This window comes from Rosa rugosa, chromosome 2 (genome assembly GCF_958449725.1).
Source record: "Rosa rugosa chromosome 2, drRosRugo1.1, whole genome shotgun sequence".
In the NCBI taxonomy this organism is placed as follows: domain Eukaryota; kingdom Viridiplantae; phylum Streptophyta; class Magnoliopsida; order Rosales; family Rosaceae; genus Rosa; species Rosa rugosa.
In genome coordinates this window covers 28,971,376-29,043,464 of record NC_084821.1, presented here as the reverse complement: position 1 = coordinate 29,043,464, position 72,089 = coordinate 28,971,376, and the positions used below count along the sequence as shown (strand labels likewise).

The window sequence follows — 72,089 nt, the reverse complement described above, 5'->3', positions numbered from 1 at the left end:
GCAATTGCCCTTGATATATATTAGTAATCAGGATTTTTAGTTTTGATGAGCACAAAAAAAAATTGTACAAAAGAGGCTTGTGAAATTCTGTGCGGTTGCATCATTTTCTCCTTATTTGTAAAATTCCATGGGGTCGCATCATTTTTCCGGTTGAAATAAGAACCACATGTTTTGCTAGTGAAGATAAAAAAACCGTGCCAATTGAGATACACAGGCATTAGAGAGCAGCCCAGCATGGGAGGCTTATGGTAGTAATTGACCAAGCTTTATCAATGAAGGTTTCTCATTTGATGATCCAAAGAAACAAGATAAAGAATGACGAAAACGAAGTAACATGTTGCTATTGGAGCAGAAGCCTTAACTTTTTATGGGACTTCTTCAACCTTTAACAGCTACTACTTGGACCAAAAAAAGCCTGAGAAAGTGAGAATCATACGGAACGTTCAAGCCAATCACCATTTGTGTTAGCCTTCGCAACAATGTCTAATGTTGCTTTACTGGTTCTCTTTTAAGGGATGACTTCTGTAAGAATATCTTCAATTAATTTACTCAGCAAGAAACTCTCCAACTTAAATGAAAAAAAAAAAAAAATGGTGGCCAGCAATTGCCATTTCTTTGGGACTTCCATTTCATAAAAAGAAATCCATATATAGTTTGAAGCGGGAAGCTCTTTTAATTTTTGAATTTCTATAGACTTCCTCATCAACCACTAAGAACAAAGACTGAAATGGCCTAAAAAATTATCAACAATTAATTAAGACAGCACGGTAGCAAAAGCAAAGCATTGTAATGAAGCCGTAACTAGATTTCTGAACATTAAAAGGACGCCATGGAGTGTACCAGTCAGTCATTTGACGGTGTCCTCTTCACTATTTTTTTTTTTCCCTTTTTGTGGTCAATTTAATGGTACATTATTTCAAATTTGAAATGTACTCAAAGAAAAAAGTCATGGAAACTGTACATGAGAACAGGTGGGGGTTGAGGATCTGGCACATGATGTTGCAGGAATCACTTCCGGCCCAACCTTGCCAAATGCAGCTCATGTTTTGCTGCAGCAGCCTTATCCGCGGCTTCTCGCTTAAGTGCCCTCTTTGCCCGTCTCCCAGTTTTATCCATTGAAGCCTCTTTCTTTCTAGGTTCACGAGAAGAACTAGCACCTGCTTCCTGGATATTTGATCTGTGAACAGGCCTTGCTTCTTGCCGTCCAGCGCTCACATACCCATTATCTCCCCACCTTCGATTACCAATACGGATACTCGATGAACTGCTGAAGTAAGCTTCATCTAGGTCATCCTCTTCATCCTCGTAGGGATAATAATCTTCAGAATCATCATATGCATACACATCTTCGCGATCCTCCACAACTAGAGGCTCAAACCATGTAGCTCTAAGCAGTAGACACACACTCTCCTCGAACATAAAATCATGTATGCTGTAAAGCCAACATAGTGATTAAGATTACAGCACAGGCATTTCTTTAGGCATGCCAACTGATTACTAACAAATAGCATGTCCTAGTATGTACTATGTGAATACCCTAATAAACTTGAAGCAACCTGTTGCCAGTCAAGATTAACCTTCAATCCTTGACATTCATATCAATTATCATTTCTTTTTTCTTTTCTCTTTTTGGGTGTAATACAAACTTCTTTGAAAATCTTCCCAGAATATTTATCAGTGAACTGTTATATGCGTAAATATCTTCCCCCTCTCAAGCTAGGGAGTACTTGCACAGATTTCATAACTATATTTATCCTTTTCTGGGAAAAGAAAAGAAAAAAAAAGAGAGAAAAAAAAAGAGGAGGCCTTTAAATACCTGCCATCAAGTGACCGATGGACATTCAGGAACTCGAATGGATGTTTGCACTGAGGGCAGGTGGGTGATTTGCTGTATGTCACCCAACGAAGAATGCAAGTTGCACTGCACAGAACCACAATGAAATTATGAAAACCAAAGTCAAGCGCCAGTTTTTAAAACAAAAGAATAATTGAAAAAGAAATTGAAAAAAAAAAAAGGGAGGGGTTCTTATGAACGTTAGTAATGTATTGGAGACCAAATCCTAATCTTGTATTTGTTTTTAAAGTTTAGATCATGAAAATTTAAATTTGATCAAAATCCATCCCAAAGTTTAAAAGCTTAGATCCAAGGATTTGAAATTAGTTTCTAACTTGGATTTCAGAGTATATCACTCAGTCCCAGCAAAATGAGCAGGAAACTTGGGCAAATCATAATAAAATTAGATTTCGGGTGCTTTTAATCCTTCTAATTTTCCTCACTCCATCTCAGGATATAATATAAACAACAAAACGTTGAAATGTTGAAATCTTAAGACTAGAGTCTCAAATCTATATCCAAGCCCAAGCCCAGTTTCCAAGCCGGGCCTTACAGTCTTGCTTCGCTTGTTAGATGCTTCATTAAGATTAAACAACAGTAATTATTTAATTTCTTGAAAGCTCCAAAAGGATTGTAGCAGGGCAAAAACTACCATTGTTCTGAGTATGAAACACTCAGTTATTCAGAAAAATGAATGAAATTTTTCAAAACATGGCTGCAAAGCTGAATATAGAGAGAAAAGATCTAATGGAACACACTAACAACCACAAAAAGATATGTTAACAAATAACTACGAGATTCCCATCCTTTGCCAAATAGGAAAGATTGCACATGAGAAAAATAGAGAAGCGATCAGTTCTTTTAGTAAAGTAGCACTATCATCAAGGTTTCCAGTATAGAACAGAATCTCACACATTTCTAAACAGACCTTCTGTCTGGATTATCCAAAGCATACACAAAGCAAAGTAAAAACTACTCCCCTAAGTCTGGTCAATTTCATGTTTCCAGGCACCTTGTCAGTTACTTTTAAATATTGAACAATCAAGTCCGCATCGAGGACTGCTTTGACAGCATGACGCACAGGAAACACAATAAAGAATTTCAAAGTTGCATTTCCATTTTATTTATTACCACAACAATTGTAAAATACCAAAAATGTCACAATGCTGAGGCTTTGACACCAACATGCTATCAATATAAACGAATTATTACATATTATTTTATATTGAAGAAATAACGGATAATTGAATGCACATTATATTTCACAGCAGTAAGGAAAACCATATTTAATCAGGGAAAAGAGATGGTTTAAAAGTACACTGCCTCAACGTCATTAACTACCATCTAAAGCATTCCAGCAGCACCAGATAGATCAAAATCAATCTGGTATCACAATGAAAGTTGTGGGAAAGCCTTTGAAAGCACGCGTATGTTTCTCTTTCTATTCACCAGCCGTGTCTCACACACACACACACCCCCCTGCCAGACTAGTCTAAGCAAAATCCAACATAGCAATTCATTAAAGAAATCCAAAACTTGTCAAAACAATAACTTCAATAGGCCTAGTTCTGTCAATCTGAAGACACGCAGTCGTCAGATTAACCTTCATTATATAGAATATGACTGAACGACACTAACGTGACAAATCCCAGTCAATCCAACCCTTTGCCCCAGAGAAAGACAAACAGATAAGTGTCGTATTGTAAAATAAATCAAGAGGCATTCAATCCAAAAAAAAAAAAAAAAAGCAAAATTCCACAAAACCCAAGACCAAACAAGTAAAATGACAAAGCAGCATTATATATAAATTAACGAGCATTAACACTAAATGCAGAAACCAAGATATATGATCCGAAAAGAAAAGCAACAATGCAGTAGTCAAGATCCCAAAGCAGTAGGCATAAGGAAATAGTGAGATAAAAGAGAATGGTAAGACAAACCAGTAGGCATGCTCGCAACCTTTTACAAGAGCCGTTTCCTGAAGCATAATCTCATCCAAACATATTGCACACACCCCACCATGGTTCCCCTTTTCACAATTATCTCCTTTGCTTTCCATTTCCCCCTGAAAATCCCCAAAACTCACAATCAATTAAATTTATTCATATTGAGCCAAAAATCCAAAGATAATTATAAATAAATAAAAGACATGAACCGGATCTGATGGCGGTAAGAGGGTACCTGGTGTTGATGGGTGGATGAACTGCAAAGATCCAAGGGTAGGTGATCGTGGCCGTCGACGTTGATGACTGAAGTCATGATCGATTTGATAACCTCTCTAAGCTTTTCTACTGATCTAACTTGAATCATATGCCGCCTGAGAAATCTCAAACCAAGCTTCTACACGAATTGATATATAGATATTCCCTAGAATATAATATAGATGCTGGAAAATTATTCTGATTCTTCTACGCTACATATTATTATTTTTACTAAATACTGAGAAGTTTTTGAGAGAAAGAGAGAGAGGCCCTCTTTAGGGATGGAAATTGGAAAGCCCTACGAAACAGAGCCATGAGTTTGTGGATGACATAAATTTAATTAAATAAATTTAAAAAATTAAATCCAATTTCGATGTTCCGGTCTTTTGGGACTGTGGCCAGAAGAGTCAACACGTCGGAACGCGATGAGATCTCAGGTGGGTATTTGTCTACACGTTTCTCCTTGCCCACTATTTTTCTTTTTGTTTTTTTTTTTTTCAAGAGAGAATGATACAAAATTGACTACTTACTAAACTCTCGAAAATATCACGTGTATCAAATATAAAAGATTGATTTTTAAGTTTTTAACTTCATTTAATATGTCAAAATTCAAGTGCAGGCTTACGGTAATGCAGCTGAATAGTTAGAAATCATCTCCAACTCATAAGGAGTAGCTAGTAGTGCACTTTTTTCTAATTGGTGCTTGTTAGAATACATGTCTTCTGTAGAGATTCCTGATATTATTTCGGGAAGTACTCTAGATGCTTATTGTAATAAGGGGTTTAGGCTTAATGTCCCCCCCCCCTTGTATTTAGTAGTTTCATTAATCAAGACTTGAGGGTAGCTGCATCAGCTCTTTATTCAAAAAAAAAAAAAAAAGTTATTGCCACCGTTGATATTTCCTCTAATTGATTTTTCTATCAAACGCGAATAATATACGTAATGACGTATTTTTAAAAAAAATGAATTTGTATTTCATATTTTTCAAAAATATTATGCATGTTTTAGGGAATCTGAAAATACAAGGACAGAATGTGATTTCTGAAAAATGGGGATTGCAGTGCACTGATCAATCCTTACTGCCCAGCAGAAACCAAAATTAATAAACAGAACACCAGATTTTGGTTATGCAGTGAAAAGCTCAAATATGAGATTAAAAACACTGCGGGGCTCTTACTCTAGAGAACCCAAAATAAGAATCATCGTATTCAAAAGGATATGTTCTTTTACAACTTCAAATAGCACTAGCTTGGCTATCTTGTTTAGACAAAAACTAACACACAATTTGTCTATCTTCTTGAACTCCTTCAATTTGAACGATGACCAAATCTTGTTCTTCCTTCTTCACAGTCTCTCTACTGATCTCAAGAGAGTTTATTTATGCATATGAAAACATGATCAATAACACTTACACATGGACCAAGTGTTTGACTCTTTTTGAAAACTCAATCTCAAACTAACATGCAAGACTCTATCAAAATTCTTGCCTCAAAAGATACACCCCTCTGCCGTGCATATTTTCTAAATATATATCAAGCACCAACGGCAAAACCTCTCAAGCAAAGATTTTACCCTAATTGTCTTTTAATTAGGAAAGTAACTTTCCATATATGAAATCCAATAAATCTTAAAGAAAATCAATTAGGAATAGACAAGTCCTAAAAACCCTAGGGCATCAACACCACAATTTTAACACTTAGAAAAATCTTTTAAAGACATAAATACATAAAACCTAAAACCTACTTTTCAAAATCAGACTCCACATGAAACTGACTACTGACTCGGGGATTGCAACACACGTTGCAATCCCATGCATATGCAGATGCATTTACCTGTGATTCTCCGAGATCAGTAAAGGGACTTTGTCATAGTTTTGTATGGGAATGCCAACACGACATGTACAAGAATTGTACCTACAATCTCCCCCTTTGGCATTCCTATACAAAACACATCTAATCAACGCAAACTCCCCCTCAACAAGTACAGGATGAGAGAATCACAATCCATACTTTTCCTGAAACACTTATCACACTTTGGTAAGATGCATAAGATAGAATAACGTTATTTTCTCCCCCTTTTTGAATAGGAATGACAAAGGTAAATAGCAGAAGCAATGTAGAAGGAGGATCACAAATAGATGAGGCACAGTAGACACTAACCCAAGTCGAATCAATCAGAGGAAGATAGTCCAAGTATTAATACTCCCCTTAAGTGTGATCATGTTATGAAAGATGGAAGAATGAAATGCACACACTCAATGAGTGGGTTTGTATCATTGTACAAATGACAGAGACAAAAGCATAGCTTTTAGACAAAAGTGTTAGCATCAATTCTCAAACATGAAAGTAAGAAGTTAAGGTCACATGAGTGAAGATATTTTGACAACAACAAAGTAAGCAAGAAGATGATCGAGTATTCTGTACCTTTGTTGTGTAAGTGAACATAGCTCAAAGTGGGGTTTGTAAGAATCTCAGAATCAGAGAAAGTAGAACACACATAAGAAGTGAAAAAAGATAATCACAATCAACTCAAATCTCCCCTTATGACACCGTGTGGGCATAATATTTTTTCTTGTTGCCTTTCACACACTATGAAACTTTTTCACATTTTTTTTTTTTTCAAGAAAACTAAGACTCATGTAACAAGTTTTATGTCAGCAACTCCCAAGTCAATTGACTTTAGGGTACTAGATGTAACAAGGACATCCCAAAGGACATATCAACTTGAGTCAATAGTTTTACAATCCACCGGGGTGACCAAAAACCATTCCCTTTTCTTCCCAAACCTCATATCGTTCACCACGACCAAGGCCTGTTTACTTTGGGAATAGCCTGGCCTTGCTCCAAATATTTGTACCTTTTTAACAGGGAGCAATAACAATAATCAGTCACTTAGTATGTGTGAACTAAAATCAAATTAACCAAGAAGATACATACCACCACAAAAGAGTATGTGTGCATGTGAGAATACAAAGTAATAAAGAATATGTTGTTCATGCTCTAGATTACAGAGTGATGCAAGAACCCATTCAAAACATGTTATTCGACTCATCACAATCATATTTAAGGAAAGTATTAGAACACTTGTCAATCTAAGTTCAATTTGATCTGTCAGACACGCTGGGATACAAATCTCACATGCAATTCTGATTCTCCAGAAATCTGAAAACAAAAATGCAGAAATAAAAAGAGCAATGCACCTATACTAATATGATATCATACACTATGAATTCATGCAAAATGGATCAAGCGAAGAGAGAATATCATTACTTCGAGCATCCACCAAAGGTGCTTCTAAGTGATTCAAATTGAGCTCTATCTAAAGGCTTAGTAAATGAATTATCCAATTGATGTTCAATAAGAACAAAAGCAAGCTCAAGCATATTATCAAGAATATCCGTATGAGCAGAAAAATGATTATTTGAACCTTTTTTAATCCAGATTTGCTTCTGCTTTGTTTTTTTTTTTTTCCAGATCCACGGGGATTGAAGCCAGCTTTGTAATCCTAGCGATCAGATTCAGACCCTCTTTCAACTCAGTTTGCAACGAGGCATGTGAGTTAACTCCCAACGTTTTCCTCTGATTTTGAGTAGCCCTGCGAAGTATATTGCATCTAGGACATATGTGTCCTAATTTTCCACAATAATGACAAGTAGGAACAAAGTTTTTGGAGTTGTGAATATACCTGGGTTGATGCACAAAGGTGTGCTTATCAGGACTTACCGAGCGACCTTTTTTATGTGAATGAATGACTTCATGAGGTTCTGTTCTTCTAGTCAATTTGGTACCATACGTGTTGTCATTTGAGCTTTGTGACTGACTTGAAGAACTCTCATATCCCATACTTTTTACAAAAGCCAACGGTTTGCAGGATTCTCCATTATATCCTAATCCTTCTTTATTGCCATGAGCTTTGCCAATTCCCATCATCGTAGAGACTTTTTCAGATCCAATGGAGAACTTGTTAAAGCTTTCCTTGACCCTCAATAATTCTTCCTGCAATTTCTCATTCTCAAGGGTTAAAGAAACATTTAAGGTGGATTGAGCCTTAATTTCAACCTGCAAAACTTTGATTTTGTTAGTAATCTCATCATGCTCCTTGTCCCAATCTTGAGACTTAACCTTACCCTGCAAAACATTTATCTTAGAACCAAGGTCAGTACGCTCATCTTCCCACTCTTTCAAAGATATTTCAAATCTTTTCTCAATTTTTTCTTTCTCACCCCTTAAGAATTCAATTTCCTCTTCAAGTTTATTATTTTTCTTAAGAACAATTTTTGAGGCATTATATAATTGCTTGCATTTTTCATTTGTTTCTTCATCAAAAGTATCATCTTCTAAATCAGAAACATCAGATAATTCAGAATTAAAGGAGGAAGTAAGAGCAAGATTTACCTCTTCACCATCGGATTGAGTGTTTTCATCACTATCACTCCAAGTAGACTTTAAAGCCTTATTTCCACGCAAATTATACCTCTTGTTGCCACAATTGGCATCAAGATGTCCAATTCCACCACACTCAAAGCATTTAGGTTTGTTAGGAAAAAATTTTGATGAGTTTCCAGAAGAGTTTTTGTTTTTAAATTTTTTTTTGAACTTTTTAGTCAACAAAGCTAAATCCACAGAATCATCAACAATATAATCTTTCTTTTTAACAGAAGAGAAAGCAATATTTTTTACCTTTTTCTCGGGCTTGATCCTCATCTCAAATGTTTTCAGATTACCTATCAGTTCGTCAAGAGAATAGGTGTCCAGGTCTTGAGTCTCCTCTATAGCTGTCTGTTTGGATTGAAACTTTGATGAAAGAGACCTAAGAATTTTCTTGACAATCCGATGCTCTTCAAAAGGATCACCAAGACTGTGACACTGACTTGTCACGTTCATAAGACGAGCATGAAAGTCATCTATTGATTCATCCTCCTCCATTTGCAAGTTCTCAAACTCCAAGACAAATCTCTGAAGCTTCTGACCTCTAACTTTTTTATTTCCTTCATAAGTGACCTGAAGAAGATCCCATGCTTGTTTAGCAGTGTCACAATGGCTGATTCTCACCCTTTCTTTCTTGGATAAAGCTGTGTATAAGGAGTTCCGTGCCTTGAAATCACAACTTCTATTCCGAACCTCCTCTTCTGTCCATTCCTTCCTAGGCTTAAGAACTCTTGCAGATGACCCTTCAACTTTCTTTGATTCTTCTGCCTTTGTTGGGTGTTCCCATCTATTCTCAACTATATTCCACATGTTTTCGTCCTGAGAGTAGAGAAAAACCCTCATCATAATCTTCCATTGTGAATAGTCTTCACCATCAAACAAAGGCGGGCAATTTATGGAACTAGAGGCTCTGTCACGTTCACATTCCATCATTGACCACGGATCAACTAAAAAGCTTTAGAACCCGCTCTGATGCCAAGTGAAAATACAAGGACAGAATGTGATTTCTGGAAAATGGGGATTGCAGTGCAATGATCAATCCTAATTACTGGGCAGCAGAAACCAAAATTAATAAACAGAACACCAGATTTTGGTTACGCAGTGAAAACATCAAATATGGGATTAAAAAGACTGCGGGGCTCTTACTCTTGAGAACCCAAAATAAGAATCATCGTATTCAAAAGGATATGTTCTTTTACAACTTCAAATAGCACTAGCTCGGCTATCTTGTTTAGACAAAAACTAACACACAATTTGTCTATCTTCTTGAACTCCTTCAATTTGAACGATGACCAAATCTTGTTCTTCCTTCTTCACAGTCTCTCTACTGATCTCAAGAGAGTTTGTTTATGCATATGAAAACATGATCAATAACACTTACACATGGACCAAGTGTTTGACTCTTTTTGAAAACTCAATCTCAAACTAACATGCAAGACTCTATCAAAATTCTTGCCTCAAAAGATACACCCCTCTGCTGTGCATATTTTCTAAATATATATCAAGTACCAACGGCAAAACCTCTCAAGCAAAGATTCTACCCTAATTGTCTTTTAATTAGGAAATTAACTTTCCATATATGAAATCCAATAAATCTTAAAGAAAATAAATTAGGAATAAACAAGTCCTAAAAACCCTAGGGCATCAACACCACAATTTTAACACTCAGAAAAATCTTTTAAAGACATAAATACATAAAACCTAAAACCTACTTTTCAAAATCAGACTCCACATGAAACTGACAACTGACTCGGGGATTGCAACACACGTTGCAATCCCATGCATATGCAGATGCATTTACCTGTGATTCTCCGAGATCAGTAAAGGGACTTTGTCATAGTTTTGTATGGGAATGCCAACACGACATGTACAAGAATTGTACCTACAGAATCGAGATTTGAGAGAGAAATTGTTGTGCTTTCATTGATAATAGAGGCCTCTTTATATAGAGGATTACGAGGCATAGAATAAGAGTTGTACAAGGAAAGGTAATCATACATTGATTGGATATCTCTAAGATTCTCCGAGATTATCTCTAATTCTAACCCATTTTAACTAGAGCAAGTAACCTCGAGTTTGGGCGAGACACAAAATCTGGATTTACTTGAACTCCCCCTTGTGTTGCCCAAACATGGTGCTCCTCTCGTTGCCTCATTAAAAACCTTGCCGAGTAACAAAAACACTGTGGGATAAAAATAACCTCGGTCAAAGGGGAAAAAGAGCACAACACACCCTACACGTTTTGAGATCAACATGTAGACATCTCCCCCTGATGTCTGCGTCTCCCCCTGATGACTACGATCATGGGAGTTCGGATAACTTCCGCAAGCCAATGCTTGCAACATGTTTCTCGAACATGGATTTGGGAAATGACTTAATAAACAAGTCTGCGACATTGTCCTCATATCAAACCTAGTTCACTTTGATCTTGAGGAGCTTCTGTTGTTGCTGATTGTAGAATAACTTCGGCGATATGTGCTTGGTATTGTCGCATTTGATGTAGCCTTGCTTCATTTGTTTATTGCAAGCCGCATTATCCTCATAAATGCTGGTAGGCTCATCTGTGGTAGACTTCAGACCAGAATTGCTTCAAACATGCGTAACTATGGATCTAAGCCATATACATCCACGAACTGCTTCGTGAAGAGCAATAATATCTGCATGGTTCAAAAAAGTACCGACTAGGATCTGTTTAGTAGACCTCCAAGATATCGCGGTCTTACCCATGGTGAATACATAACCAGTTTGGGAACGACCTTTGTGTGGGTCAAAGAGGTACCCAACATTAGCAAAACCTTTCAAAAGACTTATGTCGTTTTGGGATGGGGAAAGAGAACGCAGACCACTGTTGGTGATTTTTCTGACATATGATGGGTCCGAATCCATCGTATCTCTGTGGGGATAGAACAAGCCCATATCAATCGTATCACTTAGGTATCGAAATATATCTTTAACACTAGTTCAATAGCATTGTGTTGGCGCAGAGCTATATCTAGTTCACCGCGAAAGAGATGTTCTGTCTTGTGGATTGAGCTAATTAAGTAAAATAATGTGCCTATTCCACTTAGGTAGGGCACTTCTGCCTCTAGCACATCTTCGTCATCATCTTTTGGACGGAATGGATCATTCTTTAGATCAAGACTTCGGACGACCATTGGAGTGTTTGAAGGCTTAACTTTATCAGTATTAAAACGCCTAAGCATCTTTTGGGTATAAGCTAATTGATGAATTAGAATACCATCTTCACGGTGCTTAAGTTCCAAACCGAGGCAAAATCGTGTTCTCCCAAGATCTTTCATCTCAAACTCAGATTTCAAGTGTTCAGCGGTTTCCCTTAACTCTTTAAGGGTGCCAATTATATTCATGTCATCGACATACACCGCTACTATTGCAAATCCGAAACTTGTTCTTTTTATGAACACACATGGGCATAGTTCATTGTTAACATATCGATCCCTTCTCAATCAAGTAGTCACTTAGACGGTTATACCACATCTGTCCGGATTGCTTCAATCCATATAGTGAGCGTTTCAACCTTATTGCAAACGTGCTCCGTGGTTTAGAGCCACTTGACTTGGGTAATTGAAGTCCATCTGGAACCTTCATATAAATCTCGGTATCTAGATCCCCATATAGATACGCAGTAACCACATCCATGAGCTACATGTTCAGTTTTTTGAAAACTACCAAACTAACAAGGTAGCAGAACGTAATAACGTCCATTACAGGAGAATATGTCTCCTCTTAGTCGATTACAGGGGGTTGTGAGAAGTCTTGCTCCACAAGGTGAGCTTTGTATCTTACAATCTCGTTTCTCTCATTACGTTTTCTAACGAATACCCATTTATGACCAACTGGTTTGGTGTTGGTCGGTATTGGCACAACTTGCCAAAATACCTTTCTCTTCACTAGAGAATCAAGTTCTGCCTGGATCGTATCTTTCCATTTTGGCCAATCAGCTCTACGTTGGCATTCATTAACGGAGCATGGTTCGATGTCATCGATCTCAATAATCTCACGCGCTATATAGTACGAGAATACATCATCAATGATGATGGAGTTTTCGTTCCCACGTCCCATGTACACTAGTGTAATTTACAGAGATCTTTACATTCTCAGGGATAGGTTCTTACATTGAGGCGTCCCCCAAAGATGTCTCTTGGACATAACCATAATCCGGAGCATTCTCATGGGACTGATTTTGAGTATCGAGGATCAAATGATTTGTTTGTGACTCATTCGCCCTCTTTCTAGGGCGAGTATCCTTCGAACCAATCGGTCTACCGCGCTTTTCTCGCGGAACCTGCGGCCATAGACGCCACATCACTGCCAATATGGGCAGTGGCACCATCTCCTGGTACCTCAGGAGCGGCGTTACGTCCAATAGTTGGGACGTCAATCCTTGCAGGCATGTTTGCAGCAGGTATATGTGATCTCGTCACTTTGGCAACATCAGAAAACGCATCAGGCAGAGTGTGTAGTGCCCCAGAAATTCGTTATTAATTTTCTAGGATTTTTCGGAATCTAATTTGTGGTTATTGGATGGTTTCGTGGCTCGTGGACGGAGCGGAAGTGTTTCGGACGAATTTTTATTCGAAGAATATGGTTTTAGGGGGGGTGCAAAGGTTGACTTTTTATACGTTGGGTTTCTCCCAAAACTTCATTCACGAAAGTCATAGAGTGCGTCGATATGAGTTTGTAGACATGTGGAATGCGGAAATCGGAGTTTGTATAAAGAAGTTATGGACATTGGAAAAAGTTTCCATTTTGGTTAAATAGGAAAAAAATCTGAAAATATCAGAAAATTGGAAAATTCCAGAAAGGGAAACTTTTCTCTCTCTTCGGTCCCGACCCCGTTTTGCCCAGCCACCTTCGCCGGCTTCGTTTTCCACCGTCCGGCCACCAATCGACGAACCGTTTGACCCATTCTCTTCGCCTCGGTCCCATCTCCTGGTCTGGGAAGTTTCACGGTGTGGGTTGGACTGTGCACGACGCAGCAACGCCGAGAAGTGGCGGAGGCGCTGCCACATTTTGCCTTAGTTCCGACTGGAGATTCCGGCCACCATAGTTGGTGATTCTTAAGAGCTTTTGGAGCCCAGATGATGTAGAAGCTTTCTCCTAGGGTGGCTTGCAACGATTCAACTTGTGGAGATCGAATTTTGGAATTTGGGATTCTAGGATTCATCGGAATTCAAAGCTTTCGAGGTAAATTTTGGCCATATGACTTTGATTCAGACTTTGTACTAGTTATGAAAGTTGTAATTAGAGTTGAGATGAAGAACTTTTGTGTTGGAAGTTTTGTCAAATTCGGACTTTGGGCCGCCGCCACCACTGTGGTGGTGTTTTCCGGCAGTTTCCGGCCACCTCAGGGATAGTTTATGTCCCTGGTTTTGATCTACTCGTCGATACGAGTATTTCGATATACAACACTTAATTTATGGAGATCGTATGAGCATGTTAGGGTTTTCACGGTTTCTAACCGTTCGATTATTCGATCCGTGAGGATTCGAGTGTTCGATCGACTTGTGGTTTTGACATATTGATCGTAGAAGTATTCCGGAGACTTCGGGTGGTTTCGCCTCGATTGGCGTCACTTTTGGGGTTTTGTTCAAAACGGGGTTTCGGACTTTAATCACTTTGTGATTCGTGCACTGAATCGAGACCGTATGTGTTTAGGTACTTGACAGGCTTGTGTTGAGCGGATTGCGGCTATTTGTGCTTGTGTTGGTTAGTGTGTGAAGACACAGCGGGATTCAGAGGTGAGTAAATCTCACGATATTCGTTATGAGCATAATTACCATATTGTATTGGAGTTATTAAGTTAACTATGACTATAGTTGGTATTAGTGGCATTCTTTAGTGGATGACTATACGTATATATATATTTACTTGAAATATATATGTATTGGTGGCTTCGTTGTGATGTGAACAATATTTGAAAATGAGTTCATTATTGCTCGAGAATGGTGAAATTGTGTATTGAGTTGTGATTGTAAAATTTCATGTGTTGAGATACCATGAGTCTAGTATGACCATCTTAATTGAGATTTAAGATATGGTAGCTGATACGCTCAAAGCAAGCGCATAATTTAACCCTGAAAATATCGTTAGTAGTATAAGCAAATAGGGATCGTTCTATTCCGGGGATTGAGGGTACACCTGTCATTGTCAAACAATTAAACAATTAAAATTAAAACAAAGTATAATATTCACAAGTATAAACATTATTTACGAAATTAGGGGGGTTTTTGTTTTTGATTTTCGAAAATAAAACTAAATAAGTAAAACAAATAAAATGCAAAAACATAAAGATAATGATGGAATGAGAGAAACAAATATCAAAACCAAAACCATGATTAAAATCGATTCAAACCCTAATATTGTTCATCTAAGTCATGAGAAAGGAGTTGATCATGTGAAACATTCGAAAGCAAACGATTTCCCATTTTTTACTTTTCAATGCTAATTAACCTAAGCGAAAGCACCTAGATCAATCCTATTAAACATGCAATCAAGCCCTAGAAAGCTAGTCAATCATGACATGTTTAACGCATTAGACATAGAGAAAGGCTATCAACTCAAGTGTACAACTTAGTATGGAAAAGTCCACCTAATTGCAATCCTCGTTAATTAAATTCGATCTTTGTCCAAAACCTTTACTACTTTTGATTCAAGTCACACAAAGCAAAAAGTTGATTTATGTTCTTAAACCTAGCACCAATTACATGCAAATCCTATAAGTGTCGACCCAAATAAGATAAACATATAAAAGTTTTCTGTAAAGCAAATTTAATTAAACAAACTCACATAAGAAACTCTCGAATTACAATATATGAATCTGAAAATTCTCAATTAATCATAAAATTCCAGAAATTAACAATTGTTCAAACATATATGTCAACTAGAAACAATTCCAACGAAATCAAACAAGGTTACAAAGAAAGAGGTTGAATTACACCGTGAGATGGAGATGGGGATGAAAGATAAAACGTATGGAGTCTTGAATCTCGAAAGCAAGCTTCAAGGTGGAGAATGGATGATGATGCTCACGGCTTGGTTCTTCTTCTTCTTCGGCCTTGTTTGAACTTCGTGGCTTGCTCTAGAGGATGGAGAGAGCTTTCGCGTATATAGTAAATTTCTGAATTATGGGGGTGTGTCAAACGTCTAGCATAGGGGGAGTATATATAGGGGACGTTGGCCTTGGTCTCCAAGTCTTCATGAATCTTCTATTATTTTCCAAGGAATTATCAGAAAATGCCACATAACTTCAACCAATCACAAATTGCCATGTAAGCCCTGGTGTGTCATCCAACCAATCATAAGCCTTCAAAATAAGTCCCAAATATATTATTGCCGAATATCCATGAATTAATTCTGATTTTCTTCTTTATTTTCGGCCAAAATTCCTTTAGGAATTGTAGGAATGAATCTGGACTTGTTTTTGAACCTTTTATTCCTTAAATCTCTCCATGGACTTCCTTTAATGTCTCCCCTTGATTTTCTCTTGATTTTCATGACAAAATACAGATTTTATTCCTCATTTTCGTCCAAAATATATTGAGGGGATTTAGGAACGAATCTGGACTTGTTTTGAGCTTTTTCTTGTTGCACAATCCCTTGAAACTCTCCCTAGAATATCTCCAACGTTTTTCCTTGATTTCTTCTTGATTTTTCACATTATCTTCATGATTTCCCACGGCAAAATCAGATTTAATTCCTCCAAAAATATCTCCATTACGTCACAAACCCTAATTTCCATGGGCCTTTATCCATTTTGCCGAAAATCCAACTTCTCTTGAGAGTTCTTGGGCCTTTATGCGTCACCTTCAAGCCATGTCATCTTCTAATGTCTTCAAGAAGCTTCTCAACATCATGACACTTCAATATTTTCGATCACACTTCTTGGACAGCCTAAGGAGTCATTTCCTTTCCTGGACAGGATTTCCTGGTTGAAACAGGAAAACTTCTTTTCTTCATTTCTGCTCATTTGTGCATCCCTTTGTATCTCATCTTGTTTCCCTCCAACGTTCTCTAGCTCCTCTTTCCATTTATGAGCTCATTTCAGCTCATTTATTCCAAGTACCTGAAAATAGAAACTGGTAAGAAAAATAGAAACTTTCCTAAAATGAAAAATGGCAACTTTCCTAAACTGAAAATGGAAACTTTCCAAAAATGAAAAATAGAAACTACAAAATAGAAACTTTCTACAAATAAGAACTTTCCCAATCAAAGAATGAAAACTTTCCTAAACAGAGTTTTATTAAGGAAATAACGCAGAAAATGTAGGGCATGTCGCATTAAAATGCTCCTATCAGTAGCTTATGTAGGAATAGCTGTGTGATTATTCGATGACATCAGTGTGATGAATCTTTGTGATGATTGTCATGTAAAGCTTGTGTTGGAATATCTGTGTGATAAATCGATGACATCAGTGTGATGAATCTTTGTGATGATTGCTATCTGTGTGATGACCGGCGAAATTTGTGTGATGATCAGTTGGATGATTGCTATCTGTGTGATGACCGGTGAAATCTATGTGATGATCAGTTTGACGATTGCTATCTGTGTGATGACCGGTGAAATCTGCGTGATGATCAGTTGGATGATTGCTATCTATGTGATGACCGGTGAAATATGTGTGATGATCAGTTGGACAATTACTATCTGTGTGATGACTGGTGAAATGTGTGTGATGATCAGTGTGATGACTGCTCAGTAGCGAAATTGAATTGTTATTAAGTTAACAAAGATTGAGAGGACTACTGTGATGGTTGCCTTGTTTTCTTCTTGATTTTATTGATTTATGGTTTGATTGATCTTAAAGGCTATAGTGGTGACGATTGTGCTCTGTGTGAGGATAGGAAGGTGATTCATTGTTTTCACCTTTGATGTCATGTTGATGACAAAGGCTTCCAGTGGGAAGGAAATGAGTGTGATCTTTGTGACTCGCCGTTGTGCGTCAAAGGATTTTCAAACATTACTTGAGGAGGTTTTGTTTGACTGGAATTTGTGTAATTTGATGCTAGGTTGAGAATCTGAGCATGTGGTTTTAGTCACGAGTTGACCTACGTAAGCATGTTATGGAAGGTTATGAATCATATGGTTGTAGTTGTGAATAATGTGCTTATCGTTGTTTAGGTTGAGGTGACTTAAGAATGTGTTTCTGCTTTGTGGTTTTGAGTTTACTCATACAAGCTTTCATAAGCTTACCGGGTTTGTTGTGTGGCAACCCGGTGCACTATTCAATGGTGTAGGGGTTAATCCTGCAGGTCAGGACAATCGTGGCTGAAGCTGAGATCGCGTGCTTACAACTATACGGTAGGAAACCAATTTTGTGACTTTACCTTTGGAAAGACTTCCGTTGTAGTAGCTCTGAGGAGCATTTACGTTTTATTTTGTTGTGACAATTTAATTCTTAAGCATATGTAATATATGACTCTGTGGAGCGGGTCTGTATTGACATAGTGGATTCAGGGCATCAATATGTACTTGGTTTAGAAGGAAAAGTTTTCCAGGTATTTTGTATTGATGGCTGAACCATCACGCTTGTATAATTATGAGATTATATATCGATTTTTATTTGTGTTAAAAATCAGGGGTGTGACAGAGTGTCTGCTACTTTCTGGAGCTCGATAATTCGTCGCACTTCAAGTTTGGACTGTGCGATACGGGGATGGAGATGAGACATAGTGGGGACAGACCACGACAATTCATGTCGTTCCTGTTAAACATCTGTGTTCTTATCTCCCCCTAACGATGGGAAGACTGTCTCATCAAAGTGACAATCCGCAAATCTAGCGGTAAAGAGATCGCTTGTCAACTGTTCATGGTAGCGGACGATAGTTGGAGATTCATATGTTGGAGATTCATATCCAACATATATGCTCATTCGTCTCTGACTTGATACACATTTACGCAAGCGTACGTATCATTGTCAAGATAGGGAAGTATTATGCCCAAAGTTATCGTACCACAGGGATTAGTGGCTAACCCACAATCCTTAGGTAATCGGAAATAAAGACACTTGGCAAACAAAATAAGAAGAAAAAGAAAATAAATAAAAATGCTACTCTAAGGCACCAAGCCTTAGCAATGCTCGGCTTTGGTTCTCACCAAAGCCTAATCAAAACTAAAAGCCTAGCGGTGATTATTTACAATGAGTCGAAATTGTCACCGATAATTGTAATTTGAATTTCTAATAACTAAAGTGCAAGAATTTAAATAGAAACTTTAATTAACAACTAAATTAAATAAAGAAAAGAAAAGTAAGAAATGAATATAAATAGGGGATTGGTAGCTAGGGATGAGTCCTAACCCTAATTCAATGCTCTAGATGCTAATTTGATTTATATGCAATTTATTAAAGATGGTAGAAGCTGTACCCAAGGTTTTTCAAGGCTCAAGGGTCGAAATTCCCCTTCATGGTATTCCTACTCCGGTTCAAGGGCCTGAGGAACTCACTTGGCATGAATTAGAGCCGGTTCAATGGTCACTAATTCACATCAAGAGGCCTAGAGTTCGAGGAATTAGGCAACCAAGCTCACCATAATTGCGATCAAGCTAATCATGTAGTGAACCATACTTGTACTTCCCACAAATATTAAATCGAGGTTCTAGCTCTAAAATCTAAGGATGTCATCCCCTAAATTTTAATCTAGACTTATTAAAATACATACCCAAGAGTTGACAATTCCTAAGCATGCATTCTAATCAATTATCACAAAACACAAGCATTCAATAATTAACAAATTCCATATATAAATTAATTAAGCATCCATTACATCAAATTTAGGTTAAGGCACACAACCCTGACCCCCAACAAGAAATTACTCACAACCCATAGTCATAGACATCAAAATTACAAAATTCAAAAATAAAAGAGTAGAGAAGTGTAGGAGAAAACAAATATAGTCACAATTAAGTACGAAGCTAGTATGACTACCCTTGAATTACAACTCCCACAAATACCTAAATCTTGAATCTTGTAGTCCTTGATGAATCCTTGAAGCTTGTGTGAGAAATTATACAAATACCCAAAAGAAAATTAAAACTAATATGAGAAATGGAGGAGAGGAGAGGAGATGAAGTGAGAGCAGCCAAAAGGCTGCCCACAATGTGTGCAGCACTGTGTGTTCAAGGAGAGGAGAGAGAGTGGTCTCTTCGTCATCTGGAGAAAAAATGAGAGAGTCGTCAATTAAGGTGCGGCTGCAGATATTTGAGTGAGAAATGGGATAGGGCTGCCACGTGGCAGCATGTGAGTGGGCAAGGAGAGAAAAAAAAATAAAAGAAAAAGGAAAGAAGAAGAGCACGTGCAGCATGCTTATCAATGTTTGTTAATTAAACAAGGGCTAAATACTGATTACTACCCTGTGGTTTAGGTCCAAAATCAATTCAGTCCCTAGACTTCTAATTTCATCAAAAACACCCATGCAGTTTCAATTTTGATCTAATAGGTCTAATATGTTAGTCTTCCAATAATTGAGTCATTTAACTTGTTAACGTGGCTCATATATGGTCTATGTTTTATGATGTGGTGTTGACGTGACATGCATAGTCAATTTAGGAGTGGGTCTTACTATTAGAAATCTATCAAATAAAAAGTTTTTCATCAAATAATCCAACTATAAGTTGAACCCATAGCAGAATATTAACGAATTGGACCTATTAGATCAAAATTGAAAGTATAGGGGTGTTTTTGATGAAATTAGAAGTTCAGGAACTGAATTGATTTTGGACCTAAACCACAGTGTAGTAAGGTGTATTTAGCCCATTAAACAAATAAGCTTTGTTTAATTAACAAATCTCCACCATTTTTTTTTCTTTATTTCTTTTTCTTCTTTCTTCTTTTCTTCACCTTTCTCCATCCACTTTGGCATATATAATTGGAGGCAATTGTATTCCGCTTCTTCGATGACATTGACCACAGTTGACTATTTCGTCCTTTTGTCGGAAACTCCAATTTCGCACCATTTTCTCTCATTTCCGCATAATTCCGCTTATTTTCTACAAAATAGCAAAAATGGATTAATTACATATTAATTGACATGTGGATTGACTTATTTATAGTGTTTTAGATACGATTACATGCATAAAAATGCGTGTAATAAGTCTCTGTGGACCCATCTTAGTACACTATGGCGGTGTAATAGGCACATAAATGGCACACCAAAAAATGCATAAGTACAAGATATATGACTCGTAACCAGTCACTAGCTGTAACGCAGAATAAGGTTGGGTGGCGGTGGGTCGTAGACGAATAACCGGCTCTACGTACAATATTGCATATCCCCAAGCGGAAACAGGGAGATTGGTGCGCATAACCAATGTCCATGCTATCATTTGTAGTCGTTTGATAGCAGCTTCCGCGAGACCATCTTGGGTATGAACATGGGGAACTAGTTGCTCTATATCAATCCCCAGTGACATGCAATAGTCATCGAACGTTTTCGATGTAAACTCTCTAGCATTATCAAGTCAAATTGACTTAATTGGATGGTTCGGGTAGTGAGCCCGTAGACTGATAATCTGGGCTAAGAGTTTAGCATATGCAACATTTCGAGTGGACAACAGCACGACATGTGACCAGCGTGTTAACGCATCAACCAATACCATAAAGTATTTAAAAGGTCCATAAGATGGTTGAATTGGTCCACAGATATCCCATTGGATTCTCTGTAAGAACGGAATGAGTATTTTTGGATCCTTTGCGTACGACGGGCTCGGTCCTAATTTCCCTAAGGGACAAGCTTTGCAAAATGAGCAAGGAGCCATAGAAGCAACCAATGAGGATTTTGGTTGGGCCTAAGCGTCTGAAGCGCTATTCGAAGCAAAATTTGTGACTACATCACCCATCATGGCGTTGGAACCATGGGAAGTGGCATCCATGGTACCATGACCACGGGTGATGCCATTATGGCATTGTCAAGGGGGACAAAGGTGGCCCTTGGGCGGTGGTGGACGGCGGCGGCGGTCACATTAAGTCCAGAAATCAATCTTTGATTCTTGCTTCGTTTCGCTCAAAAGAATGGATGTCCATGTGAAGTTTTTAATATACGGATCATCATATCACGACCAGGATTTCCTAGTCGGTCATGCCAAAGCCAATATGTGTCAGAATCAAAGAGATCTTCTCTTATCACATTATTGGATTCAATAGGTCGAATTGTAGTGACATAAAGTCCACTAGATTGACACATAAGCTTCTTTAATATGTGTTTTCATCCGCAATCATTAAAGGTAATGCAAAAGAACTCTTTTCCGTTTTCAGTATGCATTTCCACATGGAATATGTTAGCTCTGATATCTTTAAAGCTCAATAAGGTTCGATTTGCCTTAGGAGCGTAGAGAGCTTCTGCGACATTAATCAAGGTGCCATTTGGCAAAAGGAATTGGGTCATTCCATGTCCTTGAACTAAATTAACCTGATGGCCCAGCCATCGTAGTCACATATGAATATGTAGGCAACATCTCCAAGAATAATTGCCTATGGAGGAGAATGGTGTGCGTAGTCGCACTATCCGCAAGACATTACAGTTCTCCATAATCCATTCCTAAAAGAAAAAGGCTCATAATTAAAAAGGAGTCATAATGAAAAGAACTCAACTTTTTTTATTAATAAGCCAAACGGAATTACATCATTGTCTCTTGAGCCAAAGAAAATCTAATCCAATAAACTAGCTAATGCAAAACAATGGCATTCGTCTAACTTCTTTCGGTAACTCCAAAGCAAGTGTGACCAGGTGAGTAGAGAGATGTCGTTAGAGCAAGGCTCGCTTAAGTACCACTAATCTCAAAACCTTCCTAGACATCACACTTTCTTTAGATGAGCCTACTTTGAAGAAAGACTAAACCATTGGCATTCACTAGAAAACTAATATGGCAATTTCCTACATCTCTTGGAAAATAAAAAGACTTAATCAAAATCGCCAGTCTCTTGGCCCTTCAAGTCTTCCACCCTAAGAGCGAGATCGTCATCTTGATCTTCTTTCTCCATGTAATGTGCTTCCCTTGCTTCACGATACGCCTTGTATGCGTCTACAATATTTTAGGATACTCTACATGCTTTGGCCTAATGTCCGGACGCTCCGCATTGAAGACAAGCATCATTATGGTCAGGCTCCCTTGATCGAGGCGCTTTAGGGGCGCGTTGAGGACGGCTTCTTTCCTTAGTGGCATCACCACCATAGCCGGAGGCTTGGCCTCTCTCTCTCTCTTCACACGTTGACCTCCACGGTTCCGTGTACGCCTATCTTAGCGATTTCCTTCCTTTTTGGGGCGAGAATATGGACCAGAACGTCCAGAATTATCCCTACTCTTAGGGTTTCACTCATTACGTCCTCCCTTGGGGCGCGACTATAATTAGACTCTGGAAAAGACTTTGTTTCCACGGGTCTAGAGTTATAGTTCTTCACAAGGATATTGTAGTGCTTCTCAGCTACGTTCTGGTGCCAATAATCTCATGAAACCTTGTGATGTGTTCTACATTTACATCAATCCAATAATTCTTTGCAATCATTAGTGTAGAGACGGGGAATGTAGAGAGAGTCTTCTCGATCAACATCGTATCAATGATGGTCTTACCACAGAACTCCATCAAAGACTTGATACGAAGGGCTTCCGAATTATATTCAAGTATGGACTTGAAGTCACAAAAGCGGAGGCTATGCCATCTCACTTCTACATCTGGAAGCAGACAGTCACGAACATTGCCAAACCGCTGCTTGAGTTCTACCCATAGCTTTCTAGGGTCCTACTCATTGAGGTACTCATTCTGGAGAGCGTCATTCATATGCCTTGTCATGAGAATTATGGATTTAGCTTCATTGGCCTCTCTCGTAGCTCTATTTGCTTCATAAGCGGCAGCTTGTTGAGGAGTAAGCACGTTCTAACTTGGCTCTTGGATCGTATCTAGGATCCTATCAGGCTTAAGATGTTGGCGCACATCACGGACCTACTTGTGGTATCCTGCGCCTGTTGTCTCCAGTGGAACAAAGTTCAACTTGTTCAGGTTACTCATCCTGAAAAACAACAAAAAATTAGGGTTAGTTTTGGAGAGAAAAAATGCTACCACGAAAACAATAAAAATTTCTGAGCGTAGTCGCTTCCAAGAAATTAGGGATTTCTGAGCGTAATCGCTAATAAGAAATTCCAAGAGGTATTGGATTAGATCGAAACAATGATGTGTTTGTGGTCCATCATAACTTCTCAACAAACTCTAAGTTTGGAGGACTCTACAAGCTCCAAGCTTAGAGTGAGCACGAACCCCCACAATTCGGCTTTTTGGTCTCTCCTATGAAAAATAAAGGGGGGTAGAAGAAGGGAGGTTGCAAGTCCCCGGGAAAAAGAACAAAAACTTCAAAAACGGAAACTTTTAGTAAAAATTACCTTGAAATAGGTGGGCGGAAAATTTGGCAGGAAAAAGTCGCCGGAGCTGACATGTCAGTGGGCTGCTTCTCCTTTTTTTTTTTTTTTTCAACTGGGCTTCCAAGCTGCGTCACGTTCTGGGCCGCCTCCTCTTCTTCTCTCTGGGCCCGCTTCTTTCTTCTTTCTTTCTTCTTCTTTTCTTCTCTCTGGCTGTTCAAGGGTGCAACTTCTCTTGGTGGCCGGCTCGGAAACTTTAAGGCCGGTTCCCGAAAAAAAAAAATTTGATTCCCGTATTCTAAGGTAGAGGCGCCGCTTGTGACGAAAGATGACGGTAAGAGGTGGACTGAAATAGTGCGAACCGGGCAAGAGATCTTCTGCATCTTCTTGGGGCCAGTTCAGAGTTTTTCTGGCTGGTTCCAGGGGTGGCGCCGCCGGTGATAGGAGCATATTAATGCGACGTTTTAATAGTTAACTCCCCATATTTTGCTTAGTTATTTCCTTTACTTAATCATTTTTAATTTAGTTTCTATTTTCTAGGTACATCAGAGAAAAGTGGCGAAAAAGAGCAGAAATGAGCGTAAATGAAGGATAAGTCATTTTAGAAACTTTCCTCTTTCATTTTAGGAAATATTTCCTATTTTGTTTTAGGGAACTTTCTTCCTTTGAACTTTCCTATTTCTGATTTCTTGTTTTAAAGAGGGAATTTAGGAGTCCATCCCATTGAAAACTCTTTAGTGATGAAATCAAGGAAACTTGAAGGATAAGATGAAGCACAAAAATAAGGAGGAAATCAAGGAGTTTTCATTCACATAAATTCTTCTTATTTTGTGGAGATAAAAGGGGAGTGTTCATAGTCAATATTTATTCCTAATTATCTTATTTCTTATTGATTATAAACTCCAATTAATTTCTGATTTTTCTTGATTATAGGAGTTCGTTGTGAGCACAAATCTTGCAAGAAATTAGTGTAATTCAAAGGAGAGGAATAAGGGATGTATCTGGTCACTATTCAAGCAATATACCATGAGTCATTAAGGGGAAAAGAGATCAGAAAATTCAAGACTCTGTCATGAGAAAATCAAGGAAATTTGGAGGAGAAATCACCTCTAGATGATTGGCCATGATTGCATCACAAGAGAGGAGGATTCCACTATAAATAGCAGCAATTCTTGAAGCCAAAAGAAAAACCACAGCTTAACACACCACTTCTCCCATAATTCTAAACACCAAAAATTCTCTCCATTCTCTAGTCTTCAGAAGCTCTGCGTCTCAACCAAGGAGGAGAAGAAGTCATGCAATACATCAAGATCCTAGCAGCCATCCACCCTTGTGTCGTCCCTAGAAGATTGCTTGCTTTCAAAGATCTTCAAGTTCTTCGTCTCAAGACTTGTCATCCATCTTCCACGGTGTATTTCATACTTCTTTTCTTTTCCTTTGTTTGATTCGTAGAGTTATGAATTCTAGTTAACATGACGTTAAGGGCAAATTTTAAAGCCCGTTTATATGTTTTGAAATAAAGTTGTGATTTCTTTATGTTGATTTCTAAGTTGCTTATGTGAGATTGCTTGATTGATTTTGGATTACAGAAAACTTTTATATGTTTATGTTCTTTGGTGGCCAACTTAGCATATATGCATGTAATTGGTGCTAGATTTAGGTAAACAATTCACCTAATAGTTTTGTGACCCTAAATCATAAGTAGTAAAGGCTTTGGACAAAAGTCGAAATCAATTAAGGAGGATTGCAAATAGATGAACTTTTTCATACTAGGTTGTGCACTTTGGTTGACATCATTTCTTTGTTCTTCATGCATTGAATGTGTTCTTGAGTAGCTAGCTTTCTAGACTATGATTGCATGTTCAATAGGTTTAATTTAGGTGCTTTCACTTTGATTAAATATTCAAGGAAAGTAAAAAATGGGAAATCGTTTTCTTATTAACGTTTCACATGGTCAACATCTTTCTCATGACATAGAAAATCAACTATAGGATTTGCAATTGGATTTCATTCATATGGATATGGTTTTGATCTTTGTTCCTTGCCTTCCACTCTTGTATATGTGTTTTTACATTTTCTTTATTTTATTTATTTTAATTTTCAAATTTATAATCCTAAAACCCCTTATTTGTGTTTACTTGTATATATTTTCATTCTTTGTTTATATTTTTGTAAATAATACTTTTTACTTATATTAATTATTTATTTGTTTTTACAATTACATGTGTACCCTCAATCCCCGGCTTGAACGATCGCTACTTATTCTATACTGACAACTACATTATGCAAAGTTAAATTGTGCGCTTGCTTTAGCGTATCAGCCGGTTCTGGACTCCTGGAGTTGAGGGCTTCAAGGTGTGCGGCGATGGTTGTAGGAATATGAAGGCTATGAAATTAAGGTTTTAGGGTTAGGGCTTCGTGCTAATAACGTGTTTTAGGGAATCGAGATAGAGAGAAAAATTGTTGTGCTTTCATTGATAATAGGGGTCTCTTTATATAGAGGATTACAAGGCATAGAATCAAAGTTGTACAATGAAAGGTAATCATACATTGATTGGATATCTCTAAGATTCTCCGAGATTATCTCTAATTCTAACCTTATTTCAACTAGAGCAAGTAACCTCGAGTTTGGACCAAACATAAAATCTGGATTTACTTGAACAATGCAAGTATTATACACGATTTTTACATTTTTGTTTTTATATTTTACACATATTATGGAACAAAAAATAATTTAAATTAATATTTTAAAAATTAAAAAATATAAAATTACTCACAAATGTCATTTTGAAATTTTAATTAGTCATAAAACCACTTAATCTTTTTTGTGTTCATAAGGCGTCTTATGCCATGACTATTATGCCCCTCCACCTTTAGTGAAAAAAGGTTTGATTCATTCCTAAACCATATCCTCACTCTCTCTCTCTCTCTCTCACTCTCTCTAGTCGCCTGTAGCCTCCCCTGTAGCAATTGAAGCTAGCAGCCTCCTTCGTGGCAATCGAAGCCAGCAGCCTTCTCGGCGACCTCTTGACCTCGTCGCCAGCAACCTCCTCCACTGCCTCTTGCTTCTTCTCTCTATTCCTGTAACGTCCTGTATCTTAATTTACCCGTTTACTAGTCATTTGGACGGTAAACGACAACTACTTTCACTTTTACCGTCGTTTCGATACTTTTAGTGACCCTAAATTGTTGACTTTTTGTTCGGGTAAAAATTTGAGAAAGTTTCCTTCATGAAAGTTGTAGAGGATGTTAAATCGAGCGCGTGCATATGTGATACGTACAAATCGGAGTTCGTATGCGAAAGTTATAAGCGAAAGATTAAAGTTACTGTTCACGGTAACTTTCTATAAATAGCCGAGTTACTGTGGTAAGTTTCCATTTTTGGGAACCTACCCGGCTTTTCTCTCTCTTCTCCCCCGACCCTTTCTTCCTATTAGGCCGATTTCTTCTTCCTCTGAATTCTTCCTTCTCCGGCCGACCCACGACGGAATCCGGGCACCGGCAGGTTCGCGTCCTCTTCCTTGTCATGCCTGGGGTGGTGTTTTGCGGTGGCTCGGCCGGAGGAGCTCGGAATTGAGCCGCGAAGTTTACTGTAGCCGAACGGAGGTTTCGTCGATTTCAGGCGATTCCGGCCGTTTCCGGCCACCAAACCACCGTCGAGGGTGAGGTTTTTGCCAAGGATCATTTTGCCCCTAGCCTTGAGCCACAATTTGCAGTGTAGAGGGAGAATCGATCAGAACCCGATCCTAGAGTTCTTGGATTTTCTGGGTTTTCTTCACTAGCCGATTTCGAGCACTTAAAGCTAGAATTAGAACATGTTGTAGTTATGAAAATTGTTAGGTCTGTTGAGTAGGTGGTGCTGCCAAAATTTGGTGGCCATCAGAGGTGGTGGTCACCGGCGCGTGGGGCCCACGCGCTGCCACTGTGGGTGGCGCGTGGAGGCGTGTAGGGTTGGTTTTTAATTCCTGTTTTAGCCTAATTAAATCCTATAAATGTTGTAGAGCTTGTATGTGAAGTTTGGTGAATTTTGGAGAAGTTTGGAATTGTTTGTGATTTTCCGAAGTTCGGAGTTTTGTGATTGAATTGTGGGAAATTCGGCCGTCTGATTTCCCTCGTTTTCGTTGTGGAATATGTAAATCGAGGAATTGGTGTTATGGGTGTGATGTGGGTTGAATCCGAAAAGAATTGGAGAGATGATTTATGAGGATTCGATTTTGAGAATCGTATTTAATTAGAATAGTTATTCACAAATTATATTTATGTACAGGGCGTCGTACCGAGCTATTGCTCGACGAAGGAACTTGTAGGCGTGATCGTCGGAATAGTACTGTGAGTGGACTTTTGTTTTAAATAATGATGCATGCGTTTATTTTCTTGAATTAATGCTTTATTTAATTAACATATTACTTTTCGAGCATATGAATTGATTTCGGAATTTGATTTCGATTATCTCGTGGATTTGCTTTCAATAATGATTTTCATGAAGTGATTATGATTTATTCTAGTTGTGAATTTCGGATATTAATTTTGTTATGCCCGGATTCGAAATTATGATTTATGTTGTTTTTTCAACAAAGTATTTTCCATGGTATTTATTTTAAAGTGGAATATTAGTTCATTATTGAACTTCCTTGCTTATTAATCATTGACCCGAGAAATATTTTGGCGTGTGGGACACGCCGTTGGTTTATTGATCTTTCTTATTTATTTATTGACTTTCGGATTTGGCATTGGGAATGCCTTGACGATGATTTTGGAATTGGTTTTGTTTCGAATTATGGAGATTATGATTTATTTGTTATAAACTAGAGAATAAGAGAGAGATAGAAGAGAGAAACAAAATATGGAGGAGGTAAAGATGTGTATTTCATTCTCATTAGACCCCTTTATATAGGAGTAATGTTTAGATCATAAGGACATAACTAATGAGTATTTACAGTGGACAACCACATTTATATAATATTTATAACACTCCCCCTTGGATGTCCACCACTAAATGATATGGTGTTGGACGCGCTTAATGTTGCCTCGTCAAAAACCTTGCCAGGCAACAAAAACCCAGTGGGACAAAAACAACCCTGGTCGAAGGAGAAAAAGAGTACAACGCGCATATGTCCTAGGTAGCATGATTTTGAATGCTCCCCCTGATGAGAATCTCCCCCTGTTTTTTGCAAGCTTCAATCATGTATGTAATAAAATACATGCACCATGTATATTAGATATGGTGTGTCGATTACATAGGTGAGACTATGTGTGCTTTGCATAAAGGGGGACTCATCATGAATTGCAATTCCTGCGAAGGTTAGGGTAATACCAATAAAACTATGATAATAAATCTTACCTCAAGTAGAACCAATTTCATATGCTCAAATTATAGATAAAGATATTAGTTAAAGAATAACTATAAAGGAACAACAATTGACACATTTACCTTTATACAATATTCCGAGCATTGAAATTTATGTATGACATACTTAGCCATAGATATCAATTTGTGTAATTGATAATTTCATATAGGCTCAATATGAGCTCTAGATAAATTCATAACTTCGTGGAAGTTAGAATATGTTGCAACATTATGAGTATGATTCGAATTCGATTTCTTCGTCTTGTCATAGTACTCATTGAGGCAATAAGTCACTTTGACCATAATTGAATGAGTATGTATGAGCTTTAGACTTTTGATTCCATGAGTGAGCTTTAAGCTCTTTCACTCATTCATGGACTTGCCTTTGGCAATATGAATCCATTAAGGATTTGGTTAAGCAATATGCTTATAATGACACATAGGATTTGGGGATTTGCTTTTAGCAATTTGCCTTTAAGATCTTCATATTAGCCAAGACAACATGCCATAAGTCACTCGTCAATATAACACTGTACTTATAGAAAAGTTGGCGCTTGGAGAAGAATGATAAGCCCATGTCTCTATAAAGAGACTTGTGTCATAGTAATTTCAATTCACTTTAGTACACCCTTTGTTATTTTTAAGGTAGATAAAGTCCAAGTATATCATCACGTTTACAATATTTAAATTCATTGGAATTGCCTCTTTCCAATTTGGCCAATAGTATGATTTGTCGTCACAATGAAACGTGGTAGTATATAGCCCTTGATGATATTTAGTTGCAACTACAGATGAGATATCATCAATGATCATCAATTAGAGATCTATCACACATTCAAAATATATGCATGCATTAGCTATAATAAGCTTATTCATATCAGGTACCCATGCCTCTTTTAGGGCATTTGTTGTCTCTCAAGGACAAATTAATTAAAGAATGTGGATCTTTGTATAACCTCATAACGAGTGTTATAGGGCTTGTATAATCTTCCCTTATAGGGAGCTTGAAACATTGGACTTAGTGGACATATTCCACATAAATTCACGCCGTTACAATAGTGTTTCCTCCCCCTAACGGCGGGAAGACCATCTAGTTTGACCATTCGCAAAATATTCATGCAAAAAATTTGGATTGGAAATCCATTGGTGGGTGGCGAGCCCAAACCAATTTTTAGGTCAAAAACTTGTCTTTAATAAGTGTCACTTTCTCAATTTCTCATAATTGATTGAGATTTTTTCTTAAGATAATAATAAGACATGGTGGATAAATATCACACACCAATTCATATCGTTTTTCATAATATTTTCCCCCCTAATGACGGGAGAATTGTCTTATTAAAGTGACAACTCGCAGATATGCAATAAATTATAATATCCTCGTTAGGAAAGTTTGCAATTATTGTTGTATTATACAACAATGTAAAGTATGTAGATAAGTCTACATGACATAGTAGATAAAATAATGACACATTGGTCACGCCAAAATAATTTTATTTGGCTCAATGAAATTTTTAATTCATGATATAGTATACAGTAGTATACTCATAGTTGATTAATACAACATAAAGTCGGTGGAAATTTCATCACCAATATATGCAGTGGTATTCCATATATGTAACATAATATGAGCTCAGTTAGAGTCGGCCATCAATCAAGATCTGCAGCTCTTGAGATGATTGTTACCTTAGCTTTTGGAAGCATCAATTGTGAAAAATTTTCAACAATTGCAATGGATCATGTCCATAGTTGCATTATATGCATGCAAGACAACTATGTTTGTCATTATATTTATCATGAACATTCATGGTTCAAAATGAATTTATTAATGAACACGTGGTTCATATTATTGTTTGACACTGAAAAAAAATGTCAAAATTATATACTCAAATTTGAGTCTGGGACAGTAGTCCATATGGGTATAAGCATATACTCCAATAATAATAGATTTAGGGACCATAGCCCTCATACTCAAAACATTTGGTTTGAGTCTTCACAATCAGAAGCATGTTCTAAAAGTGGAGTGAACAGAGGTTCACATGTACTCATAAAGAGAAGGGACAAAGGTCCTGACATAATTGGAGATCAAGAAACAAGATGTTTTGATCTATTTGATTGTATAACAATCAGTGGAGGATTTTTAAGTCCTCTTGTAATTGAAACAAGAAACATGAGTGACAATTTTATATCAAATTATCAGATAAGATAATAAGAGGAAATTAAATTGAAGTTGTCAAACTCATGAAAATACATACCTTGATTCTGTTGAAAATATAATTGATATTGTTGATATCAATTGGTGAGTAACAGAATATTCCAAAATAGAGACAGATTCATTTAGAGTCAGTAATTGAAACATGCATTAATATAACATTATAAAAATAATCAATAAAACTGTTGTAGTCTAGTTGGTTAAAATATTTGGTTCGCATCCAAAAAGACCTGGGTTCAAGTCCCAGCGATGGAAAAATAATTTTGTTATTTTTTCACAAACGACATAATCATATGAGGTAGATATAATCATAAGTAATAAATGTTCATTATGATCGCATAAAATAAATAACTATGGTAAGTATCGAATAATGGTAATAGAATGATAATAAAATGAGTTATTAATAACAATAACTACCAGATAATGGTAATTAGAAATATTATCATGATAATTGTAACTTTTGCAACAAATTCTCATGACAAATTCAGTTATGAAAGAATTGTAATAAAGGTAATTTAAACATAATAAATGTGATTAAACAGATAAAGATAATGAAACATAATTATGTTTAATCGGTGCCAGAACATAGGCTTAAAATGTTTAATCGGTGCCAGAACATAGGCTTAAAATGACTAAAAAAATAAATAGAGACACAAAAAAAAACGCCTAAACATAGGCTTAAAATTTATCGGTATCAAGAAAACCGCCGCTGATCATGTAATCAATATGTTTTCCATTGTCCACAAAAAAATCAGAGACTTTGAGCTTGTTATCTTCACTGACAAATTCTCCACATAATTTTAGTTGGGAGATAATCATATGTATAGCGGAATTGAAAATCAGTGACAGATTTAAAGTTCTGAAGGCGCAAAATGCGTCCATTCATATCGTGCTCTAGATAGAACAATGGTTTTCTGGTGAGCAAATCGATCAGCCAATACTTGCCAAATCTCAAGTGGATCTTTCACCGTAAGGTAATCATCTTTTAGGATCTTATCAATATGATAACGCAAGAAAATCATAGGCTTGGCGGGATCTTGCATAGATGACTTATTGTCAACTTTGATGGCATTTCCAAGGTTTTTAGCCATAAGGTGAATTTCAGCATCAAATAGTTCTTGTCATAAATTTTAAGAGGATCATAGTCCAATTTTGTTAGATGCGTCATCTTTCTACAAAGAGAAAAGATGAGATATATTAGGATCCATAATTATTAGAACAATATGTTCTATGAAAAATTCATATACGAAACAAAGGTTTCGAAGAGTTCATAAGTATGAACAATGGATCCCATAGGGAACACACGAGAAAAACATTCGTGTGATGTCTATAGAAACATAGGTTCTAAGACTACTCGGTCAGAGGACTCGAGTCTTGAGCAATGGAACTTGTAGTTCTCATTGTCGTATATGAAATATAAATTTTCAACAATTATATTATATAAAAGATACATACAAATATATGTAAATGATCGCATAAAGAAAATTGATATTCATCTAGGAGAGAAAGAAGAAAAACTCATAGATCATTAGCCTTGGTCATAAGCAACTATGTTGCACCATAAGGCTTGCGGATCATCATGGAGTTCAAAGAAGAAGAAGAAGAAAAATAAGAACAAATTCGTGCTGATAACGTGTTATAAACTAGAGAATAAGAGAGAGATAGAAGAGAGAAACAAAATATGGAGGAGGTAAAGATGTGTATTTCATTCTCATTAGACCCCTTTATATAGGAGTAATGTTTACATCATAAGGACATAACTAATGAGTATTTACAGTGGACAACCACATTTATATAATATTTATAACATTATTATTATTTCTCGCTTTTTTGCTATTGATTTGAGATACTCTTGGCGTGTGGGACACGTCATTGGAAATTCATTTGCGAGAGTTGGGGAAGCTTTATGGATTTATGTGGTTTTCGGATTTTCTTTTGCCATACTTAGGGTGACTATTATCATTGCTAGCATTGATTCGTCCGCCTTTGTGGCGAGGTGATGGGATCACCGAAGCCCGTCCGCCTTTGTGGCGCTGGTTACTGTCACAAACTGTCTTTGTGACAGTAATGCTGAAGCCCAATATCCTAATCGCTACACATAGTGGCGTGTGGGTATATAACGGGAGTATTTGGGAGTACTTTAGCCTGGGAGGCTATAACCCGAGCCTGGGAGGCTCATTCGTATGGCTATCTTCTTCCCCTACTTTTTTATTATTTCTGGGCTAGCGGGGTCTAGTCCGATGATACGATACTCAGTGGGTTTGATTTACAGTTCCCAGTTTCCAGTTTCCAGTTTCCTGATTTTAAGAAATAAATGTTTTACCATTGTTGCATGCATCGAGTGTTTAAAGAAATAAATGTGGGAAAGTATAAAATCCTTTTTCTTTTCAATTATTTATTTTTGTCCACTCACGCTAACGTTTTCATATACTTTTCCCCTGGGCCCTTCGGTTTCAAATGCCTAGTTTGCAGGCTAGGTTAATTGAGGTCGGGCGTATATGGAGTCGAGGCATAGCCAACAGCATTGCTTCCGCGTACTCATTCTATTTCTGTTTTCGTTGTTACCTAGTGGGTTAGTATTGCTCTGATAATCTGTGGGATCAATATTGTATTGGGGTTGAAACAATTATATGTGAAATTGGAGTTGTGATTTGGGGAGTAGGTGGCTCCAGGAGAATAAGGATGGATGATTTAGAAGTGTAAATATTTTTCCTACAGGTTTTGGGTAGCCTACTTTTAGGGGAAGTTTGGCCAAATTTTTGGTAGAATTTCTTCTGAAGTGGGCCCCGCAGGGCCACTTCGGATTTCGGGGTGAAATCCGGGGCGGGTCCTGTCAATTCCGCTCATTATCATCTCTAAAGCCCTCTCCATGTGATGCCCCAGAAATTCCTATTTATTTTTCGAGGATTTTCCGGAATCTAATTTAGGGTTATTGGACGGTTTCGTGGCTCGTGGATGGAGCGCGTCGATATGAGTTCGTGGACATGTGGAACGCGAAAATCGGAGTTCGTATGTGAAAATTATGAGCATTTGAAGTTTTGGGAAAGTTCTATAAATAGGAGTTTCCATTTTGGGAAACTTACTATTTTCATTTTTTCACTTTTTCTTTTTCGGAAATCAGAAGCTCTGTTCTCTCTCTTCTTTGCGCGTGACCCGACCCGGCCGCCATTTCTGATTCTGGCGACCTCTACCGGTGAAACTCTCCAGATAGGCTTGTCTCCACCGTGCGCTCCTTTCTGTGGTGTCCTCTAGCATCGATTCGCAGCGGCGACGGTGCTGCAAGGCAGCGAACTTTGGTGCAGTCGGACCCGATAAGTTCTCCGATCTCCGACGACGGCAGGGCTTCAAGTTTCCTTGGGTGAGTTCAGAGGAGCCTCCTTGATTGATCTGTGGTGGTTGTTTGGGTCGATTCACGTGAAACTTGGTTCAACTCGGATTGAACAGTAATCCACCGGTTGTGAGGTAGTTTTCGACCCTTTATGCTTGTTTTCTGACTTCGAGCTAGTTATGAAAATTCACAAGCATGCTTAGATGAATAGCTTTGATGTTGGAAGTTTTGTGAAATATTGAGTTTTGGGCGGCGCCACCGCCTGTGGCGGCTTTCTGGCCATGTAAGGAACTGTTTCTGGTATTATATATCTTCTACTCGTCAATACGAGCGTTTCGTTATATAATACGCAATTTTTGGAGTTCGTATGAAATTGTTATGATTTTTACGGTTTCATACCGGTCAATTTATTCGATTCGTGAGGATTTGAGCATTCGATCGACTTGTGGTTTTAGTATATCGATCGTGGAAGTATTCTGGAGACTTTGGGAGGTCTCGGATGTGGTTTTTCCTCGATTGGCGTCACTTTGGGAATTTTGGTTCGATTTAGGGTTTCGAACGTTATTCCTTGTGTTTCATTGACTGAATCAAGGCTGTACTTTTCTTAGGTGCTTGACAGAGTGCATTCTGTAAGTAGTCTAGTGGTGTGAAGATGCAGCGGGAGTTCGAGGTGAGTAATCTCACAAGGTCCATTAATGAACGGAATACCTTTATTTTTTTAGAGTTATTTAGTAACTGCAAACTATAGTTGGTATTAGTAGGCATTCCTGAGAGGATGACTACGTATATATATATATTTACGTGAAATATATATGTTTTGGTGGGTTTGTGGATTTATGAAAACAATATGCATGAAATGATGCTTTTTATTGTTTTGGGTTGTGGCTTTTGGAAAACAAATGATTGTGGAAATGTTGATTTTGTTTTGTTTTAAAAAGCGTTGAGATTTGTGTATTTGTGGAACATTTTAGTTAGCGGTGGGTTATTTAAATATGGGTTTTATACCGGGAGTAATTGATAGGGGTCAATTACGAGGAATCTTTCATTTTAGATTCGTGTAACATTTTGGGTCATGTGCGACTCCTTTAATGTTTTGGTATTTATACCGTGGATCCAAAGACTTACAAGTTGAGGATCGTGGATCACGAAATGTGATCGTGGGTGGGAAATCAGAAATTCACGCCTTTGGCCGGGTTAGTGGATACGATCAGTTAGAGCTCTAGTCTGTCCGCCGTGCTTTGTTTATTGATTTAAACGTGAATCGTGTGAGTTTATCTCGTGCTTTGTTTCTTGATTGAAACGTGAATCGAGTGAGTTTATCTCATGCTTTGTTTATTGATTTAAACGTGAATCGTGTGAGTTTATCTCGTGCTTTGTTTATTGATTTAAACGTGAATCGTGTGAGTTTATCTCGTGCTTTGTTTATTGATTTAAACGTGAATCGTGTGAGTTTATCTCGTGCTTTGTTTCTTGATTTGAAACGTGAAACGTGTGGGTTTATCCCGTGATTTGTGTGAGTTGTTTCTTGATTGAAACGTGTGAGTTTATCTCGTGATTCGTGTGAGTTTATCTCGTGATTTGTGTGGGTTTATCCCGTGAATTTGCGTGAGTTGTTTTGAGTTACTCATACGGGCTTGCAAAAGCTTACCGGGTTTGTTGTGTGGCAACCCGGTGCACCATTCAAATGGTATAGGGGTTAATCCTGTAGGTGAGGGTAATCGTGGCTGAAAACTAAGATAGCGAGCTAGCAGCTTTACGGTAGGAAGCCAATTTTGTGACTTTACCGTTACTAAGACTTCCGCTTGTAGTGAGCTCTGAGGAGCATTTACGTTTTATTTTTTTGTTGACAATTTAATTCGTAAGCTTGTGTAATATATAACTCTATGGAGCGAGTGTATATTAAGTTTGAGGGTTCAGGGCATCAGTATGTACTTGGTTTAAAGGAAAAAAGATTACAGGTATTGTGTATTGATGACTGAACGTTCACGTATGTATAATTATGGGTTATATATCGATTTTTATTTGTGTAAAAATTAGGGGCGTGACACTCCAAATCCTCATCTTCATCTCCTTATCTTCTCTTTCCCTCTTCATCTCAGGTTGTTCGATTGTACGACGCCACGTCTAATGTGCTCCACGAAGAGTTCACGTACGGCAGTTCCTTGATTGCTGCTGCTTCCACGACGACTCCTCATGTCCATTGGTAAATCTCAAATCCCAATTTTCTATTTTCGTTAACCTATTAATCTAATCTTCCCTAAATTTGATTTGATTAAAATATTGAGCATGTAATTGAAAGTGAAATGGAAAATGTTAGACCAGTAGCAGTTTCTTAATGTGTGTGTGCATTGGTAGCTTGTTAAAGTATATGTAAAGCTTCATTTAGGTTGTGATATGTTGGGCATTTTCAGAGTTAGGGCAACTTGCTTATTGTTCTTACAATGGTCGATGAGACGGTGCAATTTTTAGATCTTTGTGGCTCTTATCCTCCAGAACTCAAGATGTACTATTCTTGAAGGGATGATTTGAAAGCATTTGTCACCTTTGTCCCAAGTTAGGGAAATTCACAAGCTTCAAAATGTGCATCTATTTGATATGGACATAAATTTAAAAGCAATTCAACTTGAGCAATATAAGAGTAGCATTTAATTAATGTCCACCATTGTTTGACAACCTATTGGGATGCCAATGGTTATTAGAACCTGCGGCGGAAGCTTTTTATTTTTCATTTATATTGAACTTTGAACTTGAATACATGATGTTGTTAAAGTAATGAAATATAATTCAGTGGCTAAATTTAAGTTCTTATATTATACTTTAGAAAATTTACTATTTCAGAGTTTGATTGTTTATAAAGTGATGATATGATGCTGAATGTATGTGTGTAGATTTGTGCTAAAGAGTTTTGGAATTTTGTTGATGGGTGCTCCTAAGCAGAAGTTGACACTAAAAGAAGAAGCAGCCCTTAAACCTGGAGTACTTAAGCATGGGGCAAGCAATGGCGCACGATTCTCTCAGACTAAGAGTATAGTGCTATTTTGCATATGCGTTCAAATATTGATCGGTATGCATTTTCAAAACTTTAGCATATTAGGTACTTTCAAGTTATAGTAAAAAAGAGTCTTATGATCTCTTCAGCTTGTAAGATCTAATATTTGATTAGGATGGATAGTTGCTCTGTTTGTTGCACCCTACTTTAGAGTTTCATCTTTATGTTGGCTGCCAATTTACATCTTATGTTGGTAGCTCTCCATAATTGTTATAGTGGCTTTTCAACACGATGATAGTAGTTTTCTATAGCTACGTTAGTATATTTTCAAGTTGATGTTAGTAGCTAGTCTGTTTTCGTTTTGATTGATTTCAAGTCAGTAGCTCTCTATAACTGATATAGTTGTTTTTCAACATAGTGATAGTAGCATTTTATCCCTATGTTAGTATCTTTTCAATTTGATGTCAGTAGCTTTTTTTGTTTTCATTTTGATTGATTTCAAGTTGCCTTTTGTCAATAGCTTATTAAATTGGAAAAGCATGATTCTGAATGAAATTCAATTTTCTTCTTGTTGTGATTTTGTATCTCTAGCATTTCTTGTTTGGAATTTGTATTACACTATCAACATGTATAATCAGCTGGTTTTGTATAATCAGTATTTAGGTGATCAGTAGCTTTTTATTACTAGTCTAGTTGTTTTGTACGTGTGTTATAGTAGTTTCCTGTATCTATGTTAGTAGCCTTTTATTACTGGTCCAGTAGCTTTGTACATATGTTATAATAGCTTTATATACCTATGTCAATAGCTTTTTTTTACTGGTCTAATAGTGTCACGCCCCTGATTTTTAACACAAATAAAAATCGATATATAATCTCATAATTATACATGCGTGATGGTTCAGCCATCAATACAAAATACTTAGAAACTTTTTCCCTTTAAACCAAGTACATATTGATGCCCTGAAACCCACTATGTCAATATTGACCCGCTCCACAGAGTCATATATTACATATGCATACGAATTAAATTGTCACCACAAAATAAAACGTAAATGCTCCTCAGAGCTTACTACATAGCGGAAGTCATAACAATGGCAAAGCCAACAAAATTTGCTTCATACCTGTTCTTAATGCCAACAAGCTACCTCAGCTTCAGCCACGATTATCCTGACCTGCAGGATTAACCCCTACACCATTGAATAGTGCACCGGGTTGTCACACAACAAACCCGGTAAGCTTATGAAAGCTCGTATGAGTAACTCATGAACATCAATCAACAACTCACACCAATCAACTTAAGGAAACAATGCAACCATGCTTCCTTCAAACATTCCATGTCCTTTCCACCGAAGGGACAACAAAAGTCACCGCTGCAACAAGTACTATTTGCTAACTTAACAATCCATAAGCAAATCAAGTCTCATCTAGACAATAAAAGAAATAATACTCTCGAGACTCTCTTTTAACTATACATTTATGAGTCTCCAGCAACCTCGACCGTTACCCCCATAAGCTATAATGGCAGACAGACTAGAGCTATAACTGATCGTAACCACTCGCCCGGCCAAAGGCGTGATTCCCGATTTCTTGCCTTGGTCACCATCTGTGACATATGATTTTCAGACCCCGTCTGGTCTTAGAATCAAACGTTAAGTAAGTCGCACCCGACCTAAAAACATTACATAAATCTAATTGTAGATTTCCCCATCCCTGCTCACCATCTGTGACTCTTGGTACAAAGACCAATACATTTAAAATAAGTCACGCTTGACTCAAAAATGTAACATCCAACTCAATACTTTTCAAACAATAGAAAACATATTTTTCCACAATATTGTTTCCCGAAAAGTCACCTTCAATAATAGTATGAACACAATCATGCATATTATTCGTCACACATCACTCACAAGAATATATATATTTCACGTAAATATATATATACATAGTCATTCGCTTAGGAATGCCTACTAATATCAACTATAGTTTGCAGTTAATTAAATAACGCCGAAACAATAATGGTAACTCCGTTCGTAAATGAACGTTATGAGATTACTCACCTTGAAATTCCCACTGCGTCTTCAATATAGAACAAAGCAGCTCAACCACAAAATAACCGTCCAAGAATAATTTGTCAAGTACCTAATCACAAACGGTCTCAACTTAGTAACGATTCACAAACGATTTAAGTCTGAAACCCCTGTTTTGAACAAAAATCCCCAAAGTGAGGCCAATCGAGGCGAAACCACATCCGAGACCACCCAATGTCTCCGGAATACTTCTACGATCGATATGTCAAAATCACAAGTCGATCGAATGCTCAAATCCTCACGGATCGAATCATCGAACGGTCCGAAACCGTAAAAATCACAACATATTCATACGATCTCCAAAAATTACGTATTATATATCGAAACGCTCGTATCGACTAGTAGATGATATATAAAACCAGAAACTATCCATTACATGGCCGGAAGGCCGCAAAAATGCTGCCACAGTCGGTGGCACAACCACCAGCAGCCAAAACTCAAAACTAGATTAATCCAACCGTCCAAAATGTCAAGAACACCAAATAGATCAACTTTAATACCTGGGGTTCAAGCAAACACAGCCTAGACCATCGCCTATCGCCGCCACAAGCCGCCGTGAACTGTTCACCTTGAGTTGATCCGATTCCAACGTGAATCGATCAAAACAAACACCACAGATCGATCAGGGAGGCTCCTACGAACTCAACCCAGAAAACTTGAAGCCGTGATGTCTCCGGAGCTAGGAATTCCGGTCGGGTCCTACTGCACTCGGTTTCACTACTTTGCTGCATCACCGTGACCGAGAATCGATGCTAGAGGCCACCACTAGGAGGACCGAAACAAGGAGTCGAGTCGGTCTGTCCAAGTCCCGCCGCTAGAGGTCGCCGGAGATCGGAGAAAAAGTTGGGTCGGGTCGGCCGAATACAGGTCGGATCATGCGCGGAAGAGAGAGAACGGAGGTTTTGAAAAATTTCCGAAACGGGAAATTGCCAAAATGAAAATAGTAAGTTTCCGAAAATGGAAACCCTTATTTATAGAATTTTCCCAAACTTCAAACGCTCATAACTTTCTCATACGAACGAACTCCGATTTTCGCGTTTCGCATATCCACGAACTCGTATCGACGTACTCTACGACTTTCGTGAAAGAAGTTTTCGGAGAACCACAACGGATCAAAAGTCAACCTTGAACCCCCCCCCCCCCCCCCCCCTAAATCCACACTTTTCGAATAATGATTGTCCGAAACAATTCCATTTCACACACAACATATGAATAAAGCTTAATAACAATAATTCGTACAACTGGTCCATTATTAATTACTAAAATTAAATAACGAAAATCCAGGTCATCACAAATAGCTTTGCACATGTTTTATAGTAGCATTCTGTACCTATGTCATTAGTTTTTTATTATTAGTTCAGTAGCTTTATACGTGTACTATAGTATATTTATGTACCTATGACAGTAGCTTTTTAGATTGCTTATTTTATATTATCTAGTTGATAAAGAGTGCCACATCTGTGACGCATCGGTACACTGCTGTTTTTAGTTTTCATTTCAAATACTAATATTTTGTTGTATCTTTGTTCTTGCAAAATTGTTGCCCTTTACATTTGTAGTAATAAATTTCGAAAATCATGTGAATTTAGATATTGAAGCCTCCATTGACCAATAGATCATTCAGCCAACCAAGAAATGTTGAAATGAAGTCTCATGCTTAAGATGGCAAAATTATGCCTATGAGTTTAGAGTGTCACCATTGAAAAATGACAATAGCATTACAACATTGACAGTAGATCTTCCCAAATATGGTAGTGGCTTTTTACAATTATGGAAGTAGCTTTTTACATGGTTATATCATTGTTGAACCCTAGATACTTTTTGTATCATTGAATATATTTTCTTTTCTCGATTGCAGTAGCATTTTTATTTTGGTTGTATCATTTACATATCCATAGCTTCGTTAATCTCTGAGAATAGTTTTCTTAGTCTCTGGGAGTAGCTTTGGTTTGTTCTGCTTGGTAGTAGTTTTTGTTGTGCTTGGTTACTGCTTTTGTCGTTGATGAGAGTAACTTTTGGTGATGGTGAGAGTAGTTTTTGTTACTAGTGAGGGTAGCTTTCTGGTGTTGGTGATAGTAGCCTTTGTTGCTTATGAGAATAATTTTTCGTGTTAGTGACAGTAGCTTTTGTTGGTAGGAATAATAGCTTTTGGTTTTGAGGAGCGTAGTTTTTGTTGGTGACAGTAGATTTTGTTGCTGGATCCGTAACTATTGTAACCTCGTCAGAGTAGCTTTTGTTGCTAGTGACAATAGTTTTTTGTGTTAGTAACAATAGATTTTGTGGTCACCAGAGACCCCGCCGGAGAGGAGAGAGAATGATTGTTGACTTTTTACTCTAGTAGCGTTTACGTAAATATGTTAATTTTTATATCCAAAATATAACACAAATTTTAATCTAGTGGCCTTATGTGGAAAAAAAAATTAGTTGGTGGCCCTATGACTAAAAAATATTCAAAAATGGCATTATATGTAATTGCCCCTAAAAAAATTAAGATATTAAACTACTTTGCTAAATTTTTCAATGATAGCAATTACATGAAATTTCATAATAATACACGTACTTATTTTTTCCGTATTACACAAGTACTGTACCAAAGAACAATAGTCACTTGTATTTTCTAAATAATGTAACATAGGGGACCTGCATATTAATTTGTGTTGGTTGTCAGTTTTTTTTTTTTTTTCTCAATAGAAAAATAAATTACAACATCGTAAAATTCTAGCACAACCACACCTCAGATGGTCTAGATGGAAAGCATTAGCAGCATTTAAAAGTTAGGTTCCATCCAAAATAGAAACATTAACTAAATGACCGGTACTTACAATGGCATGCATCTATTACAAAATTAGCTTCTCTCCAATTATGATTAGGTTGTCAAATTTCTCCATATAAAAAGTTTGCAAGAGTTGGAGATATAATAAAATATTGTTTGAATAAAACATGTCAGGTGGAGAGTAAATTGCAAAATAACAACATGCCCAATAGGCCATATATTTTGAATTTGATTTTAATTATTGACATAAAAGTGGAGATACTCGTAAGCGACAAGGCACAATTCCAGGTCTCACTTCTTGAGTAGCATTTCTCATGGAAATTGGGGCATATGCTAGAAATTCACTTATATGCAAATATTTTATTAAATAATTTTGGCAAGTGAACCAATTGGTCAATTAAATCCCGAACAGCAAAGCTGCTAGAACGTTTTTTTTTTTTTTATAATTTGGATTGTGGTGCTTTTTTTTTTTTTTTTGCTTGAATGTGATTAATCCTAGTCCTTGATTACAATGGCGGATCTAGGATTGAAATCTTGGGCGGGCTTGGATTTCTTAAACTAATATATATATATATATATATATATATATATATATATATATATATATTAGCTACCCTAAACCCACCATCAATTGTACAGACCCTGGCACCCCGCTGGCCTCAAATCCTTCAATTGCTCATGAATTTACCCTTGGAGAGATTGATTAATATGATGTTAGCTATCTATGAATCTCCACCAAAACTTAAACCTCCAAAAATACACATAACAAAGAGACAAAGATAAAAACAGGTTTGTACTGCAGAAATATTATCCCCACAGGCAAGCATCTTAGGTGCCAAGATGCTAGTACCATCCATGAAAACAAACACTAAAGCTCAACAGAAGCCCCGAAAAAAAAAAAAGAGTGAATCAAATTGCAATTTCTGCTGCATCTATGAAATGGGCGCACATCAATTAAACCCACTTACCCACATCAATTAAACATTTAAACCCACATCAGTGCATCACATTTAACCCACATCAAGTTATCAATTAAACAATAAATTGCAGATTTGCAGAACAAGGAGACTGAGAGAATGCTGCAATCTGCATACCAGATTTCCAGAGCAAGAGAATTTGAGATTTGACTGCAACCTTCATTCTTCAATCCACGAAATCTTCAATCCAATACAACCTACGAAATTGAATTTCACATCAATCCTTAACCCTATAAATTGCCCCAAATTGGATTGATTCAATTAAACAAAATTGAACTTACATTGAATTCATTGCCCCAAATTGAAGAGGGAGAGTAAGAGAAGTAGATACGACTTGATCTTTGAGAGAAGTGGAGAAGGGAGAGCCGCAGGCGGCGAGAGGAGGAGGAGGAGAGAGTAAGACTGTGAGAGACGATTCTCCAGTTCGAAACTCCGAGTAGGCCGTAGTCGATGACTCGATGAGTGGAGTCGGGAGTGGAGAGTTACTTCCGAAGGGCTACTGGGCTTCTGGACTCTGGACAATACCCAATTAAAAAAAAAAAGTATACATCTCATTTTTTTTTTGAAGCCCAAAAATCTCGGACGGGCTTGAGCCCGCCCCAGTCTGTACATAGATCCGTCGGTGCTTGATTACAAAAGTCGAAGCAAAGCATCCATGTCCCATTGAGAACCATTTTAGTTTTATAGTAATAACCAGGGTCGGCCCTGAGACCACCGAGCACCAATAGGCCTTCAGTCATCTAATTTTAAAATATCAAGAAGTTTATATATATATATATATATAGGGGTCATCTTTTGGTCCACTGGCCCAAAAGCCCATGGGTGACCGTCTTGCCCGGCCGGCAGCAAAGCCAATCTCGACCCTGCCCGTTGGGCATGAGGCAGGGCTAGGGTGGAGGGTTCAAAGCCCAAGCTTGGCCCGTGGCCTGGCTCATTGAAGCGCCCAGTCCCTCCTGGCCCGGCCCGGAAAACCCAGCCTGTAAAGCCCAGTTCCTTTTTTTCTATTCTAATTTGTATATATCGTGTTACCAATTAAGCCCAAGGCCAGTATTCTCTATTACCCAGTGTACAAACATTTATTAACGTTACACACTTAAGTAGTAGAGCCTCCGTTTATCCTTTGTTTTAAAAAAATTAACGTTAGACCGCTTGAAATAAATACGAAGTCAAAGACCACGACTCTACCACACAAACTTCTCTATCTTCTCTAGTAGTCTGATACCAAACCTGCGAAACAAATACTCCAATCTCTCAGACCTCTTGTTCTTTGTTTGGTTAATATTACCGACCTCTTGCTATTTGTTTCCCAAACCTCTCAATTTTTCTAAGCTCCTCTTTTCCTAGATCCCTATTTCTTATTCTTGCAAGTTTAAGATTTGGAGGCCATTAGATGATGTCAAAGCCACTGCAAGGTGTTGCATGAGCTTCTCTTCTCTTGTTCTCAAAATCTGTGAGTTGGGTACCCATTTTGCTATTCATTCTTATTGTTTATCTTGTCTTTCAATTAATCCTAATTGTGGAGAATAATGGCTTGGCTTTTGATGGGTTTAGGGCTTGGTTTTTGAAGCGTTAGCAAATCAAAAGCAACACGAAGACTCTATTGCATCAGTATTATGATCTATAAGAGCAGGGTAGTTCCTAGTGTTGCATCGAGTTTGCCTAGTTATGGAGTCCCTACCCCTTTGGGAACCACATCTGCATCTATAACAATTCCTAGAGTGCAAAATTTTTTCATGTAAAGCTTGAAAAAGGCTAGGGTATCATCTAGTTCTTGCACTAATTCTTCTGATTTACAATTTTATCTTGATTTAGCAACAATAAAGGTGGACGATGATAGTCATTTTAGTGTTTTAGGATGGTGGAAGACCAATCAAACATTATACCCTGTTCTTTCACTTATGGCCCGTGATCTACTAAGTGTACCAGCTTCAACAGTTGCATCAGAGGCTGCTTTTAGCGTTGGTGGTCGAGTTGTTTCAGAGAAAGGAGCTGCCTTAAGTCCAAATACCATAGAAGCTTTAGTTTGTTTGAAGGATTGGAGCTTGGCAAGTAGAAGAATGCAAGATGCAGCACAAGAAGAGGAACACGCTGAAGAACTAATGAACATAAGGGCAGCAAGACCAGATCGGATGGTTGAAAGTGAAGATGATGGTGAAGATGATAATGAAGGCGAACCTGAAAATGAAACTGAAAGTGCAACCCTTGGAGACTAAAAATTGGAGATTTCCATATGCCTTTTTTGTGAAACTGAAAGGGAAACTGAAAGTCAAAAATTATCTCCCCTTTCCTTTTTTTTGGTTTAGGAGTAACCATATGCCTTTTTTTGTGTTTAGGATTATAAGGCTAGTCTGGTTACAATCTGCTACATATTAATTTATGCTTTATCATCCATTGCTGGGATCATTTATCTTCAAATTATTTTGAGACTTTAAATGCCTAACCAGTACATGTAGTAGTTATGTAGTTGGTGTTGTTGGAGAATGGAGACTAATAGATTCAATATTTTACTCAAGTGTTTACTTTAGACTTTTAGAGGCTGTTTTGGTTTTCTATGTGTATAAAAAAGTCTGACATCGATGCTATTCTTCTTGTTTTATGCAGTACTTAAACAGTTCGTTTCCAGATTTGTAGCTGCTGATATCATTGCAGCATTAGTGTGGATACTTCAGTCTAACAAGGGATCCATGTTGAGCACGGCAGCAAATGTGACAGTAAAATTAGTTAGCCTTTTACCCAAATCAATACTGCAGCTGGATGTTTTAGATCTTATTAATCCTTTATCATCTTTGTTATCTGCCCACAAACAGAAGTTGCTATATCATGTGCTGCAGCATTGAATCTTATCCTTACAAATCTCAGTATGAAGAGTGCAAAAGAAGTTTGGGACGTCCTTGAGAAAACAGAAAGTGTATCTCAAGTTACCAGTAACTTGCGATCTTTTTCAGAATGTATGAAGCCATTTGAACATTTTCAACAGGTGGCTTTACTTTTGAGTACAACTGTCACGCCCCGAATTTTGAATAATTAAATTCAAATCCGAAACGCGAGAACAAACACAAGAAAACACATATAGAAAATTTTTCAAATAAACAAAGCAAGCAAACAAACTGAACTCACAATGTCAATACCGACTCGTTCTTTAGAGTCACATATTACATTACAAATAGTTTACAAATCAAACTGAATAACAATTCAACCTGTAACCACTCTCACCAACTCACTACACAGCGGAAGACTACAAGTATGAGCGCCCTTCTACGTCCACGCCATCGAACGTACACCTCAGCTTTGATAACAATCACCCGATATTCTAACCTGCACAATAACCCCTACACCATAGAATAGTGCACCGGGAATGTAAACAACAAACCCGGTAAGCCTTTCAGCCCGTATGAGTAAACTCAATTAAAATGACTCACGTCACTCATGCTTATAATTTCTCAATTCGTGAGATAATTAAAGCAACAATATTTAATTATCACAACAAAAACATCAAGTTCAAAATAATCAATATCATGCTCAATAATTTCAACCCAACTAAAACCCACATAAGAATTAAGCAAAATCAGTAATCCCTGCATAGAAACTTAGTTCAGGAGATCACATGAAAACAAACAAAAGAAATCATATAAATTCCTGCATAGAGTTTAGTTCAGGAATTTACATTAAACAAACAATACAAAAGGTAGTAATCCCAGCATATAACTTAGTTCTGGAGATTACATAAAAACAAACAATTCAAAAAGTAGTAATCCCAGCATATAACTTAGTTCTGGAGATTACATAAAAAGAAAACAATAGAATTCATAGAAATCCCAATCTCACGTAAACACAAACGAAAAACCCCAAAAACCTTCTCTGAACTACGACAGACTCGAGCTCAACTGAATCGTAACCTGTCACCTCTGCCGAGGTTCAATCTTACGACCAAACTTCAGACCCATCGGTCATCAGAATAACTGAATCGTAACGTGTCACCTCTGCCGAGGTTCAACTTTTACGACCAAACTTCAGACCCTTCGGTCATCAGAATAGAAATCCAGGTTACCACTGTAACCTTCAAACTTCAGACCACTTGGCCCTCAGAATAGAAATCCAGGTTACCACTGTAACCTTCAAACTTCGGACCCTTCAGTCCTCAGAATAAACCCAGGTTTACCACTGAAACCTTCTGACTCACAATTGTCACATCACAACTCCAAATAACTCTTTCAAACAATATAATCATCAAACATATACGTATCCCAACACCACACCATCCATATATATATTCCACGTAAATATATATATACATAGTCATTCACGCAGGAATGACCACTAATACCAACTATAGTTTTATAAATTAATCCTCTCGAAAATCATTTTATATCAAAACATTGTTTTACTTACCCATGAACCGTTGTCGATCAAGTTCATATATTTTAAAACAAATAATTTGATTCGAAAATGATTTCTCATGCTAACAATAAAATATACTAAAATAAAACATAACTAATTTATCAACAGAAACACCGTGAGATTTACTCACCTCCATATCCTGCTGCGTCTTCACACACCATATGAGATAGACAAGCATAACAATCCGTCTAAACAACTTCGTCAAACACCTAATAAAATACAACCTCGATTTAGTATCCGAAACACTAAAAACAATTAATTTCCGAACTCCCAAATCAATCCAACCATCCAAAAGTAACGCCAATCGAGGTGAAACTTCATCCGAGACCACCCGAGGTCTCCGGAATACTTATACGATCAACACAACAAAACTACAAGTCGATCGGACGGCCGAATCCTCACGGATAGAAAACCGATCGAACCGAAAACCCTAAAACTTGGAAAATTCATAACATGCTCATACGATTTCCAAAAATTACAAACTATACATCGAAATGCTCGTATCGACGAGTAGATCACAATGAAGAGCAGAAACTGCCCCAGAGGTGGCCGGAAGCCGCCGGAAACCACCACCACAGTGGCGGCACCGCCACCAAACCAAAGTCAAAATTTGACAAAACTTCCAACATCAAAGTTCTTCATCTCAACTCCAATTAAAACATTCATAACTAGCACAAAGTCAGAATCAAAGCCATTTGGCCGGAATTTACCTCGCAAGTTTTGAAAACCGATGAACCCTAGAATCACAATCTTCAAAATTCGACGTCCACACTTTGAATCGTTGCAAGCCGCTTGGAGGGAAGCATCTACATCCTCTGGGATTCAAAAGCCCCCAAGAATCACCGGCTATGGTGGCCGGAAACGTGATCTCCGATCTGGGTTAGAAGCATCGCCGCCGCCAAACTTCCCGGCCTTGCAGCGTCGTCTACAGTGCTTCCCACTACGAATCACCACCACAGACGTGTAGAGGGGACTGAGGAGAGCAGGATTCCCTTTGGAATCGAAGCAAAAGGTGGCCGGAGGAGGAAGAAATCGGCCGGCGAAGGTGAGAAGGCGAAACTGAGCTCGGGACTGAAGAGAGAGAAAAGTTTCCCAAAATGGAAACTTCAGATTTTCTGATTAATTTTCGGAAAAATCCCGTATATACCAAAATGGAAACTTTTTCCGACGGCCATAACTTCTTCATACGAACTCCGATTTTCGCGTTCCACATGTCCACGAACTCGTATCGACGCGCTCTACGACTTTCGTGAAGAAAGATCTCACATAATTTAAACGTATAAAAAGTCAACCTTTGTGAACCCCCTAAAACGTGCACTTCGAATAATTATTCGTCCGAAAATAATTCCACTCCACCCTCGAACCACGAAATCGTACAAACGAACACTTTATTAATTCCCGGAAACCATTAGAAATTAATAACGAATTTCCAGTGTCTTACAACAACACTATGGTGGTGGCCTCCATCTAGGTTTTCTGTTTGGACTAATGCTAAACTGATGGAAGATTTAAATGATATGCTTTTAAAGCGAGATGTTTATGACAACGTTGCTGTTTTGAAATTATATTGTAGAAGTACTTAAAGTTGGTTTCCATATTTGTAATGCTCCATTACAGGGACTATGGAACAGAATTCAGCTTTAAAACTCAGAAGTCATCTCAAAATAGGTATGGTTAAAAAAGCTCGGCTCGGCCCTTGAAATTACAATTAGGCCCGCCCCGGCCCGAAAAGCCCCGTTTGGCCCTGCCCATGGGGAGGCCTTAGGCTTAAAATTTATTGCAAATCCTGGCTCGGCCAGCCTATCCCGGCCCATTGATGACCCCTATAATATATTTATTCTAACCGCACAACATGCTAATCGTGTAGCCTAGTGATGAGTGTTTTTTAACTTAGTCTAAAAGACCCAGGTTCGATTCATCTTGGCCCTGTTTTGATTTTCTATGGTATTTTTAAGGGCTAAATACAAATTACTATCCTGTGGTTTAGGTCCAAAATCAATTTAGTCTCTGAACTTCTAATTTCATCAAAAACACCCCTGCACTTTCAATTTTGATCTAATAGGTCCAATTTGTTAGTTTTCTGACAATTGAGTTATTTAACTTGTTAATGTGGATCATATATGACCTATATTTTATGATGTGGTGTCAAGGTGGTCTGCATTGTCAATTTAGGAGTGAGTCCTACTATTAAAAATAAATAGTTTTTCGACAAATAATCCAACTATTTGAAAGAATATTAACGAATTGGACCTATTAGATCAAAATTGAAAGTGCAGTGGTGTTTTTGATGAAATTAGAAGTCCAGGGACTGAATTGATTTTGGACCTAAACCACAGGGTACTAACTAGTATTTAGCCCTATTTTTAATTTCTCTTTGGTATTTGGCCACTTTAATACGTTAGTACTCCTTTTCTGTTTTTTTTTTTGGACACATACTTTTTAATTTATAAAAATAAAAAGCCAAATCTTTAATATTCTATATTTTTATTTCATATGCTTTTTTATTTTCTACTTATTGTTTTCAATCTTTTTTTTTTTTATCAAATAAGAACTTCATTAATAATGAACTGCTTACAACGAGTTTTAGGCGACATCTCTTATACAGAAATGGCCAATAGACTTCACACTGGAACTCTATAATGACTGACTCTAAACTTGCACTACAACTGTATGGCAAAGACAACAAACGCAGGAGCAGTGAATCTTTGACAGCTCACCTCTTGTCCAGCCAATAAGAACTCGAAACTGGACAACTCACTTGTGTCAACACTAACTCACCAACCAGAGTCCTCCTGACTAGCTTTTGATCGACCAAGCCAACACTCGTTGTGACCTAAACCCGACCAACAGAATTCCCAGACATTCGGACCTGGGACTAAAATAAACCCCACACTGTCACCACTCACCACCAAAGTGTCAACACCATCAACCCACAACTGCCCCAACTCGCCATCGCCGCCGACCCAAACCCAGACAGGAACTACCCACTAGAAGGCCATTAATGCTCGTCTATGGCACAGCCAGACTTTTTTGCTGACCCAAAACCAGATAGGTAGGACCCACTAGAAGGCCGAAGTGAAGATTGTCTCTGCCACATCTTGTAGTACACACGACCCGACAGCTAACACCTAACACAACTGGAAACAACAGCTAATACCACACACCAAACCTTGGTTGTGCCGTATTACCAACAAAACAAAAACAAAAATAAAACCCAACCCTAAACCCTAAAAAGACTGAAAACAAAAAAACCAAATAGTCCAGGCCCAAAGTGCAAACAACATTAAAGAAATAAATAAACCTTATTGGACCTAGGATGAAGATGAAGCCCCAGGCCCAAAAACCACTAGCCTTAGGACAGGTCCACAATCGGATGAGGGCAAAGAGGGCCCAGTTACTAGATCCAGCCCAAAACAATTGCTGCAGCACCACCACTACCTTCCCATATCCGAGATCGTCGCTCCGCCGTCGCTCTCGGACTCCGGCCACCGTCGAACAAACGCCGCCGACAGATACCCAGCAGCTGCCCTCGACCAACACAGCCCCAAAACTCGAGTGCCCAAATCCCTGATGACGAGAAACACCAGAAATTGGACACCCACTGTCGTCAAACCCACCGTCGTCCTCCCCAACCCCTGCTGCAAGATCCGAAAGTCTGACCGACGTCCCACAGCCGGACACCCCCCGCTGCCGCGCACCCCCTCCCCGTGCAGTCACCGCCATAAACCGAAATCTAACAATCTTGGACCAACTCCGCCCCGTGCTCCGATCACCAGGCCAAATCCCTGAGCCCATATCCCGTCCGACCGCAACTGACGCACGCCGGCCAGGCTAGAGGCCTGTGCCAACGCCGCAGCGCAGCTGGACGAGAACAAGAGAAGACGGCAACAAGCTTTTCCTCTAACCCTAGCGCGTGGAGCGCGTCCTCTTCTTCGGTTGTTGTTCGCTATAAATCAGTTCTATTGTTTTCAATCTTGTAATAAAACTTGTATGTAGTTATTTGAAAAAAAAAAATCATATAAAAATTAGTTGCTAATTAATGTCCTACGTGCAACAACCCAAACCCTAATTAATAGAAATAATTACGAATTTAGGATGGAATAATAACAATTTTACCAAATTCACAATAACTTCGGTTGTGCCGAATTGTATCCCAATTACCATTCTTTGAATCATCAACTAAATATTGATTTAAGGTATATAGCCAAGTAGAACTTGAAGCCCAGATCAAGTTTCATACCTTGTTCATTATCATCGGCGACTGGACTCGCCGGAAATTGTAAAAAACTCGTCGGAAGCACCGAAGCTTCTCGGCTTCAATTCTGTCTCCACACTCGACAAGTGGAAAAATTGAGCCTAGTGGAAAGATGGCGATGGGGAGACAATTTGATTAGCATCGGTGCGCCGCCATGATGTAGCCTGACAGCGAATTTTCGTCAGGTTGCTATAATGATCTGCTCAAAGAAAATGTTTTTATAAAATAACAACCTAAATCCAAAAGGCCTTACGATTTCGAGTTAATGAGTTATTCGATTAGCATCGGTGCGCTGCCATGACGTGGCCTAACAGCGAATTTTCATTGAGTTGCTATAATGATATGCTCAAAGAAAATGTTTTTTAAAATAACAACCTCCACCCAAAATGCCTTGCGTTTTCAAGTTAATGAGTCATCAGGATGTTATTCATGACATGTCGGTTTCTCATTGACTCGGGTCGCGGTGGTGTGGGATTCCTCTCACGGAATGCTACTTTTCGAATACTGTGGACCCATTTAGTTTTTTAAGGGATAAGATTTTTGCATGCATACTTTGCAGTCGAACAGACTATATATGTTGTTAACCCTAGTTAATTGAGAATACTTATATCACAACCCACTAATATGAATGGTACGTACGACCTGGTTTCTAATCGGATATACACAGACCTTATCAAAGATGACACATAGAGAAAATTTTATCTTTTAAATTTCATTTCAGGAGCAAAGATACGAATTTGAGAAAAATTAGCCATCCTGCATGAGTATGACCACCAGTGCTTTGAGTACACAGCTCATCTCAACGAAACCTAGATAATATCAACATACCCAAAAGGAAAAGAAAATAAAAGATATTATTTAACACACCGGTCAGACTTCAAAATTTGAGTAAAGAAAACAAACTTAATTCTTAAATAAGAGGCATATATATACCTAACATGAACCATGTCATATATTTAGGGTATACAGCTACAATTGTTACCTAGTCTAGTTCTAGCTACTCATCAAAATCTGGGTGACTGGTTGCCTCACATAAGTCGCAAGTGTATATGGAAGCTAAGAAAGTGATATATCATGTGCAGCAGCATATGTAGCATGAATTAATTAATATATGATATACAGAAATTTTAGAAAAGAATGTGAATGAAATCCACATGATGAAAGCAATCTAGCTATGGGAACAGCATGTGAGCGAGGGTAAGAGAACTAAATCCATTTAGCACATGTATATACGCTGGCATTGAATCTAGACACACCAGCTTCTTAATAATATTAATCAAAACATTAATTGATTAATAGATTGATTGATTAATTTGTCAACAAATGTATGAAATTTTTTTTTTTTTTTCTTTTTCTTGTCTGAACAAATGTATGCAATGTTAGTTCCAACAAAACATAGACAAGCCATCAGAACGAATAAAGAAGCCACCATTCATATTCTCTACGCATAATAGCTAACATTCATCGCTGCTAATTAAGCGAAAAGCGAAAATGACATACAATACAGGAAGCATTTAAACATACACCAGCTAGCTATGATCGATCATGAACTTGGGGTTTACAAAGTAATGAACACACAAGGAATTACTCATTCAATCATCAATCAAGGTTTTCAAAATAAGGAAATGAATTTAAACTTTGAAACAAACAACTAATAGTTAGTGATGATCAGTAGTGCAGAGAGGATGGATCAATATGCTAGCGCGTATGTAAAGGTAGCTAGTATTTTGAAAAGGACATGAAGTAGACAGTATTGAACTACTTCTTCTAGTCGGAAACAAATCAAGGATGGTTACATTACAACAAAGTACTACAAACTTGCTAAAGCCCTAAAGCATAAAGCCAGCAGTAGTTTGGATTGCAAATTGCTCAACTATGATCCAATTCATTCACTTCGATATAGCTAGCTTTGAGAATGATGATGAAGATGAAGTAGAGCCAAATCAAATTATACTGGCTAGCTAAGCAGTGAATAGTAGTAATTAGCTAGCAGGCATGCACCAAGACCGAAAATACAGATATGCACGACAGCCGAAATTATTAACAAAACAGATGAAATTAATAAATGGAGCTCACAAACAAAATCCTTTAATTAAGGGGATTTGCGTTGTGACTTGTGATCGAGCTAGTGTAGATATTACTTTTAGTTAGAATAAATTATAAGCCTTGTACTGTGGCACATGAATGAATAGTGCACACAAAGTCAAAAAAATAGTTGTACCATAAAGGAGAAAATAAATTGCTTTATGCTGTGAATTTCACCTTTGACAAGCAAAAGACTTTGATGAAGAGGAAAGAGACAGATAGCAAGAAAACAAACTATTACCATTATGGGAGAAAAGAAGTATATATATATATCAATAGGAACAAAAACATCTCTTCTTTGATCAATATTTTTCTATATTTTTTGTTAATATATGCTTGCCTAAATTTTCATATAATTTTATTAATTAAGAAAGCATATAACTTCCATTCAAATGATCCCATTTCACTTATAAGAATAGGTGAAAAATGAGATAGAAGAAAGCTAGCCACCTACTACTACTATGGGAAAGGAGAAATTAAGAAATAAAAGAAAATAATAGAAACCTCTCTTCCTCTATGATACTGAAGAAAAGTTTGTTAATTACTTATTTAATTTTCATCTTTGTCTATTTTTGTTACATGTGCTTTAAATAACTTTTTCTTACAAGAAGAAAACAATACAACTTGGAAGTGATTAATTTCTCTTGTTCTATTCACTTAATTAATTATAAGATTAGGCAAAGATCAGACTTGCAGCTTTTTCGCATGAGATAAACCCTCCACCCGAGTGTTATTGCTGTGATGCGAATATTTGTATGTATGTAACTATACTCGACTTGAGGAAACTAGTTTGGATGATCATTCTTCATACAAGATTAATTAGAAGAAAATTAATTAGTTCATGAAGAAGTAAATTTGACTAATTTATGTTATAGGTTTACTTTCATTTCATTGATGAATCTACTACCTGAAACCAGGAACAAGAATGATTACCGATCATCAATTTAATTTATTGAGTTACCAAAGTTTGACCCTCCCAGCAGCAATCCTCTACTAGTGGAGGCCGCTGCAGCGGCTGCATAAGCATCCGCGGGGTCGAGTATTGGAGCACCTCCATTTCTTCCAGTTGGGGTACTAGTGGCACCTCCGCTTCTACCACCCAAATGCAAATCAGAAATATTAGGGAAGCCATGATGATCTCTACCTTGACCTTCAACCCCTTGATCATACAAGAACCCCTTAAACACATGACCGTTGATTTTGACGACAGCGTGATAGGCATACTCATCCTCTGCACCATCATCCACGGCCGTTACTCGAACGCACTTAAAAACCGCTGGCGCCCGCACTTGGCCCGGCATCGTCTCTGGAAAACCACCATCTGTAACAATTAATGTGCAAGTATTTATGAATTAATTCAACAAAACTAACTCCAACTTTCAAAAGCCGCACTACTAGTACTCCCACTTGATCAGATCAATTAATTCACCCAAGTAGAATATGAATCTGATGATGCTAACAGAGTAACAGAGAAAGAGAGAGAACCTTGGTGTTGGAGTTTGGAGGTACTGTCATAGCTTCTGGGTGGCGTAGTGTTTGAAGTGGAGTTGGTATGAGAGGGAGTTGTGTTTTGCGAAGTAACCAGTCTTGGTTTTTTGGCATTGCAACTAGTATTATTAGTGTGAGAGGTAGACGCAGAAGACCCGGCCGCCGCCGCCACTCCCTCGGACATGAGCTGCCGCTCCCTACGTCTAGCCGCTGGGACCCACGTGCTCTTCACGTGCGTGGCACAATCAAAACCACGGCTCTTGCAGCATGTCCTGCACCGCCGATGACTGCAGTCTTTCTTGGCCTGGTTCCCGCAGTCTTGACAAGTGAGAGCCGACGATGCCGATGCCGATGCCGATGCCGCCGAGGCACCAAAATTCCCACCACCACCTGGAACCATCAAATGGGCGCCACCGTGAAGGTTCTGGTTTTTCTTGAGGAAAAGTTGGTGTTGTTGCTGGGTCGGCTGCTGCCACAAGTGAATACTTCCTCCTCCTCCTCCACCTGCACTGTTTCTGTTGCGACCGCTCAGCATGTTGTGATCATCATCATCATCATCATCATTGTCATCATTCATGTTGGTATTGGGAGGGCCCAGGCAAGGGGTGGTGGTGAGGAGTGGAATGACCCCGACGCCGAGAGCTGTGGCGGGATTAGAGCCATTCATGGAATTATGATCAGATGAGAGAAGGTCTTGTTGATGGTGGTGGTGGTGGTGGTGGTGCGGGTGATTGTGGTAGGCTGCAGCTGGAGCAACAAGGAAGACGTCTCGAAGGCCGAGCATACCCATCTCCGGTGGGAAGCCGTAGTTGATGGGCCTGGAAGGGCCTGATGATGACGACCACATGGCGGCTGAGGCAGAGGGGGAGGGTCCGGCAGTAGGCCCAGCATTGAAGCCTAGACAGAGATCGTTAGCCGAAGACGAAGCTGATGAGCCCCCCACCCAGTCTGCAAAAGCACCAGAATCTGAAGGCAGCCTCCTTGTGGTAGCCACAACTGAAAACCCTTAATTTACAACAACAGCTAAATTCGGTGGATATATAGATCTCAACTCATGAATTATTTATATACTATCTTCTTCTTCTTGTCATCTGATCAGTAGCTAAAAGACGACAAGAGGAAGGAAGGAAGGACAGAGAAAGAGAAGAAATTGGGAGCAGAGCCGGGCTAGGCTAGCTCTCCGAATCCATGGAAGCTAGGAATTTCAGCAAGTGCATGTCAACACTGCTAATATCTATGTCTGGGTGTTATGTGTTTGTAAACAAAGTGGTGAGTGGAGTGGGGTCTCTGCAACTCAATAAGAAAAGAAAAGAATAGATCGATCGAAATGGATGGACATGGGAAAAAAGGCTAGGTTGTTCATTTCATTTCATCTAGCTCAAGTTTTACTTCTTCTTTTTTTTGCTTTTTCTTTCTATTTCCTCTCTTCTACTGCTGCAGCAGCAGCAGCAGCAGCAGCTTCTGGTTGCGTTGCCACTTTGGCTTTTATGTGTAAAGGAGTTGGTTTTCTGATCACCAACACAGATCGAGCAGAGCAGAGCAGAGCAGCGATAGGGAGATGACTTGTGCTTCTCTCTAGCTTCTGGGTGGGGGCCGGCCCAATGCTCACAGTCTCACACTAATCCACTGATCCAGTACCACTGAGTGAATGAGTGAATGAATGACAGAGAAAGAAAGAGAGAGCCAGACAAAGAGAGCAAGAAAGAAGGAAAATGCAATAACGACCTTTCCTCTGCTGTTTCTTCTATTGTGCCCAGTAACCTTTCTCTCTCATCATAATCATGGATCTTCCCTGCTTCTTTCTTCTTCCTTTACTTCCTTCTCCGAACTCACTTCTTTTTTATCTCTTTCTTCTCTCCCCTACAAACAACCAAAGGCTTCCTCGATATGTTTCCTTGAAAGCAAACTGAGGTGGGTTCCTCTCGCTAGCTCTCTCTCACTCCAATAATCAGTCACAAACAATAGCTGAATGGCATATAGGAGGAGAGAGAGAGAGTGTGTGATTGTTTGTGTGTGAGAATTAAAGCAATAAAATATAGAGAGAGAGAGAGAGAGAGTATAAAGACTTTTGTTCTCTAGTTTTTGTAATTTTATGGGCTCTCTGAACTCTAAAGTCACATGACAACTCTCATTCATTTCATGTAACTAGGGCAAATAAAGTGCTTCTCCTTCTATCACTTCTGCTTCACCGCGCGTGTAATACCCACTTCTCATTACAGCGTGCTGTTTTTTATTCCTCCGAAAATGGTGGTGGCCCACCTCATCGTAGAGCTCACATGCGGCGCGTCTATTGCAATCGCATCAACCTTTGTCTTGTTTGGACAGTCTTCTCCGATCGAGGGTAAATGAATGATATCCAATTTCTTTTTGTAGAGAGGGTATGATTCAGAGCAACCGCATTTCACTTGCATTACAATATGGACGGTTGGATAATTTTAAATTGACCTTTTAGTTATTAAAAAGACGTACTGTTAACAATAAATATAAATAGTTGATATCATTAAATATGTGCTTGATTACTTGTACTGTCGGTAAATAGAATTTTCATTTAAATAAATATCAAATACTAATCACACCAACCGCTGCAAGTGGCCTAGTGGTTCTTGTCTAGTTGGGTGTGCTCCCCAACCTATGTTCGAATCCCGAAGCTGTCAAAGTGGTCAGGCATTGTGCTGCAATCACTATGCTGCAATACACAGTTGGAGCATTTCACATGCCCCGAATGAGTTTATCTTGGGCTTAGAAAGTTTTTAAGTTCTCATTGACAAAGTCAAAAAGAATACTAATCACCCTTGTGCTCTTAGTCCGACCAATTTTCGCCGAATGGGTTTTATCTTGGGTTTAGGAAGTCTTTAGGTTCTCCTTGACAAAGTCAAAAAAAAAAAATACTAATCATATCTGTGCTCTTAGTCCGACCAATTTTCGGTTTCAATGACAATTTTTCATTTTTAATTTAGTAGTCAAAATTTATTAAAATTTGAATGGAAATTTCACGGAGTAAATTGTGATGACGATTAATACTAGTAAGCAATAGTCAATTTTGAAAATATTTCAAATATTGTATAAATATCGATAAATTTAAATTACAGAAGCTTTGAAATAAATTTTGATACTTTGAAAAAAAAAAAAACTTAATTAACGGTATCCCATGGTCACCATATGAGGTGCAAAACTTTCATTGCACAACAGTCTTTATTTGTTTACGTAAAGTTTTTTCTTTTATTGCATAATATCTTATATTATTATTTTTTTATCGACCATAATTTTGGGACTAGAAGACAGCGAAAGGCAGTGTGGAGAGCTCCTCCGGTAGGGCTGGTTAAGATTAATGTCGATGGCTCTTTTCATCATGCTACTGGGAAGGGTGGACTGGGTTTTGTGCTTAGGAACGAGCAGGGGATCATGTTGGGTGGTGGCGCTAGTCAACTGATTGGATTGTTATCGCCAGAACATGCCGAAGTTTTGGCGTGCAAAGCTGCACTTGAGTTTGCATTGGAGCATGGCTTCGGTCCTACAATCTTGGAGACTGACGCGATGGAGGTCCAACGCCAGCTAGCCTCTGAAGATTCTGCTAACACTTCCGTGCTTGGCAGGCTCCATGAGGATGTGATGGCTCTAGGAACTGCTCAGGGCGTTGTTCATGTGCGTCATGTGGGTAGACAGGGAAACAGGGTGGCTCATTTGTTGGCTAACCATGCTTGCTCTCTTAGGCAGGCTGAGTTCTATTTCTCAGTTCCAGTTTTTTTACAATTGCAGCTGACGTTTGTAATATGTAAGGGTTTTGTTTTCAATAAATGGCTGACCTATTTAGATTTTAAAAGAAAAGGATTGGATAAAAGGACATAGATTATTTTCATGCTAGAGGTGAATAATGATTTCATGTTCATTTTATTTTAGGAATTGAATAACAATTCAGATGAATAATGATTTACATCTTGAATAAATTAATTAGCTTCTCTAACTCATGATTGCATGTATATGAATTGAACAATTATTTCATGTTCATTTTTTCTTTAGACATATACAAATATAGCTAGACGATTATGATGGTAATGTTGATGTGTGCAAGGTTAGGGTTAGGAAGAACAAACAAAGAGATATATAGAAGAGACAACACAATTGATTTAATTTTTTTCTTCTATCAATCTAATATAGATGTGTCTTTTGGTCATTTTCTCTACCCATAAATTTTTATATGAAATGAAAAAAATTGGGATGTGTATTAAGTAGTTAGGGATGTGTATATAAAATCTTTGTTTTGATAATAATAAAAATAGCAAGATGCAAAACAATAAAACATTCTTGATTGAGTAGTCATTTTTTCATTTTTAATAGTCACAGGTCTTGCTTTAGTACTGTTTCACATTTGCAACTGTAGAGGGCAGTTTGTGACCTTCCAATTTTCCAGTGAAACTGGAACTGTGAGTGATAGCAATTAAAAAGATGCACCCCAACGTTAATGGCTTCTTCAATCAAGTTGATGTTGTTGTATCCAAACAATTACATAAAGCATATGAACAACATTCATAGTTGTAGACAGTAAAAAAAATCATTCTTCTTCAAGTTGTGCGTCAAGGATAAGGTACTAGTTTTAACAGAGTCTACATGAGAAATCAGGGAGCTCGTTCGAGTCGGAAAGGCTTTGATGACTCAGGGTTCATATTAGAGAAAGGACACTGATGGGAAATATACAAGTGTATTATTATTAGTATACGACCTAATTCAGCAATTTCAACAGTTGATCCTTTATATTCATATGCAAGAATTATGTCTATAAAAAATCAATCAAATACATAATCATTTAGTCATTAAAAATGTGGAAACGAATGTAGCAAGGTAGATAAAATTAGAACGAACATGGTGCTAATTGTGAGATCCCACATTGCTCGAAGGAAAGGATGTGATGTGCTTTGTATGTGTATACTCAATTACTCACATCCTTATAGCAAGGTGGGAACCCAAGAACAAAATCGTGAAGGCGGGGCCTGGATAATAATTTACTATGCAGATCGGGCTGTGACAGAATGGTATCAGAGTCACTTCCCGGTCAGAAGTGTATCGACGAGGGTGTCAAGCCTCTAAGGTGGGTATTGTGAGATCCCAAATCGCCTGAAGAAGAGGAGGTGATGTGCTTTATATGTGCAGACTCATCTCCCCATAGCAAGACGCGTTTTGGGTGGGATCCCAACAATAAAACTGTGAGGGCGAGGCCTAAAGCGGATAATATCTTACTATGCGGATTGGGCTGTGACACTAATCAAATGGATAAACGTTTTCATATTTGGTTACTTTTTGTATGACTCATATGTGTATATGTAACTATAAAATGAGTGATTTAGATTATTAAATTACATGCTAAAATAAAAATATCCTCAAATTTCAAATTTAATGAGGTCTTCTCTATAACCTCCTTATATATGTGTGTGTGTGTGTGTGTGTCTTCTCATAATACAAATGAATTCTAGCTCTATTGTGTTGGGCTTTTAAAATAAACTCCTCTATTTTATTCTTCGTACTGTGGTGGAATATTACTCTCTTTTTCAATGTATATATCTTCATAACATATGAAAACCCTAAAAGAAGCCGCGGCTGACTTCTGCAATCTCGTTCTCGTCCGGTAGCACATCGACGTCTCCTCGACTTTGTGTGATCTGCTGCCGGACGGGTGAATGATGCCATGACTCGGGGGTGGTTTCTTGAGAGCATTATTTGTTCGATGTATAAACAAAGCAGTTTTGGCGACAGATTCCTGATTCTAAGCCTCTAAAGCGTTGTGGTCGTGTTGTACAAAGTAGGGGTGTTTTCCTTACCGACAGCGACATAGAGGTGTTGCATCGTTAGCGTCATGGATTGTAGATGCTAGATAATTGGTGACAGGGGTCGTGGAGGCACGGATCGAGGGATGCAGGTCGAGGTGACGCAAAGCAGGTCATGGTGGTGCAAACCGTAGCAGGGTGGTTGGGGGAGGCTCTGAAGTTGTTGTACATACGACTAGAGTGTCGAGTTGATGACGACTTGTTCCAAGGTCAAGGCCAGCTTGCTAGGCTTTGAGTAAGGCCCTTTCTTCGGGCGGTCTCTTAGCTTGGTGATTTGGGCTAGGTTATTTTCCCAAGGCCCATAGTATTAGTTAGATTTTCTTTCTATTAAAATTCTCTTTGTTTAGGGAACCCTATGTCAGTAGTTTAGTCTATTTTCAATAATTCTCTAATTTTTCGAGAGCTATGCACTTTTATGTGCTTATAGCGAATCTTCTAGAGTATTACTAAAGGAAGAGACTCGTTTTTCGATGTATTTCATGTCTAATAAGTGAACCTGGTTCTATGTATCATTGTGAGTACTAACACATTTTCTTGTCTGTCTATATATGACATTGGAAGGATATGTAATGACTATTCTGACTTGATTTCCGCCCTTGTAGGTTTGATTAAGAAAAAAATATAACATATATATGGTCAGTCATATTATCAGTTACTTTTGGTGAAATATATATGGTTGAAGTTTATATGGTCTCTCACTTTGACACTGTTTTTGTGTGAAATGTGTTTGGTTAGTCATATTATTAATTGCTTTTTACATCATCTAATTTATTTTTTATGCTTTCTTAAATGTTGTCTTACAGTTCTTACTAGATTTATTTTTTGATGCCTTGTTGTATCTCGTATTGTTCTCGTTATTTTTCATGTAACATATCTAGTTTCTACAGCTTTATCAGTTGTATTATTCGACCTAGCATAGCTCTGCTAGGGTTTGTTAGAGGCCGCCCATGGGTTGGCGTTTCTATACCTCCCTCCATCTCCGATGGAACAAATTTTCGACCATAGTGTCGCAGTTGGTGTGTATGGTCGAGGCCATACCCTCCTTTTTTTCCTTTTATCTCCAAGATGTCGATATCAACCATCCGGGTTTAGCCGGTCGCCCTCTCTCTTCCCCTGATTGCTACGCGCAGGGGATTGAGCTTGATAGGAGCATTTTCATGCGATGTTTTAATAGTTATTTCCTCATATTTTACTTAGTTATTTCCTTAAATAAATAAATTTTAATTTAGTTTTTATTTTTTAGGTACATCGGAGAGATGAGGTAAAAAGAAGAGAAATGGCAAAAAAATGAGGAGTCCTGATGAGAATAGGATACCTGGGTGGACTAGGAAAGCCCAATAACAAGCTCAAAACGTCCTCTACAAAGGTGATATGGATTAGGAGTCATTTTTGGCAAGAAAAGATGGTTAAAAATCAGATTTTGGGTCTGTATTAGATGCAAACTGATTTTGGCAGAATTTCAAGAATATATATGGATAATGACATCTCAATTAAATCCTAAATGCATGATTATGGCCAAAGGGAGATTTCGACAGATAAGGAAGGAGAATTTCAAGGGATTGCAACAAGCAGAAAGGTTGAAAACAGGTCCAGATACATTCCTTGATTTCTACATTCATTATTGGCCTAAATTGAGGAGATAAATCAGAAAATAATCATGCAATTAATGCAAAAATAATCTCCCTAAATCAAGGTGTTAAATTGGAGGCTTCTCATTGGTTGAGTGACATGGTAGAGCTGACGTGGCATTATTTGATTGGTTAATGTTGTGTGGATCAATCTTGAAGACTTGGAGACTAAGTTGTCATCCTCCTATAAATAGGAACGAACAACAACACCACCACACCACACCTCTCTCCCCCAGACAATTAGAAAAATTTTCTCCATTCTCTAGTCTTCAGAAGCTCTGCGTCTCAACCAAGGAGGAGAAAAGTCATGCAATACATCAAGATCCTAACCGTCATCCACCCTTGTGACGTCCCTAGAAGATTGCTTGCTTTCAAGGATCTTCAAGTTCTTCGTCTCAAGGCTTGTCATCCATCTCTCACGGTGTATTTCATACTTTCTTTTATTTTCCTTTGTTTGATTCGTAGAGTTATGAATTCTAGTTAACATGACGTTAAGGGCAAAGTTTAAAGCCCATTTTTATGTTTTGAAATAAAGTTGTGATTTTTATATGTTGATTTATATGTTGCTTATGTGAGATTGCTTAATTGATTTTGTTTTATAGAAAACTTTTATATGTATGTGTTCTTTGGTGGCCAACTTAGGATATATGCATGTAATTGGAGCTAGATTTAAGTAGTAAAGGCTTTGGACAAAAGTCGAAATCAATTAAGGAGGATTGCAAATAGATGAACTTTTTCATACTAGGTTGTGCACTTTGGTTGACATCCTTTATTTGTTCTTCATGCATTGAATGTGTTCTTGATTAGCTAGCTTTCTAGACTATGATTGCATGTTCAATAGGTTTAATTTAGGTGCTTTCACTTAGATTAAATATTGAAGGAAAGTAAAATATGGGAAATCGTTTGCTTTCTAACGTTTCACATGGTCAACTTCTTTCTCATGACATAAAAAATCAACTACAGGAATTGTAATTGGATTTCATTTATATGGATGTGGTTTTGATATTTGTTCCTTGCGTTCCACCCTTGTATATATGTTTTTACGTTTTCTTTATTTTATTTATTTTAACTTTTTATTTTATAATTCTTAAACCCCCCTTTTATTTCATTATTTGTATATATTCTTTTTGTAAATTACTTTATACTTTTATTAATTCTTTATTTATTTTTGCAATTACAGGTGTACCCTCAATCCCCGGTTATAACGATCCCTACTTATTCTATACTGACAACTACATTTTTCAGGGTTAAATTGCGCACATGCTTTTAGCGTTATCAGAGCTTGTCCTCGGTTCGCTGCTCTATTGGAACGGTGGCTGCGGGTGACTGGAGGGTTTGGGATCCAGGACTTCTGCAGGCGTCATGGCGGTCTGGTCTCGGCCCTAAACCGAGTGGTGGAGTACCTGCTACGTCTTCGGTTCGGCTGTGTTCGGATCATGTTCTGTTGGAACCCTTTTTCAAAGGTTGGCAGCAGGGGTGGCGGTGCTCTCTGTCTGATCTGCGAATGTGGACGGACTGGTGAAGTAGCGTCTATGAGATGGCGACGGAGAGAACTCGTGGGGAGGAAGCTGATCCTCCAGAGGCCTTTTCACTCGAGGGTTACGGGTCTTCTAAAAAATGGGTCGTTGATACTTGGCTGGAGTGTCGAGGTGATGTCCGGGCGGCGGCAGCTGATGCGCCGATGTGGTGTTGGTGTGAGGGTGATGGCAAGCACAAAGATTTTGCTGAATTGGCTGCTAGGGTTCAGTCTGCTTGGGCTTGGGTTTGGATCTATTTTTTAGATTTGGGCTTGGGCCTGTTTGAGTGGTCTATGGCAGTGAGATTTGGGCTCTCTAAGGCTTGGATCCGGATTTGGGATCCCAACGGTTTTTCTATAAAAACTTGGGATCCAGGACGGCTTCTGTTTGGGTACCTAAATTGTTATTTTGCTTGGGATCAATACCTGCGAGGAATTGTAGTTATTGGTCTGAGGTTGTTAGCGAGTCTACTGATGAATTCTGCGAGAAAATTTAATTGTCAGTTTCTTATTAGTTTACTCACCCCTGAGCTTCACTCAATAGGTGGAGTGGTATTGTGTTTAGCAGTGTCTCTTTCTGAAGGCCCCACAGGGGTGGGTCACTGTGTAATATTGCTTTTTCCATATTGAATAAAAACGTCTGACCTCCTTCAACTCAAAAAAGCTCTATCAGTTGTGATAATTATTCTACATGAAATAGATTTCTAGAAGTTCGCAAAAAATTATTGCTAATTGCTCGAAATGTGAAGCAAAAATATTCGGATAAAGATCTTAAGTTTTGTTTTAGGGAAACGGTAATTGAGAGAGAATTGCTGTGTATATTTTTTCATTAATAATAGGGGCCTCTTTATAAAGAGGATTACAATGCATAGAATCCGAATCATACAAGGAAAGGTAATCATACATTGAATAGGAATCTCTAAGATTCTTCTAGTTAAACCCTATTACCACTAGGTCAAGTAACCTAGAGTTTGGGCCAGACACATAATCTGGATTTCCTTAAACACTCCCCCTTGTGTCGCCTAAACATGGTGCTTTTCTCGTTGCCTCATTAAAAACCTTGCCGAGTAACAAAAACCCAATGGGACAAAAATATCCTCGGTCGAAGGGGAAAAAGAGCACAACACACCCTTCACGTTTCGAGGTGAACATGTAGACATCTCCCCCTGATGTCTGCGCCTCCCCCTGATGACTACGATCACGGGAGTTCAGATAATTTCCGCAAGCCAATCCTTGCCACATGTTTCTCGAACGTGGATTTAGGCAATGACTTAGTAAACAAGTCTGCCACATTGTCCTCAGATCGAACCTGGTTCACTTTGATCTTGAGGAGCTTCTGTTGTTGCTGATTGTAGAAGAATTTAGGTGATATATGCTTGGTGTTGTCGCCTTTGATGTAGCCTTGCTTCATTTGTTCAATGCAAGCAGCATTATCCTCATAAATGCTCATAGGCTCATCAGTGGTAGACTTCAAACCACAATTGTTTGAACATGCGTACTTATGGATCCAATCCGTATACATTCACGAAGCTCTTCGTGAAGAGCAAAATATTTGCATGATTCGAAGATATAGCGACAAGGGTCTATTCTGTAGACTTCCAAGATATCACAGTCTTTACCCATGGTGAACACTTAACCAGTTTGGGAAGACATTTGTGTGGGTCAGAGAGATACCCAACATCAGCAAAACCTTCCAAAACACTTATGTCGTTTTGGGGTGGGGATAGTGGACGCAGGCCAGTGTTGGCGGCGTTCCTGGTGTGTGATGGGTCCGAATACATCATCTCTCTGTAGGGATAGAACAAGCTCATATCAATCGTACATTTCAAGTACCGAAAGATACCTTTTACACCAATCCAATGGTGTCGCGTTGGCGCAAAGCTATATCTAGCTAACAAGTTCACAACATATGAGATGTCTGGTCTTGTGCATTGGGGTAAGTACGATAATGAGCCTATTGTACTCATGTAAGACACTTCTGCCTCTAGCACATCTTCGTCATCATCCTTCAGGCGAAGAGGATCTTTTTCAGGATCAAGACTACGAATGATCATGGGGGTGCTTGAAGGCTTGACCTTGTCAAAATGTCTAAGCATCTATCAACACGATGCTCAAGTTCCAAACTGAGACATAATCGTGTTCTCCCAAAATCCTTCATCTCAAACTCGGATTTCAAGTGTTCAGCGGTTTCCCTTAACTCTTTAAGGGCTTCCAATGAAGATCATGTTCAACATGAATCGCGATGGAATCCGAAACTTGTTATGGAAATGCGTGTGCATATCCCTTCCCAATCAAGTAGTCATTTTAGTGAGCATTTCAACCTCTTTGTAAACGTGCTCCGTGGTCTACAGCCACTTGACTTTGGTAAATGAAGTTCACCATGAACCTTCATGTATATTCCGTATCGAGATACGTAGTGGCCACATTTGTAAGCTGCATAATCAGTTATTCAGAAACTACCAAACTGACAAGGTAGTGGAGTGCAATGACATCCATTACGAGAGAATATGTCTCATCGTAGTCGATTCCAGGGCATTTTATGAGAAGCCTTGCGCCATAAGGCGAGATTACCATCTCTTTTTCTCATCACGCTTTCTAACGAAGACCTATTAGTTAATAGGTTTTATGTGAGGAGGTGTTGACATCACTGGCTCAAAGACCTTTCTCTTCGTTAGAGAATCCAACTTAACCTGGATCGCATCTTTCCATTTAGGCCAAATTTCTCTACGTTGGCATTCATTCATCAACGGAGCGTGGTTCGATATCATCGGACTCAACAAACTCATGCACGACGAAATGCGCAACTACATCATCAATTATGATGGAGTTTCTATCCCACGTCCCATGTACACTAGTGTAATTCACAGAGATCTCTACGTTCTCAGGGATAGGTTCTGACATTGAGGCGTCCCCCAATGATGTCTCTTTGACATAATCATAATCCGGAACATTCTCATGGGACGGATTTTGAGTCTTGATGATCAAAGGATTGGAATGTGCCAAAGTATCCTTCGAACCCACGGGCCTCCCACGCATCCTAGCTGGGGCCATGACCTGTAATGCCAGAGTGCCACACTCTTTGGCGTTAGCGCCATGCCTACCTCCGTGTAGGGTGGCGCTACGTCCTCTCATAGGGACGTACTTCCTTGCAGGCATATTTGCAGCAGATGTGTGATCTCGTCACTTTAGCAGGGATCGAGATGAGACATAGTGGGGACAGACCACGACAATTCCTGTCGTTCCTGCTGAACATCCGTGTTCTTATCTCCCCCTAACGACGGGAAGACTGTCTCATCAAAGTAACATCCGCATATCTAGCGGTAAGGAGATCGCCTAGCAAGGGCATTAAGTGGTGGACGATTGTTGGAATCTCAAATCCAACGTCGTTGCCCATTCGTCTGAAAGGACCTATCATAGGGCGTTGTGGCGGCGCAATTGGCACATAAATGGCACACTCAAATATGCGTAAGTACGATACTTGTACCCAGTCACTAGCTGTAACGCAGAGATACATTGAGTGGTGGTAGGTCGTAGATGAATTAGCATAGCTGCATGCGATATTGCATCACCCCAAGCGGATGTAAGGAGATTGGTGCGCATTACCAATGTCCGGACTACCATCGTAGTCGTTTCCGCGAGACCATTTGGGTGTGTTCATGGGAATATGATGTCCAACATCAATCTCAATGCAATAACCATCGAAAGTCTTCAATGTAAACTCTCTAGCAATTTCAAATCCAATTGACTGAATAGGATGATCCGGGGAGTGAGCCCGTTGTTATATGGTATGTACTAGGAGTGTAGAATAAGCAGCTTTTACAGGTGGACAATGGCACAACATGTGACCTGCGTGTTTGCGTTTCAACCAACATCACGAGATATTTAAACGTCCGCAGGTTGGTTGAATCAGTCCACAGAATCCCTGCGGATTCTATGTAAGAACGGAATGAGTCTTTTGGGATCCTTTGCGTAGGACGGTCTCGGTCCTAATTTCCCTAAGGAACATGCTTTGCAAAACGAGCGAGGGGCCTTAGAAGCAACCAATGAGGAAGTTGGTTGGGCCTGAGCGTCCGTAGCGCTATTAGAAGCAAAATGTGTGACTACATCACCCATCATGGCGTTGGAACCATGGAAAGTGGCATCCATGGCATCTTAACCATGGGGAGAATCATCCTTGGCGTCATGACCATGGGAAGGGACTTCCATGGCTTTATGGCCAAGGGTAGCGCCATTTATGGCGTTGTCACATGGGACTTGGGCGGCTCTATGGCGCCCCAAGATGGCTGCAGCGCCAGATGCTGCAATTGTTGCGGTCTTGCTAAGTCCAGGAATCAATTTTCGATTCTTGCTTCTTCTCACTCTGAAGAATGGATGTCCGTGTGAAGTCTTTAGTATACGGAGCATCATATCACGACCAGGATGTCCTAGTCGGTCATGCCAAAGCCAGTATGTGTCAGAATCCAAGAGATCTTCTCTCATAACTTTATTGGATTTAATAACTCGAATAGTGACATAGAGTACACTAGAGAGACACATAAACTTCTCTAAGATGCGCATTTGTTCGCCATCATTAGAGGTATTGCAAAGGAACTCGTTTCCGTTCTCTACATGCGTTTCCGCATGGAATCCGCTGGTTATTCATAGGTGTGATTTGCCCTAGGAGCGTAGAGAGTTTCTGTGACAGTAATTAAGGTGCCATTTGGCAAGGGGAACTTGGGCTATTCCATGTCCTTGAATTAATACTGATGGCCCAGCCATAGTAGTCACAAAGTCAATGCTCATAATCAAAATAGAGTCATAATGAACAGAACTCGAAATTTTATTCATAAACTAACGGAGTACATCATTGTCTCTGAACCATTAGGAGAATCTAACCCAAATGCTAGCTAATGCAAAATGGCAATTGCCCATTACATCTCTTGGAAAAATAAAGACTTAAACAGAATTGGCGATCTATTGATCCCAGCCAGATTTGTAGTCTTCAACCCTTCACTCTAGATCATCTTCTTGATCTTCTTGTTCCACATAGTGAGTTTCTTTTGCTTCACAATATGCTTTGTAGGCGGTGACAATTTCTTCACGAGCTCTACAAATGTGTGCCCAATGACTGGATACTCCACATCGAGAACATGCATCTCTTTGCTCGGACTCCATTGATTGAGGCGCTTTGAAAGCGTCATTTAGATGGCTCTTAGTGTTGGTGGCGCCACCAACATGGCCAGAAGCGTTGCCTCCCTCTCTCTTTCCACGTTGACCTCTTCGGTTCCGTGTTCGCCTATTTTGGCGATTACCTTCCCAAGTAGAGCGATTATATGGACCAGGACGTCCAGAAGTATCCCTAAGATTAGGGTTTCGCTCTTGGTGCCCTCTCTTAGGGGCGTAACTATAATTGGATTCCGGAACAAGCTCTGTTTCTACGGATCTCGAAATATAGTTCTTCACAAGGATGTTGTTATGCTTTTCAGCGACATTCATAGCTCCAACAAGCTCATGAAACCTTGTGATCCGTCCTGTAATAACATGGATTCGATAGTTCTTAGCAACCATCAATGCAGAGACGAGGAAGGTAGAGAGAGTCTTCTCAATCAACATCGCATTTGTGATCTCTTTACCACAGAATTTCATTAAGGATTTAATGCGAAGTGCTTCCGAGTTGTAGTCAAGAACTGACTTGAAATCACAGAAGTGGAGACTATGCCATCTCACTTCTAGGTCAGGAAGCAGGGAGTTACGGACGTTGCCAAATCTTTCTTCGAGTGAGACCCATAGCCTTCTGGGGTCTTCTTCATTCATACACTCGTACTGGAGCGAATCATCCATATGACGAGTCATTAGGATGGTGGCTTTCGCCTTATTTGCCTCTAAGGCTGCTCTATTTGCTTCCAAAGCTTGAGCTTGCTCAATAGTTAGCAAGTCCTGACTAGGCTCGAGAATCATATCCAATATTCCATCGGCCTTGAGATGCTGGCGGACATCACAAACCCACCTGTGATATCTAGAGCCAGTTGTTCCCAATGGAGCGAAGTCCAGTTTGTTCAGGTTATTCATCCTGAAAGAGAACAAGAAATTAGGGTTAGTTTTGGAGCGAAAAAGGCTACCACGAAAACAATAGAAATTTCTGAGCGTAGTCGCTTCCAAGAAATCCGATTCCAAAAGGAATTGGATTAGATCGAAACAAGGATGTGTTTGTGGTCGATCATAACATCTCAACAAACTCTAAGTTTGGAGACTCTACAAGCTCCAGGCTTGGAGTGAGCACGAACCCCCAAAATTCGGCTATTGGTCTCCCCTATGAAGAAGAAAGGGGGGGGGGGGTAGAAGAAGGGAGGTTGCAAGTCCCCGAGAAAAGAAGAAAAAACTTCAAAAGCGGGAACCTTTAGAAAAGTTTACCTCTTAGGATTGCAGAGCGAGCTTCAGTCCTAGGCGAACAGACTAGAGAGATGGTCGCGTGGTCACGGGGTCGCGGTGTCGCGGGGTTGCTGGCGTGTCGCGGGCGTCGCGGATGTGTAGCTGTGTCGCAAGGTCGTGGTGTCGCGAGAATGCAGAGCTGCGAGAATGCGGGGCCACGAGGATGCGGAGCCGCGAAGAAGCGGAGTCGCGAGGGCAGGCGAGCGTTCGCTAGAGAAGCGAGCGCGCGCGAAGGTACTAGTCTGATATCTCGCGGAAGTGTCGCGGTGTCGCAGGGTGCGGAGTCATGGGGGTCGCGCGAGGAGGCGAGCGTTCGCAGGAAAAGCAAACGCCCGCGAAGGCAGAAGGCAAGCAGGGCTTGCGAGCGCTAGGACAAGAGGCAAGCGGGGCTTGCAGGTGCTGCAGGGGCAGCGAGGCTAACCTTGTAGGGTTAGCATTGAGTTGTGACGCGGGGACTGCGGGGGCAGTAGTAGCACAGGCGAGGCTAATCCGATTTTAGGCTTATAGCTAGGGTTAGGGCTCGTGCTGATAACGTATTTTAGGGAAACGGTAATTGAGAGAGAATTGATGTGTATATATTTTCATTGATAATAGGGGCCTCTTTATAAAGAGGATTACAATGCATAGAATCCGTACAAAGAAATGTAATCATACATTGAATAGGAATCTCTAAGATTCTTCTAATTAAACCTTATTACCACTAGGTTAAGTAACCTAGAGTTTGGACCAGACACATAATCTGGATTTCCTTAAACAAATTTAATATAGTTGTGGCTTTTTACTTATAAAAAGAAATCAGTCTATCTACTGATGTTGAAGACTATGGTTCTCAACCAAGTGCACAAACCATACGGAAGTCTAACATAGACCAAAGTCCATAGCTGAAATACGTGGATAGGTTCAATTGGGGTTAGCCCTTTATGAGTTATGTATTTGCTGCAATTTGTCGATTTTGGATCCAAA

At 38.7% G+C, this 72,089-nt stretch overlaps 2 protein-coding genes and 2 long non-coding RNA genes across 6 annotated transcripts; 1 reads left to right on the top strand and 3 right to left on the bottom strand.

Annotated features, from left to right (window-relative positions):
* Window positions 1-728: 728 nt before the first annotated feature.
* On the bottom strand, window positions 729-4,344 carry LOC133731636 (uncharacterized). Its single transcript, XM_062159018.1, has 4 exons — window positions 4,016-4,344; window positions 3,775-3,899; window positions 1,817-1,921; window positions 729-1,432 (listed from the first exon to the last, which is right to left on the bottom strand). The coding sequence occupies exons 1-4, from the start codon at window positions 4,142-4,144 to the stop codon at window positions 1,009-1,011; spliced, it is 783 nt and encodes a 260-aa protein (XP_062015002.1). The 5' UTR covers window positions 4,145-4,344; the 3' UTR covers window positions 729-1,008.
* A 39,086-nt stretch (window positions 4,345-43,430) lies between these two features.
* Window positions 43,431-43,985, bottom strand: LOC133729479 (uncharacterized). Its single transcript, XR_009856381.1, has 2 exons — window positions 43,814-43,985; window positions 43,431-43,729 (listed from the first exon to the last, which is right to left on the bottom strand). It is a non-coding gene; the product is annotated as an uncharacterized LOC133729479 (long non-coding RNA).
* Window positions 43,986-44,683: 698 nt separating this feature from the next.
* Window positions 44,684-46,506, top strand: LOC133732356 (uncharacterized). Its single transcript, XR_009857065.1, has 2 exons — window positions 44,684-44,982; window positions 45,084-46,506. It is a non-coding gene; the product is annotated as an uncharacterized LOC133732356 (long non-coding RNA).
* Window positions 46,507-55,046: 8,540 nt separating this feature from the next.
* LOC133732384 (protein LATERAL ROOT PRIMORDIUM 1) lies at window positions 55,047-57,826 on the bottom strand. 3 transcript variants are annotated; one of them, XM_062159928.1, is made up of 3 exons: window positions 57,484-57,821; window positions 55,756-57,384; window positions 55,047-55,591 (listed from the first exon to the last, which is right to left on the bottom strand). In XM_062159928.1, the coding sequence occupies exons 2-3, from the start codon at window positions 56,603-56,605 to the stop codon at window positions 55,215-55,217; spliced, it is 1,227 nt and encodes a 408-aa protein (XP_062015912.1). In that variant the 5' UTR covers window positions 56,606-57,384; window positions 57,484-57,821; the 3' UTR covers window positions 55,047-55,214. The 3 variants fall into 3 exon arrangements, with proteins under 3 accessions (XP_062015912.1, XP_062015913.1, XP_062015911.1); XM_062159929.1 differs by having other exon boundaries at window positions 55,047-55,576; window positions 55,756-57,826; XM_062159927.1 differs by having other exon boundaries at window positions 55,756-57,821.
* Window positions 57,827-72,089: the final 14,263 nt, after the last annotated feature.

Coding starts and splice junctions, on each gene's coding strand:
- LOC133731636 (XM_062159018.1), bottom strand. CDS start 4,144: ATGATTCAAGTTAGATCAGTAGAAAAGCTTAGAGAGGTTATCAAATCG. Junction 1,922..3,774: donor GGTTGCGAGCATGCCTACTG/GTTTGTCTTACC, acceptor GGTTCTGTGCAG/TGCAACTTGCATTCTTCGTT. Junction 1,433..1,816: donor CATCGGTCACTTGATGGCAG/GTATTTAAAGGC, acceptor TTGGCTTTACAG/CATACATGATTTTATGTTCG.
- LOC133732384 (XM_062159927.1), bottom strand. CDS start 56,605: ATGTGGTCGTCATCATCAGGCCCTTCCAGGCCCATCAACTACGGCTTC. Junction 55,592..55,755: donor CTCCAAACTCCAACACCAAG/GTTCTCTCTCTT, acceptor TAATTGTTACAG/ATGGTGGTTTTCCAGAGACG.